The sequence below is a fragment of the Nicrophorus vespilloides genome, unplaced genomic scaffold, assembly GCF_001412225.1.
Source record: "Nicrophorus vespilloides isolate i.1.1-1 unplaced genomic scaffold, Nicve_v1.0, whole genome shotgun sequence".
NCBI lineage: Eukaryota > Metazoa > Arthropoda > Insecta > Coleoptera > Silphidae > Nicrophorus > Nicrophorus vespilloides.
In genome coordinates, this window is record NW_017098951.1 from 156770 (window position 1) to 228858 (window position 72089).

At 30.5% G+C, this 72089-nt stretch overlaps 7 protein-coding genes across 9 annotated transcripts in view; 4 read left to right on the top strand and 3 right to left on the bottom strand.

Moving 5' to 3' along the window:
• Positions 1-3525: 3525 nt before the first annotated feature.
• LOC108563686 (protein Wnt-10b) lies at positions 3526-31046 on the top strand. Its single transcript, XM_017922431.1, has 5 exons — positions 3526-4128; positions 10368-10645; positions 24599-24873; positions 29561-29748; positions 30453-31046. Exons 1-5 carry the CDS (start codon positions 4070-4072, stop codon positions 30799-30801), a joined length of 1149 nt encoding a protein of 382 aa, XP_017777920.1. The 5' UTR covers positions 3526-4069; the 3' UTR covers positions 30802-31046.
• An 860-nt stretch (positions 31047-31906) lies between these two features.
• Positions 31907-42123, top strand: LOC108563673 (neither inactivation nor afterpotential protein C). The gene is made up of 17 exons (XM_017922414.1): positions 31907-31997; positions 32055-32351; positions 34582-34686; positions 34735-34864; positions 36788-37049; positions 37101-37191; positions 37242-37526; positions 37587-37975; positions 38027-38572; positions 38629-39217; positions 39267-39544; positions 39600-39749; positions 39804-39910; positions 39961-40023; positions 40291-40478; positions 40533-40732; positions 40791-42123. Exons 2-17 carry the CDS (start codon positions 32064-32066, stop codon positions 42013-42015), a joined length of 4896 nt encoding a protein of 1631 aa, XP_017777903.1. The 5' UTR covers positions 31907-31997; positions 32055-32063; the 3' UTR covers positions 42016-42123.
• Positions 42124-42598: 475 nt separating this feature from the next.
• On the top strand, positions 42599-43529 carry LOC108563660 (28S ribosomal protein S15, mitochondrial). The gene has a single exon (XM_017922398.1). The coding sequence runs from the start codon at positions 42651-42653 to the stop codon at positions 43479-43481; it is 831 nt and encodes a 276-aa protein (XP_017777887.1). The 5' UTR covers positions 42599-42650; the 3' UTR covers positions 43482-43529.
• A 134-nt stretch (positions 43530-43663) lies between these two features.
• LOC108563665 (TM2 domain-containing protein CG10795) lies at positions 43664-44409 on the bottom strand. The gene has a single exon (XM_017922403.1). The coding sequence runs from the start codon at positions 44262-44264 to the stop codon at positions 43686-43688; it is 579 nt and encodes a 192-aa protein (XP_017777892.1). The 5' UTR covers positions 44265-44409; the 3' UTR covers positions 43664-43685.
• A 1423-nt stretch (positions 44410-45832) lies between these two features.
• LOC108563657 lies at positions 45833-47279 on the bottom strand. 2 transcript variants are annotated; one of them, XM_017922396.1, is made up of 3 exons: positions 47226-47279; positions 46082-47157; positions 45833-46022 (listed from the first exon to the last, which is right to left on the bottom strand). In XM_017922396.1, the coding sequence occupies exon 2, from the start codon at positions 47154-47156 to the stop codon at positions 46158-46160; it is 999 nt and encodes a 332-aa protein (XP_017777885.1). In that variant the 5' UTR covers position 47157; positions 47226-47279; the 3' UTR covers positions 45833-46022; positions 46082-46157. The 2 variants fall into 2 exon arrangements, with proteins under 2 accessions (XP_017777885.1, XP_017777884.1); XM_017922395.1 differs by having other exon boundaries at positions 45837-46019; positions 47226-47276.
• Positions 47280-47395: 116 nt separating this feature from the next.
• On the top strand, positions 47396-48672 carry LOC108563658 (interferon-inducible double-stranded RNA-dependent protein kinase activator A homolog). Its single transcript, XM_017922397.1, has 3 exons — positions 47396-47689; positions 47747-48288; positions 48351-48672. The coding sequence occupies exons 1-3, from the start codon at positions 47539-47541 to the stop codon at positions 48579-48581; spliced, it is 924 nt and encodes a 307-aa protein (XP_017777886.1). The 5' UTR covers positions 47396-47538; the 3' UTR covers positions 48582-48672.
• A 1845-nt stretch (positions 48673-50517) lies between these two features.
• The window catches only part of LOC108563677 (leucine-rich repeat and calponin homology domain-containing protein 3), a 24170-nt gene continuing 2598 nt past the window's right edge, over positions 50518-72089 (bottom strand). Inside the window, exons 2-12 of one of the 2 annotated variants that reach the window (XM_017922419.1) lie at positions 56209-56405; positions 55107-55424; positions 54809-55052; positions 54573-54750; positions 54148-54234; positions 53721-54085; positions 53442-53665; positions 53242-53379; positions 53086-53163; positions 50923-51053; positions 50518-50862 (exon numbers count right to left, since the gene is read on the bottom strand). In XM_017922419.1, coding sequence (XP_017777908.1) covers positions 50925-51053; positions 53086-53163; positions 53242-53379; positions 53442-53665; positions 53721-54085; positions 54148-54234; positions 54573-54750; positions 54809-55052; positions 55107-55424; positions 56209-56405 — 1958 coding nt within the window. In that variant the 3' untranslated portion in view covers positions 50518-50862; positions 50923-50924. Of the gene's footprint in view, positions 50863-50922; positions 51054-52404; positions 52794-53085; positions 53164-53241; positions 53380-53441; positions 53666-53720; positions 54086-54147; positions 54235-54572; positions 54751-54808; positions 55053-55106; positions 55425-56208; positions 56406-72089 lie in introns of those variants that run through there. The other variant, XM_017922418.1, reaches the window with a different exon arrangement.

The following is a 72089-nucleotide window of genomic DNA, read 5'->3' on the forward strand; positions in this document are numbered from 1 at the left end:
CAAATAATTTAAATTTGAAGTGAGTAAAATAAAATTAAATTATAAAAAAATAGTATTTGATTCTTTTTTTGTATGCAATTTTCTGATTGTTGTAATTAATGTTATTATTATTATTTCTTTACAAGTATTATTTTATTAAAGAAAAATTAAAAGAATTTAAGAAAATATAAAGAATCTTTTATATTTATATAAAAAAAAAGCTTTAAAATCGCATAAAAATAAACTGTACAAAAGCAGACTTGATTGTATAAACGATCATTTATATATAACAATACAATTTTGTATAAGATTAATTTAAACTTTAGTTCTGTATTGTCAATTGCAATATAGTTTTTATTAAAATTTTCAAACTGGACTATAGTGAATCCGCGCTAACTGAAGACGTACTATGTGAGACATTGCTGTATAATAATTACGTAAGTCTAAAATCGGGTAATTGTAGTAATTCAATTTAGTTTTATTTTTCTTACTTTGTTAAGTTTGTATTATTTGTTGGAATCAATATTATTATTATTTAAGGGTAAAATTTTCAAATGTAAAAAATATAAAGTGTTTGTTTTATCTTTAGTTTAGGTCCTTGTTACGTCGCACGTATTCTGAATGTAATTTATTTAAAGTATGCGTGAATACGCAAGAATAAGTACAATGATTATGCTCGTGGAAGTTTTAATCGAATTGTTTATTTCTTTTTATTTTCTCCTTTTTTTTGCAGCTGAAAAATATCGATGATTGCTTTCCGCTTACGCCGAGTAAGCGATTTTGAGAATGTTATTGTTAGTGAGCAGAGATGAGCAAAACAAAAATCTCAGAGGATATGACGAGGAAGAAAACTGGACTTCGACAGCGAATTAATAAAGCTATGTTGATGGATTTAATCGATCCCTTTGTGGCGTGTCGTGATTCGTGGCTTCATAAACGGTTCGCAATCAGTCGCATTTATCATACCGACATGACTATTACTGTTGATTAACATGGATTATAACAGAGTCGTAATAAGTTATTTTTAAAGTTATGTTAAAGTTTTGTACTATAAACTTTATCGTAAAACAATAAATGTAATATAAGTATTTTTGGATAATTGAAATTATTTAATATTTAGAAAACTGAATCTAGTTCAAAATCTTCAACAAGGAATAGAAAATATTATTGTCACTCCGATTTCAACTATTTTTATTAATTTAATTTATTTGGGTAATAAGAGTTTTTTCTTTCCATTTCAGCAAAAAATTTTTATTAGCTAAACTAGTACTTTATTGTTTAATTTACAACTTTTTTTTATCATTTGTTTGTTTCTCAATGCCAAAAATATTATTACAAAAATTTAATACAATTTCTGCCAATAATCGTTTTCTCCTTAATTAATTAAATCATCCTCAATTTCAGATATTTATTTCAAATTCATGACTTAAAATATTGATGAATACATCATTAAAATGTAGTACGCTATCCAATTTGCAAATTAAATTTCTCTATAATATTAAATTATAAAATGCTGTATTTTGAGATACAGATATTACTACTACTACAAGATTTGATAATCCATTCATCAAATACATGAATGTGAAATTAATACCATGTGTATGTTAATTTTCTTTGTGCCTTTCCTTTTGTAAGAGCTTCAGTAAATAACGGATCATTCACAACTGTTGTTTAGCTTCTAATTTAGTATCATTTTTGAAAATCCCCCGACTTACGAACTCCCGGACTTACGAACAAAATTATAAAAGCTCTAACTTGTTACAAGGAGATATATAGTGATTAACTGTACAAACAAAAATTGATAATTTCTTTAATAAAATATAATATTTTTGGAAGATAATACCTGTTTTGTTGCATTTGTTTCTTTTGTCGTTTTTATTAAATAATTGTGATATCTACATTGAAAACTATTTGTAAGTAAGTATTTTGTTTATTTTGATCTATTTTTAAAATGCATGCAGTCAATAATACGGAATTTAACATATATAATAGTAAAAACAATGATAAATATATTTTGAAATTTTTTAAATTCCCTCGACTAAGTAAGTAGGGGATACTTGTATTAATAATACAAGAAAAAATACTAATATTCTTACTGTATATGGAAAAATAAATTAAATTATGAATATTCGGTAAAATTGTCTACATGCTATTAATAAATGTTTTAATTTAACTATAGAAAGAGTAATTATTTTAAATAATAAAAAAGTTTAAAATAATTAATAAATAATTAATAAATAAAAAAAAGAATACTGAAATACTTATTAATATTATTATATTTAATTATATTTATTTAAATTATGGACATATTATTTGTTGTGTTTGTAAAATGGCGAAAAGACCTTTGTGACAGTATTTTTGTAACATTTGTTTTTAAGATTATATAAATACGTTTTTTATTTCTATTTATGCTCAAAGTTCGATAATCTTTTTAATTATTACGTTTATTTTCTCATTATCCGTAGATAATTTCATTTTTATTCTTTAACAATGAAGTAAAAATATAAAAATAAATTACGATTCTTGAAATTAATTGTAAGAAAGTTCTACAGAAAAATAAGTAAATAAACTTAAGAAATAATGATACAGAATCGTTGAAGATGAATATACAATTGTGAAATGTAAACATATCATAACATAACGTTTTTATTTCATATTTTTTTCTATAATTAATCATGTTAGTTATGAATTTCACAATTAATTGTTTTAATAGAGAATAAAATTTATGGTAATAATAAATAAATAAAATAAAATTATAATCAAACAAAAAAAAAGTAATTAATTGAAAAGCATTTATTTTCCAAAGGATTTCCTTGAGTTCAAAAATATGAGTTTATAAATGAATAAAATATATGTTGAAATCATTCTCGAATATAAATTTTAGCCGTTCCTCGCTTTGTCGTAATGTTTCAGCTATTATTTTGCAACCCACAGGCTAACAAACTCAGATCTTATGTCAATATCTGTACTCTGCTCTAGTTTAATTTAATGTATAATGCATGTAAACTTCGATGGTTTCAATTCTATTTTTTTAAATTATTTATTTATAAAGTTGATGCTTGTGAAAGAGAAACTATAGGTATAATTATCAAAAATTGCACCCTATAGACGACCCTGAATTTTGCTATAAAACCTGGATGTAATGGGTATCTGGCTTGCAGAAAAGACTATAAAAGTAAAAAGATGGTGATGTTAGTAGTGACGATGGTAGTCGTGCGGAATGTGCGCTCGCCAGGTATGATGAGGGCATCAAGGAGCATCCAGAATGTCAATGCAGATAAATGTATGCTGATGATGTTGAGTAGGTTGTAATTGGTAAACCCCCACTAGGTTTGTTCCCGCCTCTGCCCCCGCATATTCATGGGCAACGGTAGGTGCCGACCGACTGATGTGCATGTGTGTAGATGTATGCATGGGGCATAGACCACGGGTCCTTTCTCAACCCTCGACGCGTTGCAGCCCGGTCGGTCGCTGCGTGCGCCATACCCCATTTCCACATCGTCCAATGAACGACCTTCCTAGCCATCCGCCCGCCCGGATCGCATCCGACCCATCCACTTCCGGGTCCCCCTTGGCGGACTTCCGGTGGCGGCTGCGACGGCGGCAGCCTCACATCCAGCGCGTCTCTGCCACCATAAACAATACACATCACATCCCATCCTATCGAGTCCCTTACCGTCTACCAAGAAAATCGGACGCGTACTTAAGTTCTGTGCGCGCGCGCGCTTTCTCACTTCGCGCGACCGACCAATCACCACCAACAATACCCATTCGTATTTTCAACAACAAAACGACACACCGTTTTCGCCGTAGCTTTGTTTTCCCTTCTTTTCAATCTTATTTATTTTGTTCATCATTTTTTATTTTCTTTATTTATTTTTGGTTTTTAACCATTTTCCGAGCGCAATAGAATGAACCATAAACTAATCACACTTCATACTAGTTCAATCATTGACGCACGGCACACTATGGCGTAAATCAATACGGTGACAAACAACAAAAACAGGAACAACAACAACAGAACAAGTGCGTGATCTTAGTTGTTCATGTGCGGAAACTCGGCCTACCAAAGCGGTGCAATGTCCGAAAAATGAGAACTGTCATAACGTTGGTGGTGATTCTTTTCTCATCTTTGAATTTTGAATCATGGTAAGCTCAAAAAAGTCCTTTATAACTATTTCCAATTCAATATACACCATTTTACATTTTCAATCTTATATTTCACAAACTGCATAGTTTGCAAATTACTTATTTCACATAGCTCATATTGTTACATTAATTACTTTGCATTTTCTATTACAATTTATAAATACATAAGTTACATAAAACTAAATTCGTTTGTTTTCTAATAAAAAAAACATAATTTGCAACTGTCAATTTTCTAGCTTCAAAGAAAATATTATTCCAATTAAAACATAATTTCGACAAAACTTTTACTTAAATAAATTCTTGATTCTATAATAAATTTTCAACTTATTAAAGTAATAATTTAAACTACTAATTAAATTTATTTATTGGATTCAATTTTGATAATTATATGTAAAATAAGACCAATTATGTATACTGTAATATCTTGTAATTAATTACTTTTCTTTTAAAATATGAGCATATGCAAATAAATACCTTTCATTAATTTTATTCTAATAAGATATGATTACTTTAAATCTTTAATTACAGGTAATATAAATTCTTTAAAGTATCCGTTTTCACAGAATGACAAATAAATATAAGGTGAAAAGTTCTTGTGATTTAAGTAAATTAATTTTATTTTAAATTATTTATTACTGTACTATTTAATTTTTAAATTGCTACTAGTTTTCTATAATATATTTAAATCATTATTAAATAATTATATTAATTATTTAGAGGGTTTCAAATAATTGTAATTTCAACAAATACTTACATTCTTCTGAATTATCATTATTTATTTTTTTAAATAAGTTTTTGGACTGATTATATTTAATTTAATTATAAATACAAGTTGTAATTTCCATTTCCTTCGATTGATTTAATTTATAATTAAAATAGTTTATTGCTTCAACGTGAACCGAAATAGAAAATAATTAGTAATTAATGTCATTTTATATTACTTTTGGCTGTTTTAATTTATTTATGGACTGGATCCAATTAGAAAGTGGATGTAAATTAAATATTTTATATGGCATAGATATAATGAACAGAATTAGATGTGTTATATAAGATTGCCCTACATAAATGGAATTATTATAATCTTTTTATAGGATTTAATGGAAATATTATTTTATATTAGGTTTACTTAAATTAATTTCATATTTTGCTCAACTGTATTTGATTAGACTTGAAATTAAACTAATTAATACTTATCATAATTAGTTATCTTCATGTAATTATGTAAAAAGTAACTATATAATTTATATTTAAATGAATTTATATAAGAAATTAATACAAACTTTTCTTGAAATTACGTATATTGTATTCAATTAAAAGTGAAGATAATTGTAGTTCAATTGATTTCGATTTCTCCGTATTTCAATCACAGAAAAGCAGGAGTATGGAAATAATGATTCTGTTTACTTTTAATTTAATTAGTTTAATTGATTTCTGGTTTTGATTTTTCCAACACACGCAGATATTCCAGAAGTTATATATTTTCTTCCCAAGATATTTTTTTTAATCTGCATTTTTCGACCACGTTATTTCCTTAACTTAAATAAACACGCACTTGAAATATAATTGGCGCAATTATGAATAATTTAATTTATTCCAATATTAATTGTAATTATTATAATTATCGCAATAAATGCAAGTGCACTCTGCATAAATACGAATGACTAATGCTATTTACAAATTCTAGTTAATTACGTCGTTCTATTTATAACTTAAATGAAAACACGCTAATTTATAATACAAGTCATACCTTTAATGTATTACTAAATTTCCCAAATTTATGTAATAATAATTGCATAATTTAATGTAAATATTTATTTTAAAAAAATATATATATTCGTTCTGCAAAAGTTATTTAAGTCCATTTCGTGCTTATTGGTTGATATGTAAAAATGTGGGAGGAGTTTCGGCAGACCTCGAATGTCTCGTTTTATTTTCTTTTCATTTTTGGGTTGGGTATAAATATATACAATTTTTTTTGTAATAAATTACGTGAATTCGAAGAGCGTAAATACTTTTTTTTATTCTTAGGTTGACAGGCTTTGTCAAAATTTATTATATTTACGTAAAGTGACGTTCACTTTTTATTGTTTTACTGTCACTTCGTGGAATATTTCAGGTGTTTGATTTGCACACGTCGTTTCCGAGAACAACGTATTTGTGCTCATTAAATATCGGTTTACTCTTATTGGTAGAATGAAGTATGATGGGTGGTTTATTTTTTCTATATTTTATTTCATTTTGTTAATTAAAAACGACATCACAATATTTAGACCATAAATTTGTATTCGTAAATTTCCAGAAGTTTACCTGTGAAAACATACCTAACATCATCTTTTTGTTTTGAGAAAATAAAGAAGAAATCGAAAATTGTTGCATTTACTTATAATATAATTAATATTTATTTCAAACAATTATAAAAAATAATGTTTTTACAAAAAAAAAAAAATATAATCGTACTAATTATTTAATAATACTACAATTGTCTATTTAATACTATTACGCAAAACTATTTAAAATATGAATAAAATAATTTGAACATTCGATATTTTTGTAGATCCATATATTTTTCAGTAATGAAAATACTTATTTGTTATTTAGTATTTCAAGTCAATGAAATATATTTACGTTTGATCACTTACTGAACAACATTACAAGTAGTGAATTTTTCCCAGCATTTCACTAATTTTTCCTGATTCCACGTTTTAAATCCCTGAATTATTAGGAAAGGAATATTAACGAATGTTATATATATCTCATAAACAGACTGTTTTTTTTTCAAAATCATAGCTAAATATTAAATGAGAATTGGGTATTCCATGACACAGAATGGAACTTAATGATTACTGATACTAGTGAATCTTTATTAATTCTCTCAATATGGAAAAAGTAAAACCAGACAAAATATTATTAATTTGAAAAGAGCTGAAACTGTATCAAACTACTGGAACGAAGACATTTCTTCTAAAATGACAAAATCAGATGTGTTTTTTCAATTTCTGGTGCATTCGCCACAAAAAAAATATTTGTCTCTCTGATTGTTGTGTTTTATAATCTTATTTTCGGCCACAGTTATAACCGGGATTGAATATTAAAGATTATATTTACATTCTTTGATATCAACAAACATTTCTTCATATAATTATCAATAATACTATTTTATATAACAAACATGAATTATTACACAACTAATATAATTTATCATATTTTATTAAAATATTGAAATATAATCTGCCTTTAAAAATTAATTCTCTAATATCTTCTTTTTGTTTCAAACTCATAATCAAAACTTTGCAAATAAAGTTTTCGATTATGAGATAATATTTTGTTTGTTATTTTTTAAATTTAATTTCTAATAAAAATATATTGTTTTAAACATACTAAAAATATGTTTTTATGTGATACTTTATACATTGATATGATTGATTATACACTGGCATACATGTGTTTTCATCCAATAGGAGTATTTCTTTTCTGCCCACGCAATTTTATACACCGATGGTAGGTTCAACCAGGTTTCCAGTGCTACGATTGGAGTGGTTATTGCCGCTCCAGTAAGACTTCAGATTGCTTATCTTAGTAATTGATAGAGAAGACCTACGCAATCCCAAATATCCGATATCCAAACTCACCCTTTTTATTATGCCTATATGGTATACCTACCTACCATATGCAACATTTTAGAAGATCTTTATAATATTTATTTTTGCAAATATAAAATAAATGTTTATTCATAAAATAAATTATCTTATTGAACATAATTGATGTAAGTAACAACGATTAAACAATATATTAAAAATTAAATTTAAAAATAATATAGTTACAAAAAAATATATTACATTATATCATATTTATGCAACAAATTCCACGTAATTTTACTAATGGATGAGCTCATGTCGTAAGCAAATTAAACAAAATTACATTATATCAAGGAGAATAATTGGAGTACTTTCAAATATTTGCGATTGTGTAATGGTATATCATTTTCATCAATCATATCCTCAAGATTTGTTGAATAATAGATGCATTCTAAAGCCACGATTCCTCATTTTTTTATGCATAGTCAAAAAGACATTAATCAATAATAACTCGAGGTGTAGCCAGTATACATAGCGTATTATACTTATACCCTTTAGCTCACGTAATTATGCAAATTACATTGAATACAGCCAATTACTTGATCAGCTTCAGTTGAACTTCTACGCTACTAATATTTATTTTAATAAATTGCATTGGCATTAACAAATGATATAATTTAAAATGTAGATATGATTACTGCAGTTGTTATTCGTGTTTCTATTAGTTAATTAATTTTGAAAATTTATTTATTTTCACATACATAACTGGTCTTTTTGTCCAAAAATATAATTAATTTTTATATTTAGTAAAATATGTATTATGTATATTTATTTATATAAAAATTAAAGTTGAAGTACAATATAAAGTTAAAAAAATATATATATTTACTAATTATACATTAATATAATATGTTTTGTGATAAAAAATAAATATCTTGTACGATTGTTTTAATAAAGGCGAATAAATTGGATTAAGTCTTATTAATTAATACTAATTATTGTATAAAGTATAAATCAGTGATATCTATTAAATTTATTTTTAAATATTCAATTATATATTTTATTTTAAAATAATTATGTTGTAATGTTGATTATATTTATTGAAAATAAAACCTTTTAAGAATAATATTCCACAAGAAACAATTTCAATAATATATTCACTTTATAAATTTATTTGCAATTGGTTTGTTATCAGTTAAATACTTGCCGTGTATGAGAAAATGAGAGTTGCGTAAACGTAATTGCGTGTAATTTATATCTGAATAAAGTCACTTTACTTTATTGTTGTGTATAAAATTGTTTCCTAAGAGAATAGTAAAATATTTAAATAACAATTCGACGTGAATCGCAATGAATTGCGTAATCCTGTTTGCCGGGTTTGCAGTAAATCGTTTGCATGCATGAATAATACAAGTTTGTAGATGAAGCGATTAGATCGGAACGTTCGCAAAGTTGATTGTTGTTACAAATAATTAAATAAATCAATTTGAGAGTATCGAAGTCACATAAATTGCGTAATAAAATAAGCGAACGTCGGGTTGCTGTAAGGAGGAGGAGAAGGAACGAGAGGCGAAGAGTGGAGATCTGATGGCAGGAGGAGTGTGCGTTCTAAACAAGCTGAATGCAACGATATGTAAATAACGTTTAATTTAAACAATTATATTGGCTGCATTTTAGTAGGCAACGTAATTTATTGAAATGGTCTACGGATAAATATTCATGCCTGACTAAATTAGGTGTACGGCAAAGAGCGTTTGCAAAACGAAGGAGGAGAAACGTAAAAAGACGTCCATTTCGTCCTATATATAAATATAAATTGTCATTATCAATCTCAATTTGTTGAATACATGCATGTAAATGTTGAGTGCATCGATTAACGTTCAGATAAGTCGATCAATCTGCTTTCCCTGCTCTCGGATCAATCTACAAGCTACAAGGAAGCAGCCATAAAGTTTAACCTTTACAAGAGTGTATTTGGTTCATCTGCCATTACCGATGGTAATTTATGTAGGATTGTGAAATGACCGAAAGGACATGTGAAACGATTCCCGACGAGGTTCCCAAAAAAAAAATATATATCGAACGAAAAGCATATTTATGTTAATCGGGGTGGACAAAGTGATGTTCGATCGGAATTAGTAAATCGCCAAGTAATTGAATTTAATTTGTCAGTTTGGGTAGTGGAAGATAACCAGCGTAAATCTGATACCAGATTGAAGAGCGGACTCGGATGAACAGCAGAAGAAGAAGTTGAAAAAAAAAGAAGAGAAGAGGAGACGAAGAGAAGAGATAAATAATATAAAGTGAGGCACTCGGTATCGTCGCGTTTATCAAGAGAGTCCCATGACGTCCGTCGGTCAAGTAGCGAATGATAGAGAGGCTCACATGCGTCACTAATTAGTGAAACAAAGACGGGGAGAAATGATTTAGAGCTATGGCATGAATTTTATTCGCTTCGGCTATTTTCCCACGTGTGTCCACACATTTTACATGTTAGCATTCTTCTGCTGGAATGCCATCCAGCTCCAGATTATCGAAGGCCCCGTCATTTTCTCTCTCTTCTTTCGTATTTCTTTCACCACATTTTTATATCCTTCTTCTTCTTTTATCCTGTAATGCATTCACCCACCCCGAACATAATTGAAATCTTTTTGCTCTTCGCAGGGTTTACGGCAAAATCTCCAATCTGAATCAGCAAATGGCCATGCAGTCGACGCTGCCCATAGCCTCAATCTTTGACAATACTGTCTGCAGGACGATTCCAGGCTTCACCAAGTTCCAGCAGGAGCTGTGCTTCAAGCAGCCCGACGTCACGGTTGCAGCACTACAAGGACTCCAGGAGGCTATGTCCGAGTGTCAGCATCAATTCCAAACGCACAGATGGAACTGCTCAACTTTAGCTAACAAACAGAACCCCTACACCAGTTCCATTCTGAAGAAAGGTAAGTGGCCGCAATCGTAGGCAATAACAACAATAATACATCGTATATTTACAAGGAAATTGCGTTTGGACAGAATGAATTTCCTGCAACTCGTTGCATAATTGACTCATTCGCTCTCTCCTTTATTTCCAACATTAGTGGAATTAATATTTATGATCACTCGATTTCCTAAACGCCGCTAGTTTGCTCGATTTACGTTAGTCATTGGCGTTTCAGAAACTATTTGCAAATTAAAGTGGCAAGCAGTAAACAAAATACGTATCTGTTCTTTTATTAATTAAAACGCATGCAATTTCAAGGAAACGATACATACGTATAATTTAGAGAATTGCATAGACAACATATGACCAAGTTACAATGAGTAATCATTGATATCTTAAATATTTTATTTTTAATTATTGCATAGATCAATAACAAATTTATATGAAATTTTACTTCTATCGAATCTATTGTATGTCACATATTTGTAACATAATACGAAAACATTCTATATTGCGTAGTGACAATGAGTTAGGAAACAATATAAGTAATTGATTGGATGTAAAGATCTATGGTCAATAGTCCTATAAAAGTTTTATATTTTATTATAATTATTATAAAAATAATATAATCATAATTATTTGATTATGATTATATTTTTATATTTATCGATATAATTATATAAAAAAATCAGTTAAAAACATAAATAAAAAAATATTAATTGCAGATAACTTAAACAAATTGGTAAAAACACAAAAAATCCTTAATTTATTTGAAAATATATTATAAATTATATACAATTAATTCTTGAACATCATAAAATACTTTTTTTTGTATTTGAATAAAGTTTCCTTATTATAGAATAATAATTATTTAAGACCAAATACTTCAACAGATATTACAAAATTAAACTAAAATGTCCACTAAAATTTCTTTTTTTTTACATTTCTGTAAAAACGTTGGTAAATACTGTAGGTGACTAAAATATGTGTTAATCGAATTATATTTTAAGTTAAATTTGACACATTTTTATCACAATATATATTGCGTATTAAAAATGTGCAAGTGATAAGAAAATTCATAAGTTCTGAATTTAATAGATATTATTAATATTAATCGACAGAATTTTGAAAATTATTACGAATCCGTTAGACTAGAATATTCCAAAAATAATTATGTGTATTTATTGGCAACATTACGAATATAAATTACTCAATTTGTTTCATAACTGTGACTATCGGAACAAAAGGTCATTTCTTTTGGTTTGAAATCATACCTTCTTATATCTAGTATGCTGTAGGCCTTTGTACCGTAACAATATACGCTATTATTATTATATATGCACTATTATTCGACACAAAAAAAGGTATCACCATAATAATTGAAAATATAGAAAAAGCGACGAATGCCATAATAAAATAATAATAACTATACACATAGGCATGAAATGAAAAATGCATAGATAATTTTATATTCCGCTCCACCCTCTTTTTATTACTTGTGCATTATTCTAAGCTGGTTATATACGAAGAAACGACCCGGACTTCTTCATCCATCGTCGGGTGTATCTAAACGCCGTGCAAGAGACATCGCACATTCTGTATAGAACGACAGGGATCACATGTATTGGTAAAAGTCGTAAAGCTATTACAAACAATTATGTTTGGATGTCAGTCAAGTTGTCCCGTCCTGTCCACTGTCGACCAGGCAGACAAATAATATAATATAACGTCCACCAGTTTACCTACCACAAGAGCTGCCATCTAGGTATAGAGACTTCACCGTAAATTGAGATAATATGTCAAACCATAACAATGACCACTCACTAAAAAAAACATTTAAAAATTGATACTTTTTGAAAACATAAATATATACGTTTTTATATAAAATAAATAAAGTCGAGAAAAGGAAAATTCACAAACCTAAACTCATTTTTTGCAAAATACAGAATATATGAAAAAGTTCTTATACATTATGTAAATAGTAATATAAAAAAATATATTTTAGCTCCAACAACAACATAACATATTTAGTAACAAAAACTGATAATATTTATTGCAACATTACAAAAAAACAAGATTAAAAAATTCCATACAGAAATAATAGAACAAAAAGTTACAAAGGACTAATAACAAATATTAATATTAATAAATAAAACATTTTAATTATAATATTCATCATAATTATGTATCAACCTAAAAATAATGAATTTATTAACCAAAAATTTAATACTTAAGACTTACGAACTAGTTCCGTTCCAACGGGTTGTTCAAAATATACTTATCTTACAACACTTTATCATGAATTTTATTGTTATATATGTTAAATTCCGTATTACTGACTGCATAAATTTGAAAAAATAGATTAAAATAAACTAAATACATACAAATACTTTTCAATATAGACATTACAATTATTTAATAAAAAACGACAAAATGATATCTTCCAAAAATATTATATTTTATTAAAGAAATTATCAATTTTTGTTTGGACTGTTAATTTATTATCACTATATATCTCCTTGTAACAAATTAGAGCTTTTGGAATTTTGTTCGTAATACCTTTATAAGAAAATATCAAATTGTTGAAGAACAAAATGAAATAAATTTTCATAAATATCTTTATATAATAGAAATATTACTCATTTTCAGAGTTAGAAATTGTTTACTATTAACATATTAAAATGGTTCATATATTATTTTGTTAATGATTTAAATTATTAATATATTAAAGATAAACTCAACCATTATTTATATTTGAATTAAGAAATTCCTTTTTTGACTTTAATAACAAAATAATATCTTGTAAAGAATTGAATGTGATAACTTAGTTTGCAATATAAATCATTTTAAATCTGGATGACTGTAGCTTATCAAAAGCACTTAAATCGTATTAAAATGCAATGAACGTCATCTGTAAATTACTTATGCGATATTTTTATTGGATTTCGGAGAAAAGAGCATATTTTATCTGCTCCAAATGTATTTTAAATATGACATTTGACCAGACAAAAGGTCTTTCGTAAGGAATTATTGGTGTTAGAGATATGAAATGGGACGCGATTCAAATACGGTTTATGGATTGGCATTAAAATGAGAAGGTGTATGAATGATGTGATCCCAAATGATTCACTGTATTCATGATTCATACATTGAAAAAAATATGCAATCCATAATGTTGTTTTATAAAATCTACTACGCAATGACATTCTTTAAAAAAAAAATCTTTTCACTATTTAAAATATTATTTTATTAATTATAAAAGTCAAATTAGACGAAAAAACAACAGTCTAATATATATAACTAATGATTATTATTATTAAAAGTTAAAGTGAATAATAAAAAAATTTAAAAGGTTATTGATTCTTCAACTTCAAAATATAATTATTTACAAGGCAATTCAATTGATTTTAATTAGTAGACTCTTGAAAATATTATGATTACAAAAAAATACAGCACATTGTGATTAATTGCTTCTGCCAAAATTCCGAACTGTTTGAAACCGAACTAATCGAGGAACCAAAAATAAGGAGAAATAAGGAGAACTAAAAATAAGGAGACTAAATTAATATTGTGAACTATCATACAAATATCTGTTTGAAACCTAATAAACAGTAATATTTTATAATGAACGTATTTTTATATTATATATTTATTTATTAAAATTTGGTCCAAAAAGTTAAGGGTAGTAATAACATAGTTATTGTAAGACACAATACTATTATTAAAATCCTTTTTCTATTTCATATTATAGTAATATGAAATGTGATACCAATAATAATTAATAAATATACTTATCAATATTAATTTTATTATTATTTTTGATGTGCGGAAACCCTGCGATCAATAGACCTTTTAATTATATATGAGCGAATATTCAATAAATTATTTGATCATTATTATTTTTTAATAAATAAATATTTATTAATTAACGATTTATTATTTTATATGAAAATATCTAATTGTTCTTTTTCTCTTTGTAATACACATTTAATATATTTAATGCACTGGGAGTAAGAACAAAAGTATCGAATGGATTGTGTTATGAGATTTATTACGATTTATGTAAATGTCTGGTGGGAAGGCAGAGCTCAGGCTTTAAATGGTTTTCTTGTATCGGGGGCATTGTTGGCTGACAACGGAAATAAGTAGCAATATATTTGCAAACAATACACAAGGGCCGTTGTCATCCAGGTGTCAACGCTGTAGGTAGCGATGACAGCTCCATTTATGTCAACCTTTCCTTCGTGGGGAAATGCGTATTATGTAGGTTGGTCTTCGCCTGCAGCGGCAGCAGCAGCAGCAACAGCAGCAGCACCCTTCTTAAGTCACCGCAACTAACACGAGCCTTAAATCACACTTTTATGCTCCCCCAGACAATCGGAGATCAGGATGAAACGGTCACCGAAAATCTAATTATTCCTAAGATCCATGTAAAATTGCTCAAATCGGACGAGATAATAAGATAATAATCTGTTTCGTTCGCTCTTTTTCTGAGAAGATTCCATCTTCCTCGCTCGTCCTTTTACTCATTTTTAAAGCCGTTCGAATCCCCGAGGAGCTATTCGCCAAATGCGCGTTGAGGAAGACTGCATATAGAGGAAGAATGAAAGAGAGGAAAAAAAGACAGGTGACTTGGAATCCGAAACGAACGTTTGATGCAATTAGTGGCATCGCTTTTAATTAATAGAAAGTGTTTACAAAAGGCTATAAGGTTTTCCATAAACGTCCATCCCAGGTTATTATTAAATTGTTGACGGTTTTTGTTTATATGGTACGGATTGTAATTCCAATACAGATAAATTACTAATTAATTTTCATTTCCACAAGCGCTGCAAATTCCCACAGCAACAACAGAAGCAGTAACAGAAGAAGCCAGGACAAGTCAAGCCAAGCCTCAGCAAATTACTATATTTCAGATAATTGTCAGTTTTCTTAATATAGTCTTGAGCACATCCATTTACAATTTGTTGCTGGCACTTAGGTGGTCTTATAATTACACACTTTTTAATACTCGACGGTGTAATGTACAAATTGCCAACAGACATACGATTCTATTTACCAAACAGTGTTACTCTCAACTCTTAAAATTCCAACACATCATATACACTCAAGAATTTTACACTTATAAAACTTAAATGATAATTTAATTAATCTTGCGCAATACTCGGAAACTCGTTCTACACACAAACATGCATACAACCATTAACACGAAGAAAGGTGTCTTAGTCCATCATCAACGCGACAACTAAATCATGAAATTTACCATTCACAGCCTTTCAATTTGATAAATTACATAGACTTTGTTTAATGTTATTTATGTTAACTATACTTATATACTAAAGGTACCGTTTTTTTTATTATTTAACCATACTATCCACTATATCACAAATATACTTATATATCATATATATCGCCTACTGCACATTAAGAAATATAGTGGTTTTAGGTCAAGTTGGTGATAGTGAAACTGAAATAGATGTTCGTTCTAACTGAAACAAATATATGTCACAAATACATTTAGATTACACCGACAGTATTTTTCATATAATTCTTTATAATTATAAGATTGTCATACTGCAGTCTGCTGGACTTGCCAAGTAATAAGTCAAGTATTGCATATAATAAAAAATATATGCACAAAACTAGTAGAAGTACTTGTAATTTCATATGTCAATTGGCAATATACTTAACAATGAATATTTATTTAGTTATGTTACAAATTCATGTCACCAATTATACAAAGAAGATTTAGAGTATTTCACATTCAAAAACAATCATGCTTTGGTCTTAAAGTTTCAAAACTTTAAATACTAAATTTCAATCTATTGAAACACGATATTTAAGTAAATATAAGCATATTTCTCTAGAAATGATTCAAAGTAGTTTCGACTTTTTCCTTTATATTGCTTTTTGCTAAACATTTTCTATATACACTTTAACAGTGTATCCTTTCCATACCAATTATCTGAGTTGTATATGCAACTCATTGCCTTTATCATAATTCTAGGAAAGAATCGCCTGATTTGTACGGTGCGCGCTTCGTGATTTTAATATAGTTGCGTGTTTTATGGCTCGACAAAAGATTTATGAAAGTTAGCATGCAAAAACTGGCCATCGGACTCATCCATTCGCGGCTGACACTCAGATTCGGCAAAAAACTACGGAGGCCCCGATGTTGGAACGAGAACTAAATTCCGCGAACAATTCTCGCACGAGACACGTGACACTCCTTTTACAAGCGACTTGCCACACAAAGATGAACAATATCAACTCTACGCAGGATGTACTAAATCCCAGTTTTCATCATTCATTTAAACAACACTCTCGATGCAAGAAAATTATGATCTTAAACTGAAAGGATTATGGAATTCATGAGAAACTACGATTTCTTCAACTTCTTATTGTATTCCAGGTATATAAATGTTGAGAATTCACGATATATAATTCAAGTATCTAAAAATTCTACTTACTATACAATACTTATCAATATTTATTTTAGTAATGGCATATTTTTAATCTATCTAACAAAATTGAGTACTTAGACAGTGTGCATAAATTTATCTCTATTCTTCAAGAATTACAATATTTTGAGATAAGTTGCCCAGAATAATATGTTTCTTTAAAAAAGTGTATGCAGTTTGGAGATGGAAAACAAGAATTAAAAAAAATAAACGTCAAATAATTACAACTGTTTTTAGTGAAATTTAATTAAATTCTGAGACACGTGTATTATATGTATAGAAGTATAAGACAGTATTATATATGAAGGTAAATTATTTTATCATTATATTTAAGCATAGAACTTTTAATGCAATTTAGTAATGAACACCATTTACACTTAATTTAACTTAAATTCTATCTAAACCTAATCTATACCAATTTTTATTTATTACATTTAAGATGACAACTTTATATACCATTTAATTAGTTTAATTCGATATCAATATTCGATAATTGACATCACATTGAAGTTAATCGTTAACTCATGAAATTCATGTTTTTTGCACCCTGTATATTTTTTTGTATTCAAATTTATTTAAAATATTACAAAATATTTGGCTAACATTTATATTATTTTTATATTTTAAATTATATGAATTATTTCGTTCCTTTAAATAAAAAAAATGTAGTAATGCATCTTAATTAAAATGAAGATGGTCAATTTTTATATAGACCGAGATTAAACGCAATAAAAATGTTGGAATCTCTTACATACTGCGGTTTCGAGGAATGTTTTAAAGTCTGCTAAAGCTCTTAAAGAGTTGGAGAAATCTTCTAATGGCGAATTCCCAGTAATGATCACCCTGTAAACAATAAGCGTTTTGTTTTCTCCGGGAAAAATCATTAAAGCCTTTCGGCCGTTCGTTTCGTATTATTTTTAGTTTAATGCGTAATAAAAATTAATTCCCCGTGTTGGAAAGGCAATATCAGATGTCGGACATTGTAATAAATAAATTACAGAAGAAGAAATAACATTTTGAGTGTGTGTCTGTGTGTGTACATGTATACGTTTGTGTGGAAGCTTGTATTCCTTTCTTTTTTCATCGTTGTGCGAGAGAGCGAGAAAGGAATGCATTGGAAAGTATGTGCTTGCTTTTAGCACTGCATAAATTTCAGGACGATTATCTTTTCAATAGCGACGGAGTTATGCGCCTGTTTTCGATTCAAGAATTACTGAATTAAATGAATCGAAGAAATACAATCAATTGAAAATAGTAAATAAACGTTATCAGCTCATTTGAATTGCAGAGATATTTTACATTTCTGAATTAGATATATCTTGTTATTTGGAAATGTATTTGAATGAACATGTTTCATTACTAGCACTCTCATTAACTGCATTTACTCCTGTTTTTAAAAACTACTAAGTAACCATTACATTTTAAAATGTTAACAAGTTCTTTGCAATATTTAAATTTTTGATAATTATTTTCTTATACATCTGTAACTTAACCTTAACTACTCGCGCCAGTGTAAAAAAATACACCAATTTTCTAAGAAATGATACCACATCTATATTTCCTTTCCCCTATGACATTTAACGTAACCTAAGCCCAAAGTGTTTACTAAATGCCGCTGAAATATTGTATTGACTGCGGCGCAAAAAAAAGGCATGGTTGTTCTTGCTCTGCAGCTCTCTGATACCTCTGCTCACGCTTATATAGGGGGCAATGACGACAATTTTGATTCAGAAATTATTATAATAATGTATTACAAATAGTTATGAATCTAATAAAAAAAGCATTAGTTAACTTGAAAAAGTTTTTTCTTGTCGTAATACAATCATATATGCACTTTGTCTGGCAGTAATACATGTGGTGTATAAAATACAATGCGCGAGTAGTTCATAGAAATCTCAGTGCGCGAGTAGTTAAAGGTTAATAGAATTATAATAGAAAAGTATGACATATTAACTCATCAAAAGTTTAAATGTTAAATAATTGTTCCAATGCAAAAAGAATATGACTTTTCTTTCATCATTTTAATTAAACTATTCACATCTATAAAGATAAGGTAATAGAGATGTTGAATTATGTAATATCACGATGAAAATTAAAATAATTAAGAGTTGAATTTATAAATTTCATGAAAAACATTTTTTCTAAAAGATTTTTATTAAAGTACCAACGAAAAATTTCAAAACAAACCAAATTTTAATTAAGCAAAATAAAAATGTATTCTTACAAAATGAGTATACAATGAGTTTTTATACGTAAATGGTTATTTTTTGCTGAATACAAATGAAAAATATAACTTTTTATATATATGTTGCAATAAATTTTATTATACAATTTACTATAGTAGATTTAAGTAACTATCTATTAAAATAAAATCGTTGAAGATAAATTAAGTATATTAAATCAATTACATTCGACATTATTGTTAATTATAGAAGAAGAAAAAAAAGACAATACAATATTCTTTGTACAATGGGAACAAATAATGATAGAAGTATTATTACAAAGCATTGTAAGAAAGATGATGCAATCTTCATTATGAAATATTTGCTTCCGTCTGAACATTATTAGCTTGTGATTTATTCAACTGGGTAAGAAATAAATATATAATGAATATGTTCGTATATAGAAGACAGCTATCGCATTTAGTTTATTTATTTGTTGGTGGATTTCATTGCGGCAACATAATTGTGCAATTAAAACTTCTTGGAATATTGTAATATGGATTTTTCAATTGAAGCCAGGAGACGACACGAGAGGAGGATTGGTGGTAGAGGGAAGAACGATCCATCTTCGATCGTCGTGCGTGTGTTTGTGTCTGTCTCTCTGCAAATGTTACATGTATTGGTCCAGAGCCATGCGAGATTTACGAGCCACTGTCTTTCTCAATGCAGCATTATCCAGTAGCAGAGAATACCCTATATAGTGCTTGTCCTCAAAATTTTTATCTCTCCCTCATACCTTGTATGTAGTTACCTTACGTGAGTCGAGATAGATTTATTGCCGTTCTACGTTTAGGTTATTTGTTGCTGTACTCTCGGCACCGCATTCATATTATATGCAAGAGAGCTTATTTATTTATTGAAAGCTGAAGAGATCCGAACCCGCTTTTGTTGCTCGCTTTTTCCTCCTTGTTTATGGTATTATTAACCAATCGCCGCTAATTACGGATTGCAATCGACCGCAAAGATGCTAAAAATAAATAAACTGCAGCAAAAGTATGAAGGAATATAGATAGAGAGAGAGGAGCAATCGAGAAGGATTGTGAACAAGGGGAAAAACAAGAAAGAAGACATGATACTGTGAGATTTTAATCATATCCAACTAATATGAAAGTAATTACTGAGCAAACTGGAACTACTTGCCACTACAAATTATACGCCTTGTAGCAATTACACTCACTATTTATTAAACTAATTTCCATTTTTATCCGAGACCTCACAAGATACAAATTTATTATACCAACACCAATTTGCATTTAATCTCTCTTTTATATTAACATACTAACTCCATAATGAATCATTTACATCGAAAGCACCTCTAACTACACGACTGAACTAGATTTTACTTCTGTATTGCCATCTCAGATTAAATATATATTTGCACAGTTTCTCAATATTACAACGCAGAAACAACCTTCTATCTGATTAATTATAATTACTAAATCACTGCGTTTTAAGTTCAATCTTTATGCGCTTTTTGAAATAATCCTGTTATTTTTCTATATTATTTACAAAAAAAATAAATATAATGGGAGAAATCATAATATAAAAGCCTCATAGCAATAATAAGATAATAGGTGTGGAAGTGCCTCAGGGATTAATAAAGAAAGTTTAGATTCAAGCAGGACATTGATACAATAAAGATATATGTTATTTAGAAAATATGTTCTAACATACTAACACAAATGTAGGAATGAAGGTTTTAATAGATATAATGAATATGCGGTAATTTACGTTAATAGCTTATTTTATTATATTATTATAACGAAAGAATAAACTAATTATTACGCTGATTTCCGTTTAGAATATTATAACAAACACTGATTGTATACTTTCTAGATCAATTAGCTTGGATTATCTAAGCATAATTAATCTAAATTTTAACTCTTCTCGTCACTGGATGAAAAACGTTAAATCTATTAAAGATATTTTAGTTAAAATTAAATATTTTTCATAAACATTACGTCAAGAATTGTCAATGACTTAATTTACAGAAATGAATAGTATACATTTATAAAATAAAAATTGTATAAAATATGGAGGAAATTAACCTATAAAATGTATGAGTTATTTTTTTAAAAATTTATAGTTTTTAATCAAATTTTCGTAAAGTATCAATCATATGATTGTAATTGGTAAAAGGAATATTGTATTTTATTTATTTATATTTGCCGCAAATTGGGTCAAAGAGATATCGAGAAATCTTTCCACCAAATGGGGATATTCACCATCATTTATAGATCTTAGTATTTTCAATGTAATAATAAATTTATCTGCATTTTCCTCTTATAAATTATCACATACAGCCACCTTAATTAACATTATTTGTGATAACTAAGTTTTGATGAAATGAAGTCCTCAATTTTAAGACCCATTTACCTTAAAAAAAACATATTTAATATAATATGGAAAGTAAATAAAAAAATCTATTTTATATTTGTATTTTGTATTCTTGTCAAAGTTGTATTTCCTCCAGCAGGAAATTCATATATTGGATCACAGAATATAGCATCATTGCTTCCGTAATCATTTCATTTATATAAAGCAATTGTCAATTAAAACATTTTGGAAAAATACATCAATAAAAACGCAATTGATAGTTTTTGGTAAATGCTCATTAAGAAATGTTAAAATAGAGTTTCGTGCAAAATATTGCCAGAAGTTATAGTAGAAGAAAATAATATCCAAATAATTAGAAATGAAGTAATCTAGATGGATTAATCAACAGGTTTCAAACAAGTTGAAGTGTATGTTGGAAATTTATTGAATCTAAAGGACAAAGAAATTGAAGACAAAATTGAAGATATTTCTGAGGAAATAATATTAACAACCAAAGATACAAAAAGATATCTAAATAACATTAAAAACATTTGACGGTTTATTTATTAGAAAAGTTCTTTGTTTAAAAAAGTTTTCATTATCTTTACGAAACTACGCATCCCCCGTTCTCGTCATTATTATTTTTACTACTGAAGAAGCAACGCATCATATTCGTTAATCGAGGTATGACTATATTATTAATGATATGTTTAATTATATACATAAAAGTACAATAATACTTTAAGGTCTAGGATAGAGAGATATAAAAACAAATAAACAAAATATACACAGTTGGTATTTGCAGAAATAGTAATCTTTATGCCTGCAGTTCCTAGAAAATGCAGCTAATAAGTTTATTTATATTATTACAATAAAAATCTGGAGTTTATAAAAAAAAATAAACTAATAATATTATGTAAATATGAGTAACTACAAATAAATCAAGTAGGAAATTAAAAATGTCTATTAATTTTATGATTATCATAGTCATATTTTTGGAATTGGTTTATATGTTAATGCATCAGTAATGAAATTTAGTGTTTGTCAACATTTAGATAACTGTTAAACGGAATTGCGATCGGTAATTTGTTGGGATGTATAGGAATGCGTTATTGGTAAGCAGTAACGATGTGTCCGTCGAGATGGTTCAATCCAAGTCCATCGTGAAGCATAACCACGCGGTCATAATAAGTTAATAAGCGGTATTGAGTGGCCGTCGGGGTGGTGAAAATGTGCTTAAAATGAAAATGAATTGGCATTGTTACGTTTTTGCGGTTCGCCCCATTTGGTGCAGCTCGGATATATGGTATATAAAATATAATTAGCCGCCGTCCGGTGGTTCAAAAACTGTTTCAATTAGTGGTAGCGACGAGTGGCCAAGAGGAATGAATGCCGGAATGCCATAATGCCATCGAGATGTAGCGAACGGTCATCGAATGGGTGGGACAGGGATGGAAAGCTCTCATCCTCCGACGATGGCTTCGTATGGCGATCTCCAAGGATAGAGAGAGAGAGAGTGAAAAGAAAAGGAATAACAGATATATATAAAAAAAGGGAACAAAGAAAGAGGCACCAGAACCAGAAAAGAAACTAATATAATATTCAATGATTAAATATCTTAAATCACAAACAGATAATGTGCAATTTACAAGCAGGTAAATGGCAGTCCGGTTAGTCCATATGCGGTCGGCGATATTTTTTTGCTGCAATCTACGTATTGCTCGTGACGTGCCAGCAAATTGTAACTAAATTGCGAACCTACATTCGCGAATATTACACCGGCTGCCATATAAGAAGGCCGTTTAAACGGAACTGTTTTGAATGAGAGAAGCCATCCGATCGTGGTTATGGTCCTCTAACGTCCACTGCGAATGTCCAACGACCACCAGCACTGATTATCTAATTGTGCGCCTCTAAAGGTATAATCGTCGCCGTGTAACTCGTCCAGGCTCCCAACATTTTCATATAAATTATCTCCAACGCGATACACTTTACTTGGATGGCCTTTACCCATCTCATCATTCTGATGCACGGCTGATAAGCCACTTGCTACCACTATCCACCACGCGATTGCACGCCAAAGGACAACACAAAAACTACTTCGTATTACTGTTTGCCTGGGAAGCATGTATGTACACGATGTAATGCTGAGCGTCGAAAAAGCCATTGCCTGCAAACAAACCTTACATACTAATCCCAACAATCCACCATCTTCCATCAATTATCTTCTTGTCCCACCACCGCATTGCACAGAATGCACATACATCAACTTCATAAAAATTAAACCATTAAACTATATCCAATTGCAGATAACATTTATATCATAATTTTGTAGAAATCATAATATATTATAAATTTCCTTTTTATTTAGCTAACATTTGTTTGCTAAAAAAACATGGTAAATAGTTGATTAAGTATGCAATAAATGATAAGAACAGTAATACTATTTATACAAAAATTATATAATTATATTAATTATACAATACTTAAGACAAACAAAATGTTTGAAATAAAAATAGAATGCTTTATATATTAACTAAGTAGCAACTAAACTAAAATAACATACTCTAAACTACTCTAATATATTAACATTACCTCACTAACTACGTCCTAATATGATTTAAGTTACTAGATAAAATAGCCACCCATACAATTTATTTTTACTATATATATTTACCAATTTACAAAAATAACCATTTATAACTAGAATTTAATTTATTCTGAATTTAAATTTTATATAAAACATAATCTAAATTATTCAAACTACCAAGTTTACAATCGAATTGATGAAATTTATAAATTACTAATAAAAGCAAAATAAGTTTGACTACTATAGTACTATTACTCATTGGAGGGAACAATTTACAAACTATCTATTGAACTAAAGTCGTAGATCATTTTAGTCGAAATTGATAAAAACAAATGAAATAATGATTTTTTATGTACTAAAATCTATTTTTTTATTTGTTTTAGGTTATAGAGAAACAGCGTTTGCGTATGCCCTTTCGGCGGCTGGCGTGACTATATCAGTGGCGAAAGCGTGCAGCCAGGAGAGACTAGTCAATTGCGGATGTGATCATCGGCCCTACCGGGTAAAGGGCGCTTCGAAATCTCCATGGAAATGGGGCGGATGCTCGCACAATCTCCAGTACGGCATACGCTTCTCAAAAATGCTTCTCGACAATAAGGACAGAGCCTCTGATCTTCACTCCAAGATTATTGTACATAATAACCAAGTTGGGCGCATGGTAAGTCAATATTTAATTGATAGCATATAATAAATAGGGAATATATTTCTTTTCTTCATCAGTGAAAAATTGTTATTAATTTCATATATTTTTTTATATAAATATTTTATTATCCCAATTTCTATCAATCTCAGTTTTTCTGCCTAATTTCTTATACAAATATAGATTATTTGTTACAAGAACAAAAATGCAAATGAGAAACCTAATTAGTTAGTATAATAATATTATATTATTATAACAATTAAATTCCATTTGTCCAAAAACAAAAAAAAATATTATCAATTATTAAACTAATTTAAAATCGAAGTATGAGAAAATTAGTGGCTCAAATTAAAGTAGAAAATAGATGATGAAAATAAGGCATTGATGAGACAGAGTGTATGTGTTTGTTTGTATGCGTGGAAGAAAGAGAGTAGTCTGTTATTGTTGTCAGTTAGAATAATGATAGGTGGCCGTGAGGTGGTGGTGCTGTTGGTGTTGGGTAAAAGAAGAGAAGATTCCCCGCGTGCAAGATGGAACTCCGCCTTCCCATAGTTCGGACAAAGGCCCGCCATCACGAGTTCGTGTTATTATGATTATTATGGACCACACGCGCTGGTCTTCTCATTAACTCAAAACTCCAGACACTTCGAGCTACGTCCCAAACCACCTCTCCACCACCACCACATCATCATCAACATCATCTCTCCACAATATAACACTCTCCCATACATACACAAACACACACTAACCACACTCGCGCCTTTCGGAATATATTCATTTTCATATCAGTGAAAACATCCTCTCGGCAAACACAAATCCCGGATAATTACAAGGTTGTACTGCTAAATTACACAATTGCACTCATCTGCCGGAGTGCCTTGATGATGCACGTACACCATATACATCAAAGATCTTCACGTGCACTTAAGCAAATATCGCTCCGTCGAATTAGTGCGATTTTGTCCATCGATAAAGCGGCACATCCGTCCATAAAGAGAAACACACAGACACACAGAGAGTGGAAGAGGCATTGTGCTTCAAAGACACAGCGGACGCACACAACCGGAGGGATGCGGCCCAACAACAAGAGCACAGACACACATACAAATATAAACACAGAAAGGGGGTTGATCCAGAGATACAAATGGCTCTCATTCAATGAGTGAAATCGTCCGACTTTATACCGTTATTATCATTATTAAAGCCTAGCGCTCACAGACACACACACATACACTTATACACATACATTAATCATAAATGGGATGATATTCCATACCTCTCTTCCTCGATATCTCCGGCCAAGGATTAATTACATCAAAGGAAAGCCCCAAAGGGGTTATTTCGTGAACAGCCCCTTTCCTACCCCCTCGCATTTCAATTATTTTCTTAATGCAAGGATATTACTTATTACTTTAATTTACTAAATTGCTCTGCACGGTAATAACTTACTTCGTGTAGCGCACACGCTGCAACAACAGTATGAACATTTATTTAATTAACTAGACACATGCCTTCGCATAACTAATTAATCCGACTAATTACTATTCCGCGTTAAACATATTCTCACTGTACCCAATTATAATTAATTAATAATTACATTGAATTTACACTCATGATATGATATCGACACAGTATTTGCCTTCTAATAGCAATTAATTTGCCGACGTAATTCATTACTTATTTATGATGTAATGGCCAATTTACATTATTTCAAAAATTATAATGTAATACAATCGATTCAAATTACTAATAATATAAATCTATTAAAAAAAACTACTATATCCTATGAAATGAACAAAACCTTTTACAAACTTGTTACAAACAGGATGACAATGAGGGGAACTCATTAAGTATATATTATTTTTAATATGTTTCTGTAGAGTTTCCTTTTGGAAGTCCTCATACATTCTCCAATTTTGATATACCTTACAACAGTGGTCGTCTAATTTTTGGGATTTCACGTATCACTTCTTGCTCCAAGGCTTAGATTCTTAACCTTAGACTAACCTAAGACTAACAATGAACTGGAACTTCTGTAACTTATAAAATTAATGTTTTATGTACTGAAGTTTCGTGATAATTAATTGCACAAGAGTAAATTCAACTTTATTTTATTAAGTAATTTTTTATTGAAATAAAAGTATTTTTTATATAAGGAAACCTATTAGTGTTTATTGAGCAAATAGTAGATTATTTACATTGTTATAATAGACAAGAATAAGATGTAGTTGATTAAATTATTATTTAATAAAAAGGCAATTTATAGAAATTATTAATTATAAAATTGTTTATTTTTTAAAAATTATTTAAAAAAAAATAATTTAGATAATAGAATATTATATATATTTTGTCGTGTCCCAAGAATAGAAAATCTGATCAATAATATGTAGTTTTAGGGTTTGTGAATAAATTAATTAAACGAGTTTTTACTTATGATTTATTCTTAAATATGAGTTAGACTAGAATCAAGAGTTTCCTTCATTATCTCAACTATAAACATGTAGTTTTTATTACCTTAACAATTTTTCTATTTCAATACTAGAAATTTATTAACTTAAATTATATTAGTAAACTTTGCTAAGTGCCATGTTAAATGTCAATTAGATATAAGACAACAAACTTATGAATTGAATAGATTTATTATATATGAGTTAAGTTTAATTATTGCAATCAATCAATGTATGTTAATTAAATAAAAATTATTGATTCAGATAATCTAAATCATTATTTAATTATTAATGGATTTAACGATTTTGTGGCGATCTAAATCTAATTCAATAAATAGTGGAAGGAATTCAAACAGCTTTAACTGTTTCGAAAGCAGAGACGACATTTTGTCAATAGAGCGACCAAACGACTTATGATTATTGGTTTTGAGGCAAGTAACAGAGCCATAATAATGTTGGCAGCAGATAGAATCGGATGGACATTTGTCACGTTCCGTTGCTCGAAAGGTATCATTAATCTCTTGGAAATGTCAGGGTGCATTCACGTAGCTGTTAGGAACATAATAGAGTATCATTAGCCTCCGTGTTGTTGTTGTAGTTCTTGGTGCCTTTGCCGTTGTTGTATTATGATTGCATAAACGAGTCGCACCGGCGGAAGTGGATCATCGGAGACGGCGCTGCCGGTTATGTTAGGCTAGGCCGCATGCAGTGAACAAGTGCACAAGTCGAAGGGCCTTAATTACATTATTAACGGTTACGACATTTCGTCCGGCAGTTCTATCGATAACAGATCTTCATTAAACTACCATCATTCATTCCAGTTCTCTCTGTCCCTTCTGCGGCCTTTTTATCCTTCTGGTCTCGCATGTTGCGTTACTTGTTGTTTGGCCGTGTCCAATTCATAAGTGCACCTCGCGCCGTTCCTTCACTCATTAGCTATGGTGGTGAAAGTCGCTTTTTATACGCACATTAAGTGCCACAGCGCCGCGATTAGTGACTACACTCATTACTATTATCTATCCACGTTACTCGCTTTTTATACCTATTTGTTCTACCTATTTTCCTGTTTGTAGCTACAATAAAATATAATGCTTCTACTTCGCCAAACACCTTTCGGCTACTTTTAGCATCATATATATTATTCCAACATAAATTTTAAAATTTATTTAAATTCAACATACAGTTTTGGAGAGATTATTAATGGCATTCAACATCCTGTGGCAATTTTTAATTTAAAGACACTTACTAGTTAAATTTATTACAGTTGGGTAGATTTATTTTTATTAGGAAATTATTGCATACTATTAAGACTACTTAACATACATTTTCTATAACTCTCGTTAGATGAAATTTATTCTCAAAGTGTAGGTCGCGAAAAAATAATGACAGACGGTATGTTTTTCTACACATACCCATTCTTCGGGGAGTCGTGGGCCAAAAAGTTTGAGAACCACTGCATTATATCATCAAGGGTTCCCAAACTGCGAGGTCCCGGGGCGCCAATCTTTTGACTTGGGGCGGCGCGGAAATATTCTTAAGGGCGCCGCAAACCGAAAAAGTTTGAGAACCCCTGCACTATACAATAGTTTTACAGTAATGGGACGTATTTCAATTTAGCAACTAATTTATAGTATGTACGATCCATAAGGAAATAAATTCATCAAAGTATATTCAGCTACTATTAACATCATTATACATATCCAACAAAGAACAATTGTTTTCATGAAATAGGGTATTTTCATATCGCTGAAGATTATCACATGTATAACTGTAAACCATATGCATTTTTTTGTACATCTATGATATTAACTTTTGCGTTTCTTATTATAAATACTATATATATTATATATATACTATACGTATTACATGCCTTCGTTTTTGTATCATGTAAAATAAAAATAAAACTCTTAATTTTCATTTTATGACCTGTTTATCGCATTAATTATGCTTTTTTCAATGTGAAAAACCTGATTTTTCAGATTGATTGTATATTTTGTGCACTATTTATTTTAAGCGGATTCTTCTGAAAGCAATCTACCGTGCAAAATCAAGTTTATGTTTATTATATATGAAATATTGTTATTTAAAAATATTGTTATATAAAAGTTATACTAATATTATTAAAACTTAATAATATAATAATGCTATTAATATTTATTGTATTTAAAACATTAGCATAACTAAAATATTTGATATATTATTGTGGATGCGCCGGGTCATATAACCTATATTTTACTACTACAATAACTATTTTTCAGGCTGTGTCCAACAACATGCAAATCAAATGCAAATGCCACGGGATGTCTGGCAGTTGCGGACTGAAAACGTGCTGGCGTTCTGCACCAGATATCAGGCATGTAGGTCGACTTTTAAAGGAGAGATACCGAGGTGCTATACTTGTGGATCAATCCAATTTGGGTAGCGACAGTACTCAAACTTTCAATGTGTAAGTTAAATAACCTATATTTTTATATCTACGTTAATAGTTTACTTAATTAAATTATTAAAATAATACGGATAAATAATAAATCTGAAATAAAACATGGACAAACGTTTTGATAAATTATATGTGAAAAATAATTGAATAATATTAAAAAAAAATGCAATCAACATTGTGTCAGCATTAAACAATGAAAATTTTATGTACTTTTATATTGTTATACTTTCATAAATCAGTATCATCGTATAACTAATATAGGATTTCTCAGTAAAAATTGCCGGATTTAAACACATTATTTTTTTCTAAAAACGTTCATATTTTTATTTCCTTGTAAACTTCAATTGTTGCGATTATGATTCATGGGTGACTTATGGGCAAAGAATCAAACGAATATTCAAGGTTTACTAATCGCAATAATAACAGATGGCACATAAACAATTTTTGGACATGCTATACTGGCACACTCTATTTAATAAAAATAATTGACAAAAGTTAAAAGAAATCTCTAATCATTAAGCGCAAATAATATAGATTAAATATCTTTCAACTTTCATAATAAATAAAAGAATACAAAGAGGAATACATGGAGTAGAAGTAAAAAAGTCGAACTAGCAATTATTACAATCATATTTTTAATTGACTAAGTTAACTGTTGAATAACATGCTTTATATAAATGATGTAAAAAAAATAATTAACACCTATATTTCAGAGTGAAGCAGGCCAGAAAAAGGCGCTTGAAATCCAGTTCTAAATTCAAAGAGTGGACCATCCGAAATAAAAACAAAAAGAAGACAAATCTTGCATATGATCTATTATATTATCAGAGATCGCCGAATTTCTGCGAACGCGACAACAATCTGGACGTAAGCGGAACAATGGGTCGACAATGCAACAGGAACAACACTGGTTCCGACAGTTGTGGTTCTCTATGCTGCGGAAGAGGATACAATTTGGTGCGAAGACGACGGACAGAGAGATGCAACTGCAAATTCATGTGGTGCTGCACCGTCGAATGCCAAACCTGCACTGTCGAGGAATGGATCACAGTTTGTAAATAGTCACGCTACGCTTTCTGTACATTGTATACTACATTATTTAGTATTGTAAATAATAATATGTACGCTTCCATAAATGCACCAAAACGACTAAGTCAAAATCATTTATGCAACATGTACATATCATTCCTTTACATCGAAGTGTCTCTGCCGATTTACGGTGTACATAAATGCGAATCGAACATCGATTGCATATAAATCACGTAAACTAGATAAGCTAATTATTTATGTAACGCAAATTTTATGTATCATCCTATTTTGTAAATATCTATTTAATTTAATCATATTTATTATCAATCAATGTAATGTATATTTTTTTTAAATATTTATAAATCATCCAACTTCATTTTAGCATTAAGAAATTGTAATTAATTAGTGTTTAGTGATCAGCTTTATATACGAAATGAGAAATATGTATTCATTTTTTGTTGTGAAATCTATTTATTGTGTGTTCTATTTTTACGAAACCGCGCATATCCGGTTTAGACAAAAATCATTAAATATCTATAGAATAAATGAATTGTGATTTGTAGCATAAATATTTATTATCGGCTTTACTTACTATATTTCAAATCGCTTCTAAGAAATCTTAATATATATTTTTATTACATATTTATTGCGTTTTTCTTCAAATTCTTTTAGTTTTTTTTTTAAATATATATAATATATTTACCATCATTTTCTTTTAAATTCTTACAACATTTAAAGTAATAATTAGTAAATTGTGAATTGCAGCTTTCTAGATTTTTCAAATATGAGCAGTATAAGAAAATATATTGGCTATACAATGAGTTGATAAATGTTTCATAATGTATATGTTTTATTTGATATTTAGTTATAAATTAATCAATCCTGACAACAGTATTATAAAGATGAATAGTATTATATGCAATAGCTAGTACGTAACAATTTGTAATAGGCGAATCGTATTTATTTTATTGGAATTAAATGCAGATACATAAAGCGCAAATCTATAATTAATTTAATACACGAAAGCAAAACAAAAGTAAATCCTATTCCCCTCCAGTTTAGTATAATTAAATTACATTTCCGGCTTATAAATGTGTATTCATAGCGAGGTCGAGGCTGCATTAAATGAATCCTTTGTAGTGCCTTTGTTCTGAGCTTTCATCGTAAATCCTATTATGAAGTGCATCAGCGGGACTGGATACAGTTGAAAAGTGTTGTCGACGGAGACAGTACGTACTGTGATTGCGGCAGGGAAAATGCTAATAAATAAAGTCTATTTATTTTAGAAATTAACCATGTCGAAACTATCAATAGACGATTTGCCAGATGCCGACGATCGATTCGTTATCGAAGAATGCATCGGTACTGGGATTTGCGGGAAGGTCTTTAGCGCTGTGGATAAAGGGTCGAACGATAGGAGGGTTGCTATTAAAACGCAGAGGGTTAATAGGGAGTCGATGGGTTACATACAGGAGGAACATAGGGTGCTGATGGCCCATTCCGAACATCCTAATATGCCCGATTTCTACGGAGCCTATAGGAAGGTTGGAGAAAGCGAGGACGAGGTTTGGTTCATCCTGGAGGTAAGTTTTAATGATTATTTACAAACGTCGAATTGCTTAATTAGTTCCTTTCCGTTGAGATAAATTGAACATCGAGTTAACGTCTCAATCGGGGCAATAAAATGTTTTGCAATTTAAAATGTATAAATTGTATCGATGCTGGAAAGTATGCGTGTGTGTATGTGTGAGTGTGCGCGTCTTGTATATATTTCCTGTATGGTTGTAAATTAAATGGTGGAATAAAAAGGGGCCTCGACCTGTCTTTAGATAAAGATAAAGAGGATGATATGGTTGAGTGCAAAGCTGAATTACACTCTGGGAATCAAACGAACATGTACTGACTGTCAGTTCAAATCTATATGATGCTAATAAAAATGAAATATACTACACTTCGAACGGCCTGCAACGCATTGGCACAAACAGATACATTTATCCTTACTTATATACTAGCTCTCCTGCTTCTCTTCATCTCTTCTAAAAACGTTTTACAACAAAAATAAACATACGCTCTTCCTCTCACTCCGCCCCAACAACATCTAACCATTTCCTCAATTTAAATCTCCGTTTATATCAGTGCACCTGATTCATTGTTTTCACATCATTTCTCATTTACACTTCTTACCACAAATACTTTCCTTTCTATTCTATTTAAATAATTATCTGTTAATCAATAACCATCAATGTATAGTTTATATAGAAATATGTATTATATTAATACAAAAATGATTCAAAACAATAATAACTAATAAAAAATTTAGGTGACAAAGTATGTCAATTTTATTAATATTAACTTACATGTAAAGTATATTTTACCATCAAATATTTCATCTACTTATTTATCTAATTACAAATCAAAATCAATCACACCGATTTTGATTATGAATTATAAGGTAGATTTTATTAATGGTATTGACACATTTTTTCGATTTTTCGATATTTTCAAATATATTAAAAATATAACAACATATTCATACTAAATTTGTCCCATAATCTTTTTTTTTAATATGCAGAAATGTTAGTGCTCTTGTATGTTGTTATACAATAAATTTAGTATTTCATTTTTAGTAAATGTAATAAAACATTCATCAAAATATGCAATATATGACCTAATCTATATTTCTAGTTATATTAATTAAAATAAATCAATATATTCTTAAAATTTCAATCAGAAATAAAACAAAGTTTTCCATTTATTTTATCGTGTAAAAACAGTACATGTCTAAATCAGCTAAAGAATACAAGTTTTTAAATATTCAATGCTTAATTCTACTTATTCCTTACTAATTTATATTACTTTTCCTATTTCAATATTAACTTTCTTTTTAATTTTAGTTACTTGATACTGCAAGCTATTATAAACCATAAAATTTTATGAGCTTTTATGAATTGCTAGAATTTTTACCATTATTATTGGATGATATGTTATATATTGCTTAAATTACTTAAATTTATTTTTGAATTAATTCATGCTAACTATGTTTTACATTCACCTGGTATTATCTGTGTACTATGCGGTTTTATGTATTGTTCCATTGTTAACCTTTTTCTTTTGAAGGGGGTTGAACAATAGTGGAATTATCGTTTTGTATTCGTGTATCGTTTGCAATACTTTGTTCATTGTCATACAAATACTACATGCAGTGATCGTATATTTCTTACAATTTACGGATATAAAACAAATGCGATATTATATATGTTTAGAGCACTACATAAATTTCAATTGAAATATTCTAAATATCTAAATATCTTTTTTATAATAATAATAATAATTTATTAGCCAAACATCAATACATAAAAAAAATACATTCTATTCATAAATAAATTCTAACATAAAATTTAAAAAAATATATATTAATAGGCTGGCTAACGGCCTAGGTCTTTCCGCCCAAATAATTCTACTTTTTTATATTTGCTCACTATTCACCTTTTAAAATAATCTGTAATTTCTTGATTTATTATCTAAAACTAAGGTATTTTTATTTGAATATCATTCAATCTTAGGTTTATTAAAAGTAAGTTAATTTCTAGTGTGTCCTCTTCAAAACTTTTATTAATATTTATTTTAATAAAGAAACAAAACAATCTAATTTTTATAATAAACACATTACATTTAAACTACGTTGCGTTATATTAAAACGTACAAAAAGTAGTATTGAAGTGAATAATATTAAACAAAGGGCTATTGAAACAAGCCTTAATTTGTATATTTTAATTGAGCTACATTTTAATATATTGTTTTCTTTTAATTAAGTTATGCGAAGGAGGTTCAGCAATTGACTTAGTAAATGGACTTCTTTATAAAAACAGAAGGATGGGCGAAGAGCACATTGCTTACATTCTGAAGGAAATAATCAAGGTATGAAGTTCACAAGACTGAACAAAAACTAAGACACTATTTTTTAAGGCGATAATGCACCTTCATGAAAATCGTGTGATGCATCGTGATATTAAAGCAAGCAACATTTTACTAACAAAGGATGGAGACGTCAAATTAGCCGATTTTGGACTATCAAGACATCTCAGCAGTACTTTAGGTATGGTCTAAACTTAAACATAAAATGATGTGCGTTTTTTTTAAATTACTTTCGGAAAGATAATTCAATTATAAATACAATAATAGAAGCGACACATCCAATGATATAAAAATAAAATATTTCCCGTAAATGATGCAAGGAAAGCGGGGAATGATCAATTTTATTCATTGTATAATATTTACTTTCTCTTAAAAATAATTCATCCAATTTTGTTTTTTTCCAATGCGATCTTATACCGCTTTCGTGTATTATGGTAAGATACTTGTCGAAATGTGTTTTCAATGGGTTCCCGAATTTTATAGCGTAGCACTTCATTCCTGGATATGCTACATCCTTCATAATCATCTGCCTAACTGTTCCTTTTAAATTGTTCTCTTTCAGCATAACCGCGTAATTCGCAAAAGATTTCTTCAAAACAACTCCGTAGTTCCCATGCTGCTTAATTTTATTCTCCAACTGCGTTTTATTCAATATTATTATTCGATCAGCCATCTCCTCGAATTCGGTGTCTCCGTTCTTCAAAAGCAATTCCTTAAAGATGGGTAATGTGTACACATTCATACCAGAGTTTTCAACATCCTCGAAGGTTTCCAATTGCTTTGGTACACGGAAAACTGTAAATCTACTCGATAATTGCGAGCCGATGAATAAAATCACGTAGAAGCAGTAAATCAGAAAGAGTACTAAAAGTATCCGTCCTCGTTTAGTACTTCTCGAATTCACAGGCTGCATCAGCAGCAAACCAATCCAACTTATCAATGTGACATTCCCGATACCAAGCTTCAAAACCATTAAGAAAATAATTATGAAGCAGATGATCAAAATGCGAATTTCCTTAGTAAAAATCGATCTGTATTTGGTGGTCATAACGCGTGGTTTTTCAGGAACCAGACACACGAGATCGTCACGCTCCAACGGATATAAGTATTCAATCAGATTGTTGTACGTCGATAAAATCAATCTGGAATTCAAGGCAACATCGCTATGGTTATAAACCAAATCTGCAATCGCTCCAGTTAGTCTCGAAATATCTCCGTACCTCTCCCCATCCGTCGGCTGGAATATTCTTGGGGTCGCATTAAAATAACCCGCTAAATTCATCGCAGTTAAGAAATCGAGTCCATCATCAAATAAACTGGTTTCATCTTTATTATTGTTGAACAAATTGATTCTCAACTCTTTTCCCCACAAATTTTTGTACAAATCACGAAAGAAAAATCCGTTCTTCGCCTTAATAGCAAAGTTATCTTTGAATGGATTGTAATTATAAAACTTGCAGTTCTCCAAAACGAAAATGACGTTGTAAATTTCGTACTTGGAACACAAACGAAAAAATATATCCACATCTTGTTTTTTTAATTTCTTGGAGGCTACGAATACCAAACAGTCCCTCATTCTCCAAAAGAATATTCTGCGAATGTTATCAATCACTTCTTGAGCTTTATCGAAATTATTAAAGAACGCTACATAAACCTTGCTCTCCTCGTAAACCGATTTCGATCCGTGCATCTTTATGAATTCATTGTTGAATAGAAGTATTGAGTCTCTGTCGGATTTAATTGTATAAATTGGATTAATCGTGATCTGCGATATCAATTGCAACTCGAGAATGCTATTATTTCCTAATAATATTATTGTATGTGTCTTGCTAAAAATATTTTTTAAGTTTTCATAAAGACATTCAGAAAATCTTTCTTTGAAAACGTATTTTCCAATGTGCACTTGACATGTTGTCACTGTGATGATAACGAGTAATGTTAATGTTAACTTTAGCATGACTGACTTTATTCTAAATGAAGTCGCTTGCTTTTATACACGATGAAAGTAATAACAAAAGTTTTCGACAAGTTTTATTTACCGTCGCGTCTGGGCGCATTTGTTTATTTGAAGACCATTAAATGTGTAATAGGTATTCTATTTTAGGTAAAAGTGATTCTTGCATTGGCTCCCCTTGCTGGATGGCCCCTGAAGTGGTAATTAGCAATCCTGATGACAACGAAAGCGGATACGGAAATAGGGCTGACATTTGGGCAATAGGGATCACAGCCATAGAATTGGCTGAAGGTTTAGCACCATTTGAAAATATGCATCCTACCAGAGCTATGTTCCAGATTGTGAGAAATCCACCGCCCACTTTATACAGACCTGCTAGTTGGTCGGAAAGTTTCAATGATTTTATTAACGAGTATGCTTTTTAAATATTTTGTTTTTCTTATTTTACCATGTTTTACTTTAGATGTTTAGTTAAAAACCCAGAACATCGACCATTTATAATGGAACTTTTGGAACATCCATTTCTGGGCGAAGTTCCAGAAAACAATTATCATGTAAATTTTCAAAATCAAGAAAGTAAATCCTATAATCAGAATTTTTGCAGCTCTCTCAAGAAATCAAGAGTTTAATTCAAGACTACTCACGTTGTGGAAAACAACATTCGAAATACGAAGATACACTTGTTAATACCAATTTCTATAAGCGGTCCAGAGACGATCGAATGGAAAAAATGTACGTGGAAGATTTAGCAGCATTGGATAAGTTATCCGAGGAGACAATAATACAAGAACTTCAAGCACGGATGAAGCAATTACAATACCATACCTTCGTTGGAGATATTTTGCTTGTTTTAAATCCAAACGAAAACCACGATATTTATGGAGAAGAAGTATTTGAAGAAAAAAAAATATATTTTAAATAAATTTTATTTTATATAACATTCTTGCAGTATCACAAAAAGTATGTATTCAAATCGAGATCCAACAATCCTCCTCACATTTACGCTGTGGCTGATAGCGCATATCAAGATGCGTTGCATCACTATGTGCCACAAAACATTGTTCTCTGTGGTGAAACAGGATCTGGGAAAACAACCACTTGCCTCCACTTACTTGATCATCTTCTATATATGGGAAAAAACGAAAACATTAACAACGAACGAATCTCGAAAGGAATGAAACTGATCCACGCCTTGACACATGCATCAACTCCGATGAACGACTATTCCACAAGATGTGTCTTGAAAACGGAAATTACTTATGGTAAAACCGGAAAAGTTTCCGGTGCTATATTTAATGTTGTACAACTAGAAAAGTGGCGTGTTTCATCCGTAGAAATGTACTGCTTCAATATTACTGTTTACAATTTGTTTCAATCTTATTTTTTTAGGAACCAATCAAACTATAATATGTTGTATTATTTATATGATGGGTTAAATAAAGAGAATAAGCTAAATGAATATAATCTTTCACCGGGAAGGAAACATCGCTATTTGAGGATTCCTAAAGATAGTCCCATGAAAAATCGTCCAAGAGATGATCCAGAAAGAAATGCAAAACAATTAAAAGAGTTCGTTGAAACTTTGAACATGTTTCAATTTACAGATGAACAAATTGAGAGCATATTTAAAAGTCTAGCATCTATTTTGATTTTGGGAGACGTTAGATTCAAAGAATTGTCCATTAATATGGCCGAAATAGAAAACGAGGACATGGTACAGAAAGCGGCTAAACTCTTGGATATAGACGAGAAGAAGTTGAGTTGGGCTTTGACCAACTATTGTTTGATTAAGAAGGGATCTGCGGTTCGACGAAAACATAATTGCGACGAAGCTAGAGATGCAAGGGATGTTTTAGCAAACACAATTTATACGCGTCTCGTCGATTATATAGTAAATTACATTAATTACAAACTATCTTATGGAAGGGCGATATTGTAATTTTATTAATATCGAATATTGTAAATTGATTGATTATTTATTATTATTTTAGTGGACATGAGTATACAGTGAAACTTTTAGATTTTTTCGGATTCGAAAGTTACAGAGAAAACCATCTTCCCCAATTGTTAATAAACACGTTTAATGAGCAACTTCACTATCACTTTCTGCAACGAATTTTCGCCTGGGAAGCATTGGAGATGACCGAAGAAGAAGTTCCCTTTACACCATTGCATTATTATGACAACAAGAACACTTTGGATCAAATTTTAGGGAAACCGGAAGGCGTTATTACACTAATAGATGATGCGTCAAAGATGGGTCATGGCGGAGAATACGTTATAGATTATCTCAATAATGCAGATCATGAGAAAGTTAAAGTCTTATCCCAAATGGAATTCAGCATTTCGCACTTTACAGGCTCCGTTTCATATAATGCTAAAGAAATGGCAGACAGAAACCGCGATTTCTTGCCACCAGAGATCATCGAATCGCTTCGACTCTCAAAAGATTGCATCATCAAGTCGTTTTTTGTTAATAAACTTACGAAAACAGGAAACCTGTTTACATCATTCGATGAGAATTCCGTTACGAATAAAAGTAAACCCAAATGTAGTTCATCTTCGGAAGACGAAAATAAGGTTTTTATATATTTTTTAAAACGTAATTGGTATTAATACTATGTTTTAGGGTGCTGCGCATCAATATTCGCAAATAAAAAAAATGCGCACTTCGGCTTCAACTTTTCGGTCTTTATGCTTGGATATACTTAAAGAGCTTTCGGTTGGTGGAGGCGCCGGGGGAACCCACTTTGTAAAGTGCATTCGGTCCGATTTGGAGGGTCAACCAGGCGGATTTCATACAGAAATAATTAAACAACAGCTACGAGCAATGGCTGTGTTAGATACAGCAAGGGCAAGGCAGAAGGGTTATCCGCATAGAATTTCGTTTTCGGAATTTTTGCGCAGGTTAATTAGTAATACCTTACAAAAAGAACATAATAAACTGATATAATTTTTTTAGATATAAATTTTTGGCATTTGATTTTGATGAAAATGTTGAAATATGCAAGGATAACTGCAGATTGCTTCTGGTGAGATTAAAAATGGAAGGTTGGCTAATTGGCAAGACCAAAGTATTCTTGAAATATTACAATGAGGAGTATTTAGCAAGGTTAGTTCATACTAGAACGAAGAGTTTAGTGCAGTAAAATTTATTTAATTCTAGATTGTATGAAACTCAAGTGAAGAAAATTATTAAGATTCAGAGCATGCTACGGGGCTTTTTAGCTAAAATGAGGATGAAAAAGAGATTGGCTGGTGACCAAAAAAAACGTAAGTTTAATAAAATTTAGTTCGATCAAACTACAGTTACTTTTCATTAGAATATCACCAAAGCACCGAAGGGGAAATGGACGAAGAAAAAGCGGCTCTTGTCCTACAAAAAGGTATAAAGGTGTAAATTATTACACTATTAATCCTGATACACGTTTTTAAAATGACCTATAAATCAATATTTATATACATTGAATTATACGTGCATCTAGGATATTAATTAAATATATTGAAAATATGCACTTTCTAACACGTAACTAACTTCGAAATTATTTGTTTTAGTTGTCGATCAGGCAGATGAAACAGTCGACAACGGAATAGATGATTCCGAAGTTAGTTCTTAATAAAAGGAATCGATAATGCCACGTTTTCATTTTTAGCATATCGTGGTGTAGCTAGTAGAAAAGGATACAACACATTAGTAGAATCTCAGTACGAGAAACTAGATGCAGACACGTGTAATTTTATTAGATTTTTTTGTATGAAATGGAAAGCTAAATCTATATTTCAAGTACTTCTTCAATATAGAGCGGCCACGCATCACGAGCTTTTCAATCTCTCCCAACAGGTTAAGTTTTATAAATAAATTCTTCAATAATTAGTTAATAAGCTTAATTTTTAGATCCATTTGTTTAACCAACACTTGGTATACAATTTACAAAAATTTAACAACAACATTGGTAGAGATTTGATCGATTCTCACGCTCAACCGAGCACATGGTTAGGAGAAAGGAAACCGGCTATATTGAAATTACCATTCAGGTTAAATGATATACCGTATTTCGACACTTCCTACATGTGCGATCCTTTAACAAATCCTTGGTAAGAAAACTTACAGATTATTATGAAATGTTTATATTCAAATTGAACTTTTTACTAGGAATACAATAGAAAAGGAAGAGGATTGGGACGCTCCTTTCCGTTGGAGAGAAACAGTGTCTTCGCAAATAACATTATCGCTCTTGAAAGAAGAACAAGAAAATAAAATTTGCAAACCGTATTCCGCCCATTGCAAGCCCCATCCCACTCTCCATAATCCTTACATCGAATACATCAGTAATATACCTTATAATAGGGATCCCAACGTACCAATTAAACGATTGTCTGCCATAGGAACTGACCCAGATTTTTCAAACTGTCCTATAAATATTATGAACCCCAATTATTCCGAGCACAAGACTTTTCAGCCACCACCGCCACCAATGATGAACTCTCCGATAACCTATAACAATAGTCCATACAAGAATGGTGATAATGAAAATTATATGCATTCTAGAAAACAAACGTTTGATTCGCCAAAAAAATATTCCCACCAGCATGAACGCAGAGACTCTCATTCCGGATACGCTAAGTTCAAAAATCATATGGATTATGAACAATCAAACAATAAGTATGATTTTCGCGATAAAGAATATAATAGCCCCAAAAACCATCGAAATAAAGCAAGAGATTTTAAAGATTTTCAAGAAAAGGAAAGTTATAATCAACCTCATGGCTATAATAGTAACAAAGAGCAGGAGTATCAAAAACTGGACGTCAGACAGTCGTACAGCTCACAACGAAATTCTCTTAAAAAAGTATACGATTCCCCAAAATCAAATAATAAGTACTCGATCCCAAAGGAAGGAGATAATTATAGCCCTAAAACAAAGCACTCATCAAAGGAATACGAATCACCCAAATACTCATACAACAAAGAAAAGCTCGATTATAGTCCAAGAATGGGATACCCCAAACCAGCAACTAAAGATAACGATTACATAAAATCAAACAGTTCTTACAGATCGAACAATCCTGGTCAAGTTGTTAATCCCATAACGGAGTTGAAAAGCTTAGGAAAACGTGATAGTATTTCCGATGATGAACCGCCCTTCAATTTTCAGGGAATGCTGCGTAAAACAAAAATTACTCGAAATTCTGTAAAGGAAACGTTTGAAAATATAAGGTCTTACTCGTTGAAGAAAAAGAACGATTATAACAATGAGAGCGAGAAAAGTAGCAGAAACAGTACGTTGAGAAAAATTAAGTCCATGGATCATCTGAATAGCGAAAAATTAGAGTTGGCTCCCGGTATCTTCATGGAAGGCGTAGTTGCTGATCTATAAATTGTAATCATACATAATATTAAAATTACTTTTAGTGCTTAAAAATGTATCCGCTTTTCACAGTAAATTATAATTATATAATTATAATAAAGCATAGATTATTCTGTTAACATTATATTATGTATTAAAACTGTAACCAATTGTATTAATTAAAATATTTAGTTACTTACACTATTTACTTTCTTACAACAATTATTTTTGTATTAAATCAATAATATATTAAATCTTTACTTAAAAGATGTGATAAAAATCATTGAAAATTTACTTTATCACATACAGAGTAATTATAAGCATAGTAAACAATATTCATGAAAAAAAAAAGTCTAAAATAAGTTTAACAATATTATGTTTCTTTAAGATAAAACTAAAATTGTTTCCACTGAATTTGTATCACCATGTAGAAATATTAAGGGATCCAAGATTGATTGGTTGCCTACGTTAAATTTATCTTACCAACTAAAATTATAGTTAATTCAAAATTGCTCATTACACACCTTTACAAGATATTAATCATTTGTAACAAATTCAACAATAATATTTAATATTTTTTTAATTAATTGAAGAAATATGATAAAATCACGTCTAACATTTATTGTCAAAAGTCAAAATCCTAACCTATAATTATTGTAACAACAATGAATGCGATTTGCTCCTCGATCAAATTGATCCCTTCAAATTTAAGTAATTTGGGGTCTCTGAGAAATTACGCATTTAAAAGTGATTTAAAAATAAAATGGACAAAACCGGAAAAAATCGCATGCTTCAGACCGGAAAAAAGCGGTGATTTAGAGGGTATGCCAGACATTGATAAATCAAGATACCCGTTACAATTCAAGAACTGCAAAGAGTTGGAAAACGCCGACGAAAATGTGAAAAGATTGTTTTCCCTGCAGTTTCATCGCAGGTCACAACATACAAATGTTTACATCAATGATATGATGGATCAAGTGCGAAGACATCCTATGGACAAAGGATCAATGGAAGCTAGAATTGCCAGGTGGACAGGAGCTATTAGGTCACTCCAAATCCAGATGGATGTGCATCCAAGAAACAAGAAAGCCAAAGTTAATTTGAAGGAGTTGATTGAGAAACGTAACAAACATCTGAAGTATTTAAGAAACTGGGATTACAGGAGGTTTGAGTGGCTTTTGGAGAATCTACAGATTGCCTATAAACCAGTTCCATCCGAGTATGAAAGAGTCAGCAGGAAAGGCTCTCTGACTAAGCTAACTCAAATTTATTGCGATAATGTTGTCCAGGAAAGGTTGGATACTTACAGAGAACAATTACAGGAAGAACAACCAAAGTTTTTGGAAGAAAAGATTAATACATTGGAATTCCTCCAACAAGAGCAGAAGGACTGTGGTGTTGAAGTTACAATAACCCAAGAAGATATTGACAAAGTCAAGGAAAAGTTGAAGGTACTTCTTGAAGAGAAAGCAAAAAAAGCAGAGGATCTTGAATGAGCAACTGTATATTCAATTAGTTAAAATAAAATTTATTATTTATAAATACTTATATACATTTTATCGGAAGTTCCAAATATTACATTTTGTTATCCTTTTTATGTCTCTTAACTTAATATTTTATTGAAAAATAGGAAACATTTTTAAATTATTATAAATTTATAAAATTTACAATTCTGGTAGAGTTTACAAAACAAAGAATAATCACCAATCATCTTGCCTCAATCTATATGTCCAATTATCACTTCTAATCACTTCAACTGCTGGTCCATAATATGGCATTACATAATGGGAACCATCAGCTGGACCCACATATTGTGTAGCTATCAATACAATGTCAATTAATTGACCAATAAACATGAAACCCAAGGTGCAAAACTTGGCTAAACCAATAGCTGGATAACCCAAGTAAAACCTGTCAGCACCAAACATTCCAAGGAACACCGAAAGCAACATTGAGGTCTCAAATGAGTAACCATTAGTCCACTTGCAAGGCATCTCTTTAAAGAATGTAGAATTTCCAGTTTCAGTGCAATTGAGACCTTCAACAGCAGTACATTGTATCTTCGCCTTGTTATTTTTTTGGCAATTCTTAAGCTGTTGGGTTTTAGGATCTATGTGATCTATGCTTGGATCTGGGCACATGAACTGACCCATTCTTAAATGTTTACACTCAACATTATGAATCACTGAAGACTCCTTAACTGCTACACTCCAAGATCCCACAGTGTCCACAAAACTAATATAAGATATATATAAAACAAAATATTGTAATTTCAACATTTTATTAATATTCACTGCACTTTAAATCATCCCTTAGTCCACTGGGGTCTAAGTCGCTTGTTAATAAATTCGCCACTTTTACAAATTGCTGCCACAACAACAACAGTCTGACTCAGCATACCAAATTAACAAAAAAAATCACACACACACATTGCATGCAGAAATATGAGAAATATGTTGTATAACCACTGCAGTGGCGTTCCTTAGTGCATGGAGAGCACATAACGCGGCGCCACAAGTACCAGCAAATATAGCGCTAAATAATTTGAAATTTCAAACAATAAAATACTTTCGCATATATTTTACCTATATTTACTTTATCCTTTCAAATAGTTTTTATTGCTTTAACGTTTTCGCACTATTTACATTTACCAAAACTGCTTGACTACTTTTAACAGAGTTTGTTCTGATCCAAATAAGTTTAATTATTATTATTAAACATTTTAGTCTTTCTTATGACTTATATTACTACTAATTAGTCTATTAATTAGCGAGTATTGTTAAATTAGTAGGATGGCGATAAAATCCTTGTACTATTGGATATATTTAATTAATTTATTTTAGCTTTCCAGTCTGATTGAAGGAACATTTGTGAGGATAAGGTGGGATCAATTTAATTAATTTATTTTAGGCTATTTAGAATTTCATTTAGGATTTAAATAAACTGAACTACAAGTAAACTCCAGTAAGTGTATATTTAAAATGTATTGCACAATAGTAAACAAATATAACTATTCAGAAATGAGATACACTTGTCCAGTTCTGGGATGTATATCCAAAAATGCAAACATTGTACTGAAAATATTGCACCTCTCCAATATGCTTCAGATCATTTTCTGTTAGCCATTATAGGCCTATGCCAACAAAATATCCTTTTTCATTCCTGACTTTGTTGGTACTTTTACATGCTGGATTGAGTAGGTTTGATTACTTGACTTACTCAACTACTTGTTGTGAAAACCATATTTGATTCATTATGTTATTTCATCTGCAAAATGGAGAAATTAATTAGTACAGACGTATGAAATATCTAAACATTAGTTAATCAGGAAATAACGAATGTAAGGGTAAGAATATATTAGTAATTTTTATTTATTTCAATACATTATTTTTAGATTTAGTGAGTAGTAGTAAAATTAACTAATATATGTGATACCGAACTTGTAATAATATAATTGAACATTTAGTTGGCTAAATTTACAGAGAAGCCTGTAATGATTTATGTAATTGTGTAAAGTGTGAGCTTCGTTGCGTATGGCTGTGGCATCCACATTCTCGACATTTATTAAATTATTTGGTGATATTTTACATATATAATTTACTTTTATATTATCTAATATTACTATTCATTGCAAATTATACAATTACATAAATCATTGTCAATTACATAATTTCGATTGTCGGGATTATGGTAGTCGGGATTTCGATACACTCGGGATTTTAATAGACGGTCTTTCAGTTGTCGGGCTTGCGATATAGACCCATATATATATATATATTTTTTAATAAATAATTTTAAATTTATGAAATAAATTATAAATGATTTTTAAATTTACGAGAAATATATTTATTATTTTTAGTAAATACATGCAAAAATAGTGATTAACAAATTATCTTATATATATAGGCCTCTCCAGCATTCAGAACAAACTCCTTCCTCCTAGATGCCTATGTTTCCTCCTGTTTCATCTCCAATGTTGTGAACAAATTCCTTCCTCAGATGTTCCACGTTTTCCCCTGTTTCAAATCTCGAATCTACTGAATAAACATATATTAATAGTAATTAAGTTAAACTTTTCAAACTATAAAATAATTACCTGTCCAGTACTGTGCATGAACTCCTCAATCATAGATGCTACAGTTGTTTAGTTATTAATATTGATGATGATAGTCTCAGTGCAAGTGTTTAGTCATATCTGGTTTTTTTAAGAAAGTATCTTCAATGCCATTCTGTTTGCAAATGTGCTGCTTCAGTGTATTGAACACATAATCATTTAAACCAGGATCAATTTGAATTCTCTTGCTAAAATTCATAAGTGTTGCTTTAGATGGTAATGTAAAAACATTTTTTAAATAATTATAACATTTCTTGCTCCGTTTAAATATGCTGAGGGCAAAAACTTTATCTTCAAAGCAATATGACTCTCCTCTTTTCTTCTTCTGAACATTATTGATTTGACTTTTCATAAATTGTTGTACAATAGGTGTCAAATTTTTAAAATTTCTATATTCATTGCATTCTATCTTATATATTTTATTTATTTTTTCCAAATAGGATATGCGTTTTTGCATTTGTCTTCTGCTTAAGGTTTGATTTTTTTTTATATTACCATTCTTAATAACAGACACTTTCTTTCCAACATCTTCTATGTCACAATTTAATTCAGAAACAATACCTATTTGTTCAGTCTCATTTAATTCAGAAACAATACCCATTTGTTCAGTCTCAACTTGTTCTGTTTTACAATACTGTTGATTCAAATTAATAAGATTGTTGTTAATAGTTCTGGTACTATCAGCATCAATACTTATTTCTTCAGTCTCAACTTGTACTATTGTACAACCCATGTGATCTGAATTGCCAATAATTGTATTACTATCATCATCAATATTCATTTTGTCAACAACTGCATCATTCATAAGATTTTCTGTCAACATTGGATAATCGTACTTTAAGAACTTCGGTCTCTTTCTGTACTTTTCAGAAAAATGAAGATTACATACTTTCTTAGCTTTCCTTATATACTGATTGTCCATATCTTTCAGTGAATCGTTACTTGTAGCAACTTTCCACTGCTCAAATAACAAAGAATCAATAGGTGGAAATGATCTCAACCCTATTTTGTCTTCTTGTTGTGTAAAACATCCTTCAACGCAACAAGTATAAACCATCCTAATATAGAACGTGCATTAATTGTACATACATATTTATATAAATAATAATGAAAAACTGTTACTTACTTGCTAACTGTCACTTAGTCCAATGTAAACAACACAACAACATGGCCGAAAGCATAAATTTGAAAAGTATACGAATGGTAATGTAATCATACCAACTTAAAGAAAACAAAATAAAAGCGTCGAAATTTGCCGTATCCTGTTAGAACCCCCTGCTTAACCCCCTAAGCTTCTAATGTCAAACACAATATAGGTTATGTTTTTTTTTATACATATACGAGGATGTTTTTCTGTGTGTTGAAGTTTATTCTTAATTTAAACGTTAAAATGTTTGACATTAAACTCACTTAAACCTAAAGCATATAATCATAATAAAATGTCTTCAAAAACACCAGCTATGATATTGCAGGAGCTTTCTATCAAGGAAACATCATCTCCTCCTGTCTTTAATATAATACACCAGATACAAGGCACTCATGAAAACGAATTTGTCTTTCAAGTTGAAGTTATGGGAATTTCCACAACAGGTTTGTCTTAAAACTAACATTGTAACCAACATTATAAAAAATATGCAACAATTTTAGGAAAAGGTCGTTCTAAGAAAGAAGCTAAACAGGAGACAGCTCGAAATGCCTTAAAAATAATTAAGACTGTTGGTTATTCAACAGATATACCTGAAACAGTTATTGGAAACAATAAACCTGAAGAAATGGAACTTAAGCAAGTAATTAATAACATAGGAGTTTTAACTGCTCTATGTCAAGTCTATAATGTACAATATGCAGAATACATAGAAATATCTGCTGTTGGTCCACCACATGCAATGGAATTCACATATGAATGTCACTTGGCATCTTTAGTAACTAGGGCTACAGCAAATACAAAAAAGCTTGCAAAGCAATCTGTTGCTAAAGAGATGTTGGAGAGATTACAGAAGATCATACCTACAGTTGATATTGAAGCACTAGTCCTCAGACCAGTAGATAGTGAATATGACTTAACACATTTGTTTGAAGATCTCAACCTCCACAGAAGAGTAAATTTAGGCAGGCTAATTGTAAACAGTAATGAAGTACTTAAAGATATCATGAAAGAAAAATTGTTAACATTTGAGAATTTGAAAATTGTGTGTATATATATAACATTTTCAACAGGCACCATTAACTAACAAAAGTATTTATTTTCCAGTTTTTAGAAACTCCATGGACTGATGATAACATAGCACAGTTTTTTGCTAAATTTGAACTAGAATATTCATTTGAACCTATAGAAACAGAAGATGAAAGTTTTCTCACTTGTATGCATGTAAAGAGTGATGTTCCACTTTGCACATTAGGCAGTGGAAATACTGAGGAACTTGCTAAACAAGATGCAATTGATGAGATGCATTCAATTGTATTTAACCTGGTTAAGGATTAATATTTATTTGTCACATGTTTGGTCCACTTAAAGTGGGAATTTATTTTTATTTAGTTTTTTTTTCAGATCAATAAAGGTACATTAATTTATTTATTGTTTAACATTTATTTTTATCCTGTCTTTTCGTTATATTATATTGCGTTTATTCATTCTATACATAATTCTTTTTATAATCTAGTAAAATTAGATTTGATTCTTTTTAGATCTAAGTTAATTATCGTATTCAATTATACGAATTAATCATTTTATTAAATTTGAGGTTGATTTAAATCACATTTTTAATAAACTTTACATGAATTAATGTGGTTTTATCAAGATCACATATGCGTGAATGTCTACATTTCATGTTTTTTTTCTAGGTTGCAATATTAATCAGCAAATTTTTTAATACAATATATTTATTTTATTACAATTTTACATTTAAATTATTATTGAGTCCATTCATATTAAGATATTATTGTTTTGTGATTTTAAGGACAGGTCTTAAATAATTTCATAAATGCACCTATTTTATAAGTATTTATATTTACAGTGGAATCTTGGATTGAGAGTATTTTGCAAGACGATAAAAATAACTTATTAAACGTCAGGTCGATATTTTGGGTCCCTAAAACTAATAATCTATTTTAAATACTATAGGAAAATCAAGACATTTTAGAGGGTTCCTCATTCACCCAGGATTATGGTTATTCGTTTCCGGAATCTTTCAAGATTTTGTATCTTTGCTATTACTTAAATATATTGTTCGTTGGTTCTATTAATATAACTTGGTCATTTCATGTATATATCTGAAAAAAATATATTTAATCGATCACTTGAAAGCATTTGATATTTTTGCTTCGCAACAATAATAAGGTTTATTTTAATTCAGTCAATATTACAAAAATACAGCATTTCTATCATTGAGATGCTCTGTTCTGGTATAACCCAGTGTGGCTATGGTCGCCTGTATCACGAAAATCTGATACGAAAGGTCGTCGATTCAATTCCAAAAAATCAACAAAAAAATTTGGTGGCTGTTAAACCCGAAAGGGGTAGAAATAGGGCCGGAGAGATTTATATCAATAAATAAATTGATATAAATCTCTTTAAAAAAAAAAATAACAGTTGAAATAGTTCAGTATATATTGGGTACAATGAATATAAAATCGCCTTTGACCAATCAGTGCATATAATTTAGCTCAGAGTTCTTCAATAGTTTCAAACATTTGTAAAACAGGGGTGGATTGTCTACATTAGATGAATGAGTATAGAATAGTGAGCTGCTAAGCTATAAACTCTTTTAATTTCAAACTATTTTAATGTTTTTCTTTTTTTTATGTAAACATATTGCACTGTCTACTTTGAAATGAAACCATTTATTGTATACATATATATATATATTTATTGGGTGAATCAAAAAATAAAATACGATGGTCTTGTATTATATATTATACAAAAAAGTGAATTATACTATTTATGACTAGAACTTTCAAATAGAAATTCCTAATAAAAACCGAGTCCATCTACTACTAAGTTGTCATGTTGGATTGTACTCAGTGGTATTAGGTTTTTCTCATTCATTTATATAGATTACAATAATAAATCTAGTCTACTCACGAATACGCTTAAGTATACATTATAAATTATATACAGTTTGTTTCATTGTGTTTTTTTTTTGTTTCATTATAAAATAAATAGTCACAGTTAAAAATATTATTTTCTTTTGCAATGCGGTATTATCATACCTTAATTATTTAAGTATTAATGCCAAAAGAATTAGTCAAAAAACCTTGACAACAGTTGTTACAAAACTATTCATGCGTGGCGAGATAATTTTCTAAGAAATCTGTCTAAATAAAACTCTAACATTTTCTTGAGAAAAAAAAAACAAATCTCTTTGGCACTGATGGAGAATGAATAAACAAAAGTCTTAAATAACTTTATTGTCGTCGAACCTAAAACTTAAATTATGAGTGATATGTTCAATTAAAACCAAATAATAACTGAATATCTTAAAAGTTAAAAATAGGCCAGTCATTGCTTATGTTGAAGGCAACTGTTGAGCGTTTCGCAGCACTGCAATGAAGAAGTACATGGTCTCCAGTTAATGGTTCTTCTTTCCTTCCTTCCTGAAAGGGATTATATCTCACTTTTGAATATATTTACATCGAAATTGGAATTACGTAAAAAAAAAGTAAAAAAAAAATCAAAACAAAAATGACTGAAAAATGTATTTTCTTCGGAGATCGTATTTTTGTTGAGCAACAACGAATTGTGTGGAACCTTAACTTTGGTCAAGCTGCAATTGCATTTGATTAATATTGAAATATATCTAGTTTTATGAAAAAATGTAGCTTACTTTTAGACGATTGAAGACGCACTGTGAAGTGGGGACCTCGGTGAATGAAACTTTAAAAGTTCGACAACAGTAACGGCAACTTGCACCAATCCTCGACCCTCTAAAACATCTGACGAGCAACAAACTAGGTTCTGAAACAACACCGATTATAAAGAAACAATCGCTCTGGGTTCGGCAGTAAAAGAATCATCCACTAGACAAACATTTATTCCAAAAGCATTGAAGGGAGAGGAAATTATATTTATATTGATAATCTTCATTATAAACATTACAGAAGAAACATAATCCAAATAATATAAATACATAAGAACTTACATATTAACTTAAGTAACTAATACAAGAAAACAGATAAATGACTTTCAACAACCGGCGAGAATAATTTTGGTAACTAAGTTGATTTCTACATTCTCCAAATTAAATTGGTGAGCAATCTTCGATCGCAATAAATACTTTAAAAACTAATCAACAATTATTTCATGAATGTAATTAATATAATAAAAAAAATAAGTAAATTAGTATAAATTAATAGTTGTTAATAAAAGAAAAAATGACTAGAAAAAAAATATATTGTTTCAGAACATTGAATTTATAAATTATATAAAGTAAATAAATAATTTTATGTAACATATGTTACATGGAATAAGCAAAAGTTGAGAATTCTTGTAACAGATTCGTGATCTTCTTTCTCAGGCTAAAGCACTTCAGGCGTAAACGTTTTCGAGATCACGAAAAATAAGCAAACAAAGCATGATTTTGTTTCTTATTTTTGGTATCTTCTAAATAAAATCATATTCCTTTGGCAACGACAAAAAGGAAATTTTAAAAAGCGTGTATTTGTTCCTTATTATAAATATATAAAATACGTGTCTTCTTATATAATAATAAATAGTATATAGCTTTTTCGCACTAGTATTATTTAGTTTTCAAAAAGCTTATAAAAATAGCTCATGTAGAATTTAGCCTGATTATAATAAGCTGCCTTAGTTATTGAGTTGACGGTTGGACCAGAAAACAGATTTGATTGCAGAAAATATTTTTATAAAGTCATTTTTTTAATAAAATATTTGTTATTGAGTAGATAGTTATTATCGTTATTTTGTTTTATGATTAGTGAAAAACCCGTCTAATGTTAAGCTATTAATATCTAATAATACCGTTACATTTAAGCGTTAATTTTGGTTAATATATTAGTCTCGAGAGAATACTACAAGTGACGTAGGTTGAATATACATGATTCCAATTATAAACACTATAAAAATTTAATGAGTGAATGCATAAATAGTGCAATTAACGCATTTTTAAATTTTGATATGATCTTAACCATTAATCAACCTACTAATTAAGTATTTCTCTGTTTTTATTAAATATATATATATATATTATTTCGAGGCACTATCAAATCAATTCTTGTGTTTCAATTTGTTCATCACAACAATTTCAGTTTGATTGTAAATGGAATGTATGTATAAAACGATACTCATTTGGTACGTGTACTTTGGTTATATATATATAAATAGAAAATATTTGGTTATATAAGATTCAAGTGTTTTTTTTGTAATAACTGAGATTTTTAGATAATACGGATTGCATGCTAATACTGAATTATCATGATTATGTGTTTGATTTGTTTTTCGTTTCGTTTCGTATCTTTAGTAATCGCTTTCCGGGAAGTAGTATAATAGTAGGAGTGTAGTTACGAATACTGCAAGCATAAAGAGTGAGACTGTGGTGTCTTGGATGCTACTACATGGTTGTTGTGTTTTTGCGGTCATCGGTTCCATTTTGCAGAGTGCCTCAAGAGTGTCCAGTAGTCTTCGTAGTCCCCTTCCAGTTAGGGCCTCAGTTACATCTACACTACTGCACAGGCGCCCCTGCAACCAACCACAGTCTCACTCTAAATCAGAAGAAAACACAGAAAACAACAATCTACTTTTTTTGTTAACAATTCAAAATGAGTACCTTATCTTCTTGATAGTTCCAATATAAATAATATTCTATATTACCTGAGTGTTTTTGACTTATCCTTGATTATATTTGTTTTTAAGAATATTTTTATATTGGAATCATCACCAAAATTAATAAAGCTATTATTAGCAAGCATTGATTTTTAAATTGTTAAGTATATATCGTATTATATATTTTAAAATAAAAAGAAATGCATACCTCATCCACACCAATTTTCCGACAGGCTTCTAGAAAATTATCCACGTTTCTTCTGCATCTTGCCATGGTGAGTTTCGGCTAATATAAAAAATAATATTGTTATTATATATAACCAGAAGTTTTTTAGGGTGTTCAATTGTAACATTGGATACTTACAACAGCTGGAGATGGTACATGTATACTGGCTACAGATCTTGGTCTTATATGATTGGCGAGGTGGCATAGAACAACACCATCGGTAAGCGTCGGCGCCAGATCGTTGGGCAGCGTCATTTTTAACCTAGTCTCGATGATCTATGAGCAATACAACAATATTAACATTATGCAATGCACGTACTGCCAACGTCACTAATTACGTGTCTCAATTGGTTGATCAGATCTGTTTCCTCGCGTGCCTTGTCAATTTCTCTCCGCATTGTGAACGTCATCTTCTCGGGAGGCATGTCCTTGTTCCAGCTGATCGACCTGCCAGCCGTTTTCACTCCATTAGATTTCGTTGCTCCGTTAATTTTAGGACTACTTGGCTTTCCATTGGTAATAACACCGTTGGAAACAGGAACGTTATCGTGTGACATGATTCCTACGATTAACAACAATTATTATAAGCAACATTGTTTATTAGAGGTAGTGCTTACCAGAAACAACTTTTACCGGGGAACTGGGCTTTACGTAATCTTGTATATACTTTTTACCATTATCCATGCCGTTTCCATTCAAAGGCGTGTGATTTGGAGAAAAACCACCGCACATCCTCGAAGGGGTGACCTTCTGGACTGGTTTCTTCGGGCTAGTATCATCGAATATATGCTTAGGACTACCTAATGCCGCATTGAGTGGAGTCGGATCCGATTTGGAAGTGGCCATCGTTGTACGTGTTGGAGTGGGTTGGTGAGTCGGAGTATTCGGTTCCGTTTTGTATGCGTGTTCGTCGTTCTCTTTGGTACGATAAATCGACCCTATATCCTGCGCCCTTTGTTGTTTCAACGCCTCCTTATACTCCCTGAAATTACAAAAATCGATATGCATTCTGCTTGGCCACCAGAGAAATTTAGATGATGTAACCTGTAAGTTTGTATTTGTTGGAGCGGCCTCTTATCTTCCGCATTTCCATTTGTTACGCTGTTATCAATGCAGGGGCTTAGTCTTGCACTGGAAAAACAACACACGGAGCTTGTTAACAAATGAAAGTAGAGAGAAATAAGCGGAAACGAAAATGAAGAGAAACAGACAAGAAAATAAAAAGCAAGCAATTCAAAATCAAAACCAACATTTAAATTTCGGATGCAATTTGTATTTACGGTTTTCTAATTAATTCATATAAAAATCGGATCATAATCATTAAGGCTAATATGAAATTTGATAATATGTTGACTGCTGTTGTCCTAAAACAATATATATTTATAGTGATTTTATTTGATTTCCTTAATATTGTATGGTTTAAAATAGTTTTTACGAGAATTATGAGTAATTGCAATGGTGCTACGTACTTGTTCGTATCCTTTTTATCGCAAACGTCAGTTGAAAAGCTTGATTTGGAAAGTTCGTCGTCCAAGGATGTATCAGGGCCAGGTGAGATAGTGGAAGGCGTTGAATTTGCTGAATGCGCCGCGTTGGTATCTACGGAACGGTTCGCTATTGGAGTCGATGACCATTTATCCAAATCACCTACAATCATATTCCAAATTAAAGTAAATTTATATCATCGCGACGTTTTAACGCATACCTGGTAGTTCTTGTGACCATCTTTTGTCATCACTGCTTGTGCTGTAGCCACTGTCCACGTTCTGTCGTTTCTTCAGTCTTTCCGGAATATGGGATGGTGGCACCGGACTCGAATAATTTCCCACTGACCTTCTGGTGGGTCTTCTTCCCAAGGTACCAGTCCCATTCAGACCTATTTTGTGACCCAATTTGATCGCCTCGTTCTCCAAATATTTAAAAATATGTACTCGACCTCGTTTGCATAACTAAACAAAGCCAATTATAAACAAATAAGAAGGCACTCGTAACATTCTACGTACGCTAGCCGGTGGACTGGTTAATGGATTATCCTCGACGAGCAGTTCAATTAAACTATGCATGTCTCGCATTTCGACTGGAAGATTTCCAATTCTATTTGCCCTCAGGTCTAGCCTGACGAGTTGAAGGAACGTCAGTTCGACGGGAACGCAGAGCAGCAGATTCGCACGAAGGATCAGTGACTGCAATTGACTCAGTTCGCCCATTCTCGGTGGAAGATGCGTAAGTTGGTTGCAGGAAGCGTCCAGTTCAGTCAATTGATTCATTCGGCACATTTCGTCCGGAAGTGATGTCAGTCTATTGTTGGATACCAGAAGTATCTAACAGCAAAAAAAAACATAAGTATATACCAGTTATTGAAAGGTAACACAACTAATATTGATAGAAATAAAAACAAATATATTAATCTGTGGATGTATACAATATTAAATATTTCAATGTATTTTTATAATTTGAAAATACATTTATATTACAGTATGAAAACAAACAAATAAATCTAATAATCCGCGAATATTGATAAAATAAAAATTCATATGCTTATAACATCATATCAATCATAATAATAAACGATAATTTGACGTTTCAGATTATAAGTTCAAAAATAAGTTTAATAAAACTATTTAGTTAAATTATGTTTTGTAAGTTCGACGAATTTAAACCGAAAATAGACGCATTAATGTTTAGTCGTTTACCAAGTTCAATGTGAATATTAAGTGTAACTACAGTTGTAAAACCGGCCATTAAAAGGGTTATGACCATTATATGACCATTTATACACGTGTTAGTTTCTAATTATAATCATTTAACAAGACAAAAGGTGTAAATTTTTCAGGTTTTACATCAATACTTCAGATATATAAATATATATTGCGTAAGTTTATTTTCCTTTATATTTCAAAATTCGAGTAATAATGATGATAAAGTACAGATGATCTACTGGTTAGGAAATGCGCTATTATTATTACAAGTTCTTTGGTATTAAGCAGATTATTGATGGGTTTTGTGGGACCTCATAATATGTCGAGGCTTGCATATCACTGCGGTAAAAACGTGGTCGGAATATTATTGATCTCAGGACGAAAATATAACGGAATTGGCTTTTACCTGTATTGGTAATTGGCATATTTCCCTGGGCAAGGAAGTAAGTTGATTTCGGCTCAAATCCAGATAACTCAGGGACTGAAGACTGCCAACGCTCTCGGGAATATACCTAATGGCATTGTGGTAACAATGCAATCTCTCGAGGAAGAAGAAAGTAGTCACCTCTTCTGGTAGCTCGCTGAATCTGTTCTTCGAAAGATCTGAAACCAAAAAAAAAACTTGTATAGATTGAACAAAGTACAATTATAAAACAAGGAAGTTGTAAGTAATTAAGTAAATTGAATCAATACAAAAATGGGTCATGCTTGAAACCTACAGGGAATCATTATGGAAATAGCATAGAGTGCATATCCAGGTAAAGCTCACGGCATTCACACTAAATGTCACATATTGTATGGAAGTTTTTTTTTAAATTTTTTACTGCAAGTTTAAAAATAGTGACAATTAAATACATATTAAAATTGAGAAAAACAATTAAGCCTTCACGTACATATCATTAGTTCTAAATTGCAGTGTATCCTGTAATTTGTATAGCAACTTAAAAATAAAACTTGCTTCGTGTTCTTTCTGAAAACACTTTCTCGTTTAGTTTAATTGTTTTGGCAGATGGCATACACATGTTATCTCGTATTGGAAAATGTATAACGTATGGAATGTTTTTCTTTCTCTCGTTTTATATCATTTTTTTAACAGCAACAAAGAAACGCGCTCTATCCTGAGATTGTTTAAAGTACGTTTGTATAAATATAACTAACGTTGCCGATTCCGTTTTCATTTTTTTTTTTCGAACATTATTTCATCGTTCGTTCTCTGCTTGAATAAAGATCGAGACGTGGAACCTGAATAGTCTCGCAGTCCTCGATACGATAACATGACCATATGTGGAATAATTAGAATCATTACAAAATGCGTATTAAATATAAACTATTTAAGAGGCACAGCAATTCCTCGTGGTTATTAATCATAATCAACGTTGAAAATTTTCACAATTAAAGTCACGTATGCATGACATAAACATTTTTACACTCAGTAAGTGACATTCGATAAGTTGGAATAGGTTGGCTAGAAATTATAAGCAGTAGCTTCTTCAACTACCATAATATTTACCTATGAATCGGCTTAGTTGAATTAATCAGAAGTAGAAGCAAGTTATAAGGATTATTTAGTTTTGCGAGTTGATAATTCAGTTGGAACTAGTAATATACTATAACTTGATGTGAAAGCATTGAAACGTTGCAGTACAGCATCCAGAACTTATGTCGTAGGAGGTTCCATGGTCAGCAACTTGAGTCGAGACGATTTAAATCCAGATAGAAAAGTTAATACAATTCCATGACAATTTTTAGAATTTGTATAAATTATAATATTTCATTACATAAATAACCATTCTTTAATATTTATTGAAAAAAGTTATTCAATCGAATTTATTTATTTCAACCATTGGCAAAAAGATAAGTTCAATTTTCTTTTGTTATCGTAATAAACTCTTGTAAAAGCCGAAGAAGTTCTTGTAACTATTTATACAAAGAAAGAGATCTATCTCTTGCTTCAGCATCAAGATTAATTAATAGATGAAATTGTGATCAAGTATATCACATACTTTTAATAGTCATTGCGTGAAGAGTTTGTAATACTCACTTCTAAACATATTTCACAGATATCTCGATGTTTTTATATCTAAATTCAAATAGAATTAATATTATTGATGATAAATTAATATTAATAGTAAAATAATGTTAAACTGTAACTTTCAAGATTTTTATGAAATAACGGATTTTATTTAAATTTTATTTTATTTAAATAACGGATTGTATTGGAAAGCAAATATGAATAAAATACTTCAAGGATTATTTCATCAAGATCTTGCACAATCGTATCCATTGATGAGTCAAATGCGCAATGAGCAAACAAGCAGGTAATTGTGTGTCGTTCTACGATTGCGATTTGCTATGCAGAAAGAAGCGCTCAGATATAGCTGGTTTTCTGTGTTTGGGGTGTGATTGCTGTCTAAAAATACGCGACAGAAATAGCCGTTGATTTATAACAGGAAACCGGAGGGGTGCGGAAAAAAATATCAAAAGAAAAGAACTTCAATTATACGATATAGGCACGATAAGATATAGGTCATCGGATTGCGCTAGCGGAATTGCGTAACCTTTGAACTTGCCATAGAGTCAAGGAGACGAAGAAGAAGAGGAGGAAGAAAAAAAATAATAATTTCATGTTTTTTTTTTCGCCGCGATTCAAGTGGAGGTTGAATAAACGCATTACGTTTCATATCCTATGGCACGGATTTTGCACAACGTCGGCCGCAGGCAGCATCCAAACACACACACACCACAAGATGCTGCTGCATCTAATTATAGTTTGCAATCACTGAAAAATAAATAGACTGGAATATACTGCCTTGCAGTTTCTTATTTACATGTTCCGAGTTCCAATTTGTTTCTGCTCTCTCACTTATTTCGCTCTCTGCACCGAGGAATGATGCGAGCTTCTTTGGTATTCTAACCTGACGGTCTTCGCATCTTCTGCCAAAGCACGTCTCACCTAATCATTGTTTTCCTAAATGACGTACCGTAATTAGATTTCCGATGGATGCGCGATATTCGACGGAGCAAGCAAACCCGCAGGGTAATGCAGGCGTTTCGTAATTACTCTAACTGGGAAAATGCAATCACGGAGAGCTACATTTTATTTTCCGATCGTTCTTGTTTAATTTTAACAGAAGTATGTGTTTTTGAACTGCAACTGACCAAAGCGTAACACTGTTAAATTCACTTCCGGGTTTAACTTTTTTTTTCTATTTCACGGGTGGTGAGTATTTAGGCCGTTATGACCGGTACATTCATTATAAGCGCTGTTTTCACGATTCAAATAAATTTCAGTTATATTTCAGCAAATTTAATTCTTATAAATTACCAAATAACAATAAACTATTTTCTTCTATGAAATTATAACTTATTTTAAGATATATAAACATTTTAATAAATTGTGATAATTTCCTACACGTTAGTTAAGAATGCTGACGATTCTATCTGAAAGTTTCAATAACTATACACAAATTATTATAATTTCCCCAGTTTCTGGCAGAAAAATTATCGTTTGGATTTAAACGTTTCTAGAACAAAACAAAATTTGTAATTGTAAACATGTGTTGATGATTAAAAAAATGCCATCTGCTTAACGGTTAATGAAATAATTTTAGATAAATCAAGCATATAATAAAATATATATTAAAAAAAAGTATAATTTATTATGATCTCCTGTACATTATATAATAGTTAATTATAAATTATGTGAAAGAAAGAAATAGATTTTGTATACAGTTGATTGCATATGAATGAAAAAAATGTAATTATAAGCATGTGTCTTTGATTTTAAAATCCATCTGTATAAAGACTAATGTAACATTATTACAGTTTACTCTCATCCAAATGAAATAAGTTTGTGTTCTTAACCATAGAAAAAAACTAAATAATCTGCTTGGGTAAAACATTTCTTTTTTTAAATAAAACTATGAAAGAAAAAACCAAATGGCTTCCACAGAGCTTATACTGAGAGCAAATACTTCTGTTGAAACAAAATTTCATAAAATTCATTGTAAATATTATTGATCACAATTGATATTTGAAAGAAAAAACAATTTTTCTCATGACGTACTCGATATTCATAATAACGTACACATCGGTCTTGGACATATATTATAATTTTATTGCAATTATTAATTTTATCTTAAACTGATATTTATAAACAAGATCCTCATTCTGTCTAAAATTAAATCGGCCCATATTGGTCAAGTGACATATTTCTATGTTCGTATAGATATTTGTACGTTAGTTTGATCAAATGACCGTAAATAGTCATACATATTAATTAACATTGAATTTCCTCAAGGAATAAAATAAATGTATCTTATAATATAGAAGCTCTATGAAAAGGAGTGTTCAAGAGGTTCAACGAAGATTGTATTCTTTCATTGTGTTTTGTCATAATGCATTGATCCGCCCACGCACCTGAGCAAAAAACTGTGTAAAGCGCATTATCCTAGACGATGTTATCTGTGGAGCCAATCTTTATGCCCATTATAAATTCAATTTCATTTTTCTTCTTTCTTTTCACGAGGACGAAAAACTGGTCGGTCGAAACTCATTCCCACTAGTAGAATACAGCCTTTTGCCGAACGCTTTTACAAAGCGAATTATTTCCATAATGGAAAGTGAAGTATTATTGCGATGAATTTCGCGTTCGTCTGATTTCACCACGTGTGATTCATCGATCGCATGTTGGGGAAAAAGGTTTTCGGCAGGGGTTTGTTTTGAAAAAGGACTCTTGTTTGCTTCTATCTCCGTGCGTTCGGTTTTCGGCTTAAAAGAATGCATTCAGTCTGTATGTGGGGGAAATTCGTGTAGGTTAGGGCCACGAATCGTATCGATCTAAACTGAAATCCCCCTAAAATTTAGGGGTCCACGAAAATAATTGGAATAGGAACTTGATGAAGTCATTCAGCAGATATAGCGACAAGCCTCCAGGAGCTTTTACAATAGAACAGAAAACATTCGCGTTGAGCATAGCTCGTAAATTTTTATTAATCCCGGACAAGGCAATACGTTTCAACCCTCGAATGTGCCAGATAAACTACATTCGGAAGATTATTGTGCATGTTAAAATACCGTTTTTAATACGGGGTGGTAGATGCTAATAGTTTCCGTTTTACTATTTTTAGTTTTTCTCGACCTTCGACCGAAAACACTTAGCCTTGACTTTCTTGGAAAACAGAATTTTTATATTTGCTTTATGTTATTTTAGTCTAAACTAGTAACTCTAGTTTAAGACAAATTAAATTTACTTGTCTACATTACTTCACATTATCTAAACGCTATATTTAATCAACATTGTAATTTCATTATGGATCAAGAGGAAATATTGATAATTCGTACTTCCGATGAACAGTTCTAAAACAGGATATTTATATATATTTAATAAGTAAATACATATAACAAATACATTACATGTTTAATAGTAGCTGTAGATTTGAAAATTTCATAGAAATATAGCTCGTTATTTATAATTATTCAAAGAATTGTCTATTGTCCTTTGTTTCTCTTTCAAAGAAAAGTAATTTCCTCTTGTCTAATTCTACTGTTGTGTATTTATACTGTTTTCTATACTTTTTATTCTATCATTGAATTAATTGAAAACAACAAACACGTTTTTTATTTCTATAATAATAAAATTAACTTGAGAAATTGACATTAGTTAAGAAAGAAGTAATTCAATGAGATTGATTTTAATAAAGTTACAATGTTCTTATAATCTGCTGGCACTTACAAAGGTCTTGCGAAAACATGGAATGTTTTGTATGTCTGGACCTATTTGCAAAACATGGGAGTCGAAAAGTTAGTTGCAGCTGGATTTGAGCCAACTGGGAGTATATCACTTTACCAGTCAGAAAGCAATGACCGTCATTGTAAGTTGTCATAACATTTTTACAGTTCATATGAGAATTCATGTATAAACTTAAAAGTTACTTTATATGTTAGTATTCTCGTTAGACTTGATTTTTGGATAGCTGAAATATCCTTAGATCACGTTGCAGGGAAGAGGATTATGAATGAGGTAATCCAATTATAATATGCAGTGCATGATAATCGACATTACAGGTAGTAGGAAATATTCAATGTAATCTTTATATTATAGTTAATAATAATTTTATATAACTTTATTCAGAGAAATTATTAAAGCAATACCTCGAACAGTGAGGCATCGATCAGTCCAGTTCCACTATAGTCAAGTTTGAAAATTTCAAAACAAATTAAATTTTAATTAAGCAAAATAAAAATATGTTTACCGAGTTCTTCTAATAATAATAATTATTTACAATGCAACCAAAGGGCTATCGACCTAAGTCTTTCCGCCCAGATAGTTCTTCTATTATTCTGGTCTAATATATTGGCGGAACCGATTACCCCCACTATACAGATGCTATTATTAAAGTAAAGATAATTATTTTATTTGTAAAATCTATCAATGTTATTGAAATATTATAATAAAATAGAATACTTTTTGTATCTATGTGAAATAGGGTAAGTGCTTCTCTAATCAATATTGGTTTTATCGACCTGTTTAGTGTCTAGGAAAATAGTTGTTTGGGTGTGAACTAGAGTGGATACGCCGTGTCCTAATTCAATCCATCCATAAGAAAATTTCTCATAGTTATTTCACTCCCCTTTGAACACGTCCGTATTGAATTACATCAATTAAGACACTCGAGTGATTAGGTGGCTTTCGAGTGAAGTGGCCACTCTAAACAGATAACGCTCAAATGCACAGAAAAAGAATGAAAAAAAAAAATATGAAATGCAACGGAACAAAGGATGTTAGCAATAGTGAATATGAATAACGAGTGGAAATAGTAGCGTCAATGGTTAAGATCGATAACCCAATAAGCAAACTAGTTCAGTGTATTATTCGAGTCCGCGTCTGGAAAGGACCGATTTCCATTTTTTTTTTTTGCTTTTAGAGGTTGCAACTGTACGCAAGTGCACTTTTTTTTGTCGAACACAAGGATATGCCAGAGTGCTGTGTGTCAAGTGCTCAATTTATATTCGCACAGCATCTTCAGAATGCGATTCTTATCGCGCGCCACGGTTACCTTATACAGCTCAAAAATAATAATGATAATAAACAAAAATACATTTATAAGCATCGACTTGTCTCGCGGAATGTTTTCCATTCTTTTTATATATATTTATCCACGCATGAATCTGGGTTATGTGTCGTAACAACCATTCCATTTGTTTTCGGAGAACAAAGGGCGTTTTTCAGCCATTGCTGGAAAGCACTTCTATTTTAAGGGCTTCTCTCTTTCTCTACTTTCCATTGTTCGAGCGCGTGTACGCGAAGAGGAAGTCGCCGCAGATTTTCCATCATTGTCTTTTCCTTCTTCTGCTCTTTAAACCGTGACGTTGGGGCTCACAAACAGGATATCAACGGCGGGTTGAATGTTGAAAACCAATGCACAATGGCTGCAGCTTCTCAGTAACTTGGAAATGTTTACTTACTACATGCACATGATACAAACTATAGCTATAAAACTAGTGAGAATAAACATTAATTAACTAAAACGTTAATTCGTTCATGAATAACTAACGGCTTTATGTGTTAAAGTTAAATGAAATCTCGTTCCGAGCTTACAAATTTATTTAAAGCTTAATTTGTATGTGCATAGACAATGGATCAATTCATAAAACATTGCCGTCGCCTGAGTCCATCCTGTCTCGTGTGCTCTTGTGAATGCTGATCATCTTCATGATATATGTCTACTTTTAATAGCGCTTCATATTACCTGAAAGAAAACATCCCTGAAATAATCGACGTTATTTGAAATCAAGCGATTTTTTTTAGCTGTAAACAACTTGTTTCTCTAACAAAACGGCTCATGTTCATTCATAGAAATGGACATAAGTGAAAGTATCATATTAATAAACAAATAAAGGAAAGTATGCGAGTCACCGTAACTGACGTAACTGTTACGTAGTTGAAGAATGCATCAAGTATTTATGACAATATTAGATCATAATTTTATAATTATATATAATTATTCTTAATATTCTTTAGAAAACTAAAACCAACATTTATATGTAGCAAATGTTCTGTTTTCAACTCACAAATTTCGTATCAATGTTTTAGATTAATTTTCAATTTACAACTTAGTTCAAAATATGCATTTACAACCGCTGATTATGGAAATTCTTATTTAATGAATACGAAGAAATTTGTGGTTTTCATTGAAAGCGAATTGATTTGTAACAAGAAGTAAGATAAACTGAAAGAGCTGCACTTACTGTTTATTAAATTGATCCCAGACTAAACAGACTTTATTATGTTCGATACAATGTTATAACCTCGGTTTCAAAAATTAACGAACAAAAAAAGTCATACACTACACAAAGCACGAGCCTATCTAAATATAAATAATGTAATTGGTAGTCACATCGCAATGACCTTTTGCGATAATTGCACAACAAGATTATTATTGTTGTAGACATACAGGATCATTCTTGACACTCTCATGTGAAAAGTAACCAAAGGCATATTAATTTTATCCGTGGAGCAGTAAACTATTTACTTTGGCTCCAAAGAGAAACCGAAAACGTTCGGCTTTACCGAAACTCTTGTAACGGATTAGTAATGCAAGTGTACTATAAATACCAGAGGCGGTATATCACTCTAAATGCACGCACATTTTACAGCGCCCATTTGAAGAATGTGTCCTAGGCGATTATTTTCTACACAACAAATAAAAAAATGATGGTTTTTGATGCAGCATTTCGAGCGGAGATGGGTAATAATGTTAATTGATTATGTGAAACATGCAGTCAACTATTACTCACATATACTATAAATTATAATTTAGTATTATAATGACCCAAAAAGCTGCAGCTGAATTAAGGATTAGTTGACGCATTGTCTATTAACATTAAAAATGTTGTAACGGTGCAATTTCCGCCAACTCTCTTATCAAATGTTAGTTTATCTAATGCAAAATTCAATGTAAATGATGACATTGTTATTATCAAGATAGAATATGTTAACAAATTTAGATTATTACATTAACATGTTAATCGTCGTTCGTAAAGATGAATATAGGAAATATGCGCAAACACAAACAACATAAATTAATGTATACATACGTTTTAATAAATCAAATAAAAGTCGACCTATCATTTTCATCTGTTTCATAAATTATTTGATATTTACTATTGAGGTGACCAAACGTTTCTTAAAACTATGATCTATTATTGTATAATCATTTGCATTACCTTAAAATTAATATAAAGCATTATTTCTTAATAGTCGGAATTTATGCTCTATTTTTTGACACCAGATAGTGACAATATTTCAGCAAAATAAAGCATTATTTGATAATAAATTCATAAAAGTTGGAAACTTTTATACAACTTTAACTTATTCATAATAAAAACATAATTGAAACATGTTGTTATTGTTATTGATGACAATTATCTGTTTGAAGAAATTCCGTTTGATGCAACTAAATAGAAACAAACAACACATTTGTGGAAAAACAATTAACTAGATGAATTTATATTTACAAAAGCAACACACCTAATAAACATCCATATAACCTTAATTTCTAAAGACTATTAACTAACTAAAATAATTCCAGATGAATAATGTTTCCTTTACAGATATTAATAATAATAATATTTTATTAAATTTAATATATTTTGATGGATGTGATCCATATTATACCAATAAATATAAATTTATCAGTATATAATAATTTAAGTTAACATAAACCGACAGAGCGATGAAGATTCAAATAATTGAAATTATTAAATCGAATATCAAAATTATTAACTTTTGAGAAGTATAAACAATAAAATATCAAATAAATATTATTTAATACAGTGAGTTGAAAACCCTTTGACATACAATGACGTATCTCAAACGTCTAAAGGATCTTTTCGAATTTTAACTTTTAAAGTTGTAAAAACATATACTCCTCTTAGCAAAAGTTCTGTGGATATATTCCAAAAAAGTTTGTTAATTATTAAAACCTTTATCCAGCAGTGATGAATACAAATTTGTCAGAAATTTTGGAGGAATTGAAATGTGGATTATCCAAATTCAAAACAAAAATATAAATAAAAACAAATTAAAAAGTTATTTACTACAAACTTCAGAATCAACGTTTTGGTTGTGAGAAGATTAGAGTCAAATAGTACAATAAACAAATATGCATCAATTAAAGTATTATTCAGTTTAGTTCAGTAGTAAGTGTTCAGTATCAACGTAAATTTTCGTTAAAAAACTTTCTTCGTGCAGAATTTGACTTAAACTAATATTTATTTATGCACATCATTTAGATTTTAAACAATTATAACTGATATTAAAACGAGATGTTATCAAGTCACCTGTTTTTGTTATCTTTGATATTAATTTACTTTACATAAAATTAACACAAATTAAAGATAATAATGATTGCTGTACAATAGTACATTATACTTAAAAAAACTTTTAAGTAAATAAATTTGCTCTAATTTTTTATTTACGACTTTTGTTAATTAAGTAGTATAATATTATTATATGTAAATAAACATGTTTTCCTTTTATACTAATAAAATAGAAACAGCGCTCATAAACTACAGTAGTATCTGAAAATATTTATGCTTCTATTTGTATCAAAAATAAATAGGGGAGTGCTAGAGCGCACGGCTTTCTCTGCACTTAGCAACACGATGAACTGTTTCCTGAAAATTTAAGAGGGTGAGCTATCCGTGAAGCTATTTTTGCTTTCACATTGATATTTTAAAAAATTGAAAGAAAAAACCTGCAATAAGTAAGATTATCTCTTTGTATTCTACATTTACATTTGTAATTCGTATACAGCTCCACTAATATTCTTCTCCTTTTTCAATGGAACGTCTGCTGTGTCTTTTAAAAATATTGAGGGAAAACTCCCACGAGACAGCAAGAGCTTCCTGTGCTTCACTCACCATTTCCTGCATAACAAATAAGCCGCGGAATTAAAAAATCGTTTGCATCAATAATTAAAGTATGATTTATTATAATAAACATGACGCGTGCCCGAAATTCCTAAACATTCTATTGACATAAACATTCTGGATCAACGACCCGAATTCGTGTTAATCAAATATTTAATTAATCTTATTTGGTCTGCACACACAATAAAAAAACGAAAACGTACTTTTTTAATTACTTTATACAATTAACTTGTATCTGGAGTCTCTCTCTTGTAGTAGCAATAATCATTGACAAAACGCTCTTCACCTAATCCCAAAAATAGTCCGAGATTCTTTTAGCACTTGGGTTAACAACCTTAAAGACTACCAATCATGTTTCTGTACTCTATTCAATTGGATTAGGCGAAAATGAGGACATCGATTCGTGGAAGTTCTTAGATCATTTTGTTAGCTTCTGAATAGCCTGCAGTGTAAATATCTTGCGGATTTGGCTCATTTCCACGATTATGCCTGCACGATTATATTTAGTCAGAGTTACCTTCTGACATTGGCCACAGGCATTAACTCAAACCCGTGCAAATATATGTTATTTCGAAATGCAGTTCGATGCAAGATCAAATATACTCTTCCCATTTTAATGTTCAACATTTGTTCAGTCGTCGAATGCACACAATATTAACTCCATTATCTTATCGCAAACAAAACAAATTTCGCAAAGCAATGACATCATTGCTTTCTATGCTGTCTAAATATGTGTTTTTTTTATATATATGAAGCAATACACCTAATACAAAAAACTTTAATTAGCTGTCGTTAATACACTTTCAAATTGAGGTAAATAAATAGGTGAAATTGCCATTTACGGCGTGAAAGTTAATATAACTCACTTAGTTTTTGTTGAATTATAAATTAAATCAAATTAAAGTTTGTCCGCAACGTGGAAAGTAGTTTTAATTAAACTGTATGGTTACATTAAGGAAAATAAGTATGTTTATGAAATAATTAAATTCTAAAACGTCGAATCACTGCAAATTTATAATGGCTTCAATGTTAACCACGTTATTGATTTAACAGCAAACCGCATTGTGATTGGCCCAAAACTTACAAAACTTTCATTGATTAAATTCGAGTGTTTCGTTTTTATTTGAACTCGATCATATTACTACGAATTAAATTAGAGACATCTAAATTAAACTGTATTTCATTATAATTTAAATATTTCACAAAGACGACATAAAATACATTATGAACTCGAGTCGCCAGAATATGACATCCTTGTTTTCATATTAATAATAGATTATTCAACATGAGATAGTGCGTTGCAATTATCAATTCAAATAGTTGAATGAACTTTAATAAATAGTTAGTAACATATAATATAAATTGGAAATGAATGAAAATTTAGAAGTGAAAAAAATAAATTATCTTACATGAATCCATTTACAATGATTGATTTAAAGATGTGTATACACTAATGATAATTAGCGCGAAATGATTTAATAATAAAAACCGGATGGTGACACCTTTCACCTTGATACTTTTACTAATTGCAAAATGTATTGATCTTTTCGACCAAAGAGCTATCACATCCAAGTTCTTTTGCACATTTATTTATTATTATTATTCTTTATTTTAAAATGATGAATTATAACAGTTATCCCTGTCATTATCCCTTACATTATTAATTATTGGCCAGAATATATCAAAAATAAACATAAAATGGATGCAAAATTTAAAAAAATGAATACAGTAAAACTCAAAAAATTCTAAAATAAATAATATCTGAGCTATCGATCTTTCCTCCCAGTTAACATTTTACTTTTATTTGTATACTAGTATATATTTATCTTATTGCTTTACGAGTTTTTGTTTGATCATATCAGGAGTCGCCAAACTTCTTTGACCGTCGACCACTTCAACAGTTTGTTACTTGTTTATCGATCCCCTTACTATAATTAAATTATGTAACAATGATTTAAATAAAGCTAATTTATGTGTTGAAAGTTGACAAAATTATTTATTATTTTAATTAAATATGATGACTTTCATAAGTACACACATTTGTCAAGTATCGCGTAGTGCATACTGGAATCTTTCAAATGCTTATATAATCTTAAGTATATTAACAAATATTTAGTATACTATATTAATTATAGAATTATTTATGTTAAAAGAAATTCCTGAATGCACTATAGCTACTATGGAAGCCAGTATTAATAAAAGTTAAATCCCTTATTTAATTGTCTTCCGTAAAGCATAAATACGTGTACAGGATTCTCTGAACCATAGCTTTGGTATTGTCGCACCGGAATCCCAATGAAAATTTCAATTAAACGTCATACGAAAATAAAATCGCGTTTGCAAATTAATTACACCATTGTTTACGAATGTCTCGCTTCCTCTTTACAAGACGATGACGAAGATGATGAATCGCCGCAGTCGGTACGTAAGAAGTTGACTTACGGCCGTGCCTTTGAATAATTGATATTATTAAAAACGAACTTCATATTATTAAAGTACCCATATGTGTGCTCGTGCAATATGGCTCGTGGTACTTTTTATCAACCATTTCCTTTTCCTGCCTGTGTGTGTTCCAACCATACAGACTGCACCGAATCGGCGAAGTTGCGGTTTCGACCAACAAAACGGTATCTACCACACGCATTGGCAAAAGAACTGGAGTCCCTCTGCACAAAGATAACACGTTTTTGCGCTTGAACTGGGGTCGCCAGAATATGACATTCCGTACATTTTGTTATCGATTTGGTTAAAAGGGGTGCAAAAGCTTTTGGGACATCTGGCATTGGCAACCCTGACGGCTGAGCCCGTGCCAAGGCTACACCATCCTCACTCCCTCGCGTGCCACAGACATTCCAATCGCATAACAGAAACACATGTCCGTGTTTCTTAGAACCATGCATATAATTAGCTACGCCACTCATAAAGTCCTCAGCATACGTAAAAAAGACAAAATGTGTCTGAAGCTAAAGCTTTCCATGGATTATTTACAACAAAACTACTCTTCTTTTAATGAAACAACCAGGTATTCGTGATTTTTCAAATTAGAATTCAACATTACAGACGAATGCTGAAAACCTTTTATTAAAGAGTATTCACATTTAAGGCAACGTATATTATACTTGTGTAGACATAAAACTTAGGTGTTAATTTTGAACTTTGTCTATGTATGTTATATAATGCAGATAAACTTATTTCTGATAAACATAATCTATTCCTAATGTTGGTGAAAACTAGCGTCAAAACCATATGTAAGTGAAAATGCTATTACTATTATAAATGTTATATAAAAAAAACATAGGTATTCTCCAGAATTATTATAGCACACAACGTATACACCTTATTCCACATAATATTTACTTATCTCCACATATACTAGAAGTAAATAACATTATAATCTGTTATCAAATAAAAGTATGATTATAAATCTGAAACTTTGATCACGCAAATTTGAATCTTTGATATATTTCAAATTAATTTATTTTGCACAATATAATTTCACGTGTCGTTTAATTAGTCCAACAAAGGAAACTAAGAGTCTTTTAATTTTTCAATCTTTATCTAAAATGTCATTGAGAGAATTAGGATAAGTATACTTTGAAATTTTTAAAATTCCCCCGACTTACGAACAAATTCGACTTACTAACAACCATTTGGAACGGAACTAGTTCGTAAGTTGGGGATACCTGTATACGTAAATTTCTTCTCAACTAAAATAATGATTATAAATACATCGTGGGAAAGAACTACCAAAAAACACGCTGTTCTGTGAATAGCAATCAACTAGCTTAGCACCCCTACTTAAAACCATACGATAAAGATCGTTTTAATTCAATTAATCTTCTTAATGGTTTGTAAGGATCAGGAAGGACAATAGCGACGGGGGCGTTCTCCTTTTTTTTTTTGGCGAAAGTGAGTTTAATGAATTCTATCGCATTGCGGAGAGAGAAATTTCTGTTGCGAGGGTTGCACCGCGTCTAGACGTCGGTGGCGGGGGATGAATGAACTTGAACCAACCCCCTTTGCAGTTGCGCAGATTCGCACCCATACAGACTTTGCACAAAATAACATACAATTATTAAATTTCTTCTGTCTCCCCTTTGTTAACTACATATCTACAGCTACTATACAAGTAAATTAAAAAAGCTGAAAGAAATTTAATGTATCTGATTTTCAGCTCGTCTCGGTGGGATTAAAACCAGTTATCACATATAAAAATAAAACATATTATGCGCGAAAACCGTTTCCCTCATTGCGATCACGCAAAATGCACATATAATTGTCCAAAGAGTAAAAAAAATGATGGAAGATGATTGACTCGACGCTCAGAATATTAAGGTTGCCGCGAAATCTGGCATCTGTCACAGCATTTTTAATTGGCGAGACCTACATACCCAAATATGTAAATGCGTGCAAACTCAATGGAAAAATTACTCTAACTGTAAAATGTGTGTGTCTTTGAATAATCGATTGTTACTTGCGTTCTAAATTAAACCCGATGAACGGCTTAGCTGCATCAAAGACCCGTACCATAATTCAATTTAGAAACAAAACAAAAACGTAGTAGTGATGCGGGTCAAAGTACTCTCCTCCAATAATGCATACTTACATTAATATCGTAATTAGTGTTATTCAGTTTCTCCCATCGCGACATAACCAGGGTTGGGCCGATCGTAAATTTTGATGTTAGAAAGGCGAATATGGTGTGCCGGCATTCCTACAATTAATTTGGTATTCAACTTTAATGTAATAGTCATTTTGAAGATGGCAGAAGAAAATAATAATATTGTAAAAGGATGAACGCGTAATTGACCGTTTCGAACTGCTGATTCCTAAAGTAGTTCATATTATTTACTGCGATGAAAGCTAATTAATTGCAGCATTATTATTGGATGATATATTGCTGGCCGATTTTCTAATTAAATAAAATTATAATAACAGTAGTGTTATTTCCGTAAATTTCCTACAATGAAAACTTTCCATGCATTGGCACGGATGATAGACAAGCTAGTGAAATATTAAGAGTTTTCCTTTCTACTTGACCATCGACCATGATAAACTTCAGAATTTTGTATAATTTAAATGTGTGTTAAGAAAAAAATCGAAACATTTCTCTTAAAATATCTTTACATTTGTCTACGTATTTAATTATTATAGCCTTAAATTGCAACTACTCAACAAAGGATAATAAAATGTAATACATCTTATCTTTATAGATCTTATACATGCACATATTTTTTATATAATTATTTATATTTCAAACAATTTATCTTATTTCTTCCTTCCATGTATAATTTCTTAAATTTGATTGTACAAAATAAGTAATTTACAAAGACTATATTAATTCGATATATA

Excerpts from the sequence above, each read along its gene's own strand:
- LOC108563686 (XM_017922431.1), top strand. The coding sequence starts at position 4,070 with ATGAGAACTGTCATAACGTTGGTGGTGATTCTTTTCTCATCTTTGAAT. Across the intron at positions 10,646-24,598 it reads CAGTTCCATTCTGAAGAAAG|GTTATAGAGAAACAGCGTTT; the intron begins GTAAGTGGCCGC and ends TATTTGTTTTAG. Across the intron at positions 24,874-29,560 it reads ATAACCAAGTTGGGCGCATG|GCTGTGTCCAACAACATGCA; the intron begins GTAAGTCAATAT and ends ACTATTTTTCAG.
- LOC108563665 (XM_017922403.1), bottom strand. The coding sequence starts at position 44,264 with ATGTTGAAATTACAATATTTTGTTTTATATATATCTTATATTAGTTTT.
- LOC108563658 (XM_017922397.1), top strand. The coding sequence starts at position 47,539 with ATGTCTTCAAAAACACCAGCTATGATATTGCAGGAGCTTTCTATCAAG. Across the intron at positions 47,690-47,746 it reads TATGGGAATTTCCACAACAG|GAAAAGGTCGTTCTAAGAAA; the intron begins GTTTGTCTTAAA and ends CAACAATTTTAG. Across the intron at positions 48,289-48,350 it reads CATTTGAGAATTTGAAAATT|TTTTTAGAAACTCCATGGAC; the intron begins GTGTGTATATAT and ends TTTATTTTCCAG.
- LOC108563657 (XM_017922396.1), bottom strand. The coding sequence starts at position 47,156 with ATGGTTTATACTTGTTGCGTTGAAGGATGTTTTACACAACAAGAAGAC.
- LOC108563673 (XM_017922414.1), top strand. The coding sequence starts at position 32,064 with ATGTCGAAACTATCAATAGACGATTTGCCAGATGCCGACGATCGATTC. Across the intron at positions 37,527-37,586 it reads ACGATATTTATGGAGAAGAA|TATCACAAAAAGTATGTATT; the intron begins GTATTTGAAGAA and ends ACATTCTTGCAG. Across the intron at positions 40,479-40,532 it reads TTTTCAATCTCTCCCAACAG|ATCCATTTGTTTAACCAACA; the intron begins GTTAAGTTTTAT and ends CTTAATTTTTAG.
- LOC108563660 (XM_017922398.1), top strand. The coding sequence starts at position 42,651 with ATGAATGCGATTTGCTCCTCGATCAAATTGATCCCTTCAAATTTAAGT.